Genomic DNA, 72,089 nt, shown 5'->3' with positions numbered 1-72,089 from the left:
TAGTGTCTGCAGTTTTAGATAATGGACCTTCCTTGATGTTTGGAATTTATTTCAGAGAAGAATCCAAACATATGGAACAGCAAGGAAGAGCAAAAGGTGTTGAGGTTTCCCAAGATCAAATTCTTGGTGCAGGAGAATATGCTGATCCACAGGTCCAAGCTCTTTATGACGATGAAGTACTGTGTCTATGTCACCAAGCAGTTTTAAATGCTTGGAATAGGATACAAGATCCAGAAAAAAGGGTTGAATCATATACCAGAATTAGGCAGGGACAGAGAGAACCCTTTATTGACTTTTTGCAAAGATTAATTAAGGCTCTGGACATAGGGGTAACACACCCAGAAGCTAGACGAATACTTCTTGAATCTCTAGCTTTTGAGAATGCAAACATAGAATGCAAAAAGATAATTGGGCCTTTAAAGTCTAGATCAGCACCTATGGATGAATGGATTCAGCATACGATGAATGTTGAGACGTTGAGCTATAATGATGAATCTTGGGTAGGAGAAGTGATTTCCAAAGCAATGAGGAGACATCAAACTGCCAGGTGTTTTAATTATGGTAAATTAGAACATTTGCAAAGGGATTGCAGGCAAAGAATTTCTAGGAATAATATCTCTTCTGGGAATGACAAAAATAGGAGACCTCAGCCTTCAGGTATATGTAGGAGATGTGGTAAAGGCCAGCATTGGTCCAATGAATGCAGGTCAACAACAGACAGACAGGGCAATCTGATATCATCGGAAAACTCCTTGGGGGGCCTCTCGCAGGCCCCCAAGCCAACAGTGGCCCAGTCATTCCCAGTCACAGTGGAGAACGTGCCTCACCAAGAAAATTAAAAGCTGTAATTTCTGCTGTAAAAAGTAATACTGGTCTAAATGATGAATTACGCGTGGAGGATAAGTCAAAAAACCCAGTAGGACAAAGTAAACGTATATTTTGGCAGACTTCTATTAATGATCAAAGACCAAAGCTAAGAGTCTGTATAAATGGCACTTTTATTGAAGGCTTATTAGACACAGGTGCGGATGTAAGTATCATTACCCCAGAATCTTGGCATCTGAATTGGCCTCTTCAAGAGGTAGATGTTCAGTTCCTGGGAATTGGAACCCTATCTCGTGTAAAACAAAGCACAAGATGGGTTGAATGCATAGGGCTCGAAGGGCAAATAGGAAGACTAGAGCCATATATAGCAAATATTGCCATAAATTTATGGGGCCGTGACCTGCTACAGCAATGGAATACCCAGATTAACATTCCTGTAGTTCCAGGAACTCATAATTCTGGGAAGGATATGATGAGGTATTATGGAAAAAGGTCACCAGCCATTCAGGCTGTACAAGAACATACAGCAAATACCAAACCTTTAGAGGTACCAACAGCCCTACCTTTAAAATGGCTAACTGAGAAGCCAATATGGATCAAACAGTGGCCTCTAGCTGAAGATAAACTACAGGCATTGGAACAGCTGGTGCAAGAGCAACTAGATGCTCACCATATTGAAGAATCAACCAGCCCTTGGAATTCTCCTGTGTTTGTTGTAAAAAAGAAATCTGGTAAATGGAGAATGGTGACAGATCTAAGAGCTGTCAACAAAGTAATTCAACCTATGGGCCCACTACAATCTAGAATTCCTTTGCCTTCTCTGTTACCAAGAGGATGGCCACTTATAGTTATTGATTTGAAAGATTGTTTTTTCACTATACCATTACAAGAAAAGGATAGAGAAAAATTTGCCTTCACAGTGCCTACTTATAATTATTCTCAGCCTAATAGGAGATATCAATGGACTGTCCTCCCACAGGGTATGCTCAATAGTGCTACATTGTGCCAATACTTTGTAAGTAAGCCATTGGAAATAATTCATAAACAATTCCCCAAGTCCGTAATTTATTACATGGATGATATCTTGTTATATGATTCAAATAAAGATACTTTAGAAAGGGTGTTTAAGGAAGTAAAGAAAGTCTTGCCTAGGTGGGGATTACAAATTGCCCCTGAAAAGATTCAAAGAGGAAATTCTATTAATTACCTAGGTTACAGAATAGGGTTAGAGAAAATTAAAACGCAAAGGGCACAAATTAGAAGAGACTGGTTAAAGACTCTTAATGACTTCCAAAGATTGTTAGGAGACATTTCCAGTCTACAACCAGATGTTGGGATAACACCTGATCCAATAGTTCATTTAATCAAAACCTTAGATGGTGATAAAGATTTGAATAGTCCAAGAAAACTGACAGATGAAGCAGAAAAGGAACTGGCAATGATTGAGGAAAAATTACAGGAGGCACATGTGGATAGGGTGAACCCAAATCTTAGCTGCATCCTAGTCATATTGCCTTCCAGAATTTCTCCTACAGGGATTCTAATGCAGAGGGAAGATATTATTTTAGAGTGGATATTTATACCTAATAAACCAAGTAAAAAATTAAAAACTTATGTGGAAAAAGTCTCTGAATTAATTATAAATGGTAAGCTGAGACTTCGTCAACTAGCAGGTATAGACCCAGCAGAAATTATAGTGCCTTTTACTACTGAAGAAATAAAAAAGTTATGGGAAGACAATGAACCGTGGCAAAGAGCTTGTGCTAATTTTTTGGGAGAAATTAATAGCAACTATCCCAAAAGTGGTAGACTCAACCTCATAAAAAGAACTTCTTGGATTCTTCCTAGAATTGTACGTGATGCTCCAATAACTGGAGCCCATATGTTCTATACTGATGCAAATAAATCAGGGAAAGCAGGTTACAAGTCAGATGAATTGAGTAAGGTGGAACAAAGCCCTTATAATTCTGTCCAGAAGGCAGAATTATATGCCATTCTTATGGTGCTAAGGGATTTTAAAGAACCTCTTAATATAGTTACAGATTCACAATATGGAGAAAGAGTTATCTTGCATATTGAAACCGCTGAATTTATATCAGATACACAGAGTTGACTTCATTGTTTATCCAGGTACAAGACATAATCAGGAACAGGCTTTGTCCAATGTACATAACACACATCCGGTCCCATACAGGTCTGCCTGGTCCTCTAGCCCGAGGCAATGCTGAGATTGATCAATTATTGATTGGAAGTATGTTGCAGGCCTCAGAATTTCATAAGAAGCATCATGTCAATAGTAAAGGCCTAAAGAAAGAATTTTCCATTACTTGGCAACAAGCTAAGGACATTATAAAGAAATGTCCTACTTGTTCTTTCTATAATCAAACACCATTGCCTGCAGGGAGTAACCCAAAGGGTACTAAGAGAAATGAAATCTGGCAGATGGATGTGTTTCACTTTATGGAATTTGGTAAATTAAAATATGTACACCATACCATAGACACCTATTTAGGTTTTCAATGGGCTACTGCCCTGAGCTCAGAAAAGGCTGATTCAATAATCACACATTTATTGGAAGTTATGGCCATCATGGGTATACCTGCACAAATAAAGACAGATAATGGTCCAGCATATGTATCTAAGAAAATGAAACGCTTTTTTGATTATTATTATAATATACAACACATTACAGGTATACCAAATAATCCTACAGGTCAGGCAGTTATAGAAAGATCAAATCGTACTATAAGGAAAAGGCTGAACAAACAGAAAGGGACCGAAAATATCCCCCAAAATAGATTACATAATGCTTTATTAACCTTGAATTTTCCTAACGCTAATGAGATAGGAACGACAGCAGCAGAAGGACATTGGATAATGGAAAAGTCTGCTGAACTAAATCAACCGATTTATTTCAAAGATGTGCTGACCTCTCAATGGAAGCCAGGAGATGTGCAACGTTGGGAAGGGGTTTTGCTCTTGTTTCCACAAGAGAAGAAAAATTGTGGATACCATCAAAATTAATAAAGTTTCGATTTGAAGAGGAGAAACCTCTTGGAAAGGAGAAATGACAACTCATCCACAATGATGATATTCATACAGGTGGTAAGAAAAACATATGAAGTGGGGGCAGGGTTCTGTTCTTATCTCCAAAGGAAAACACTCATCTTTGAAAAATTCAAGGGACCCTGGATGTTTGGATACTGACAGATGGAAAAATACCTGCCCAATAGGAAATATCAAGAAAACTGAATGAGTTGTGTAAGTAAAATATATTAAACCATATTTCTAAATTTATAAAGCTGGTTTTGAAGTTGGACTCTGGCTCAGTACCTCTCCAATTCCAAGCCTGTTGGTAAGAGAAAAACACAGAGTTTCTGTCTCATGTCAAGAGCCATGATATGGGACAGAAAGAAATATGAGTTTAGAAAACATCTTTGCTTTTCTTCATATCTATCATACTTTTCATTGAATATATCTATCATGCCTTTCAGTGAATATATATATGTGTCTATATATGACTATATGATTAATGTTTAAGTTTTTCACAATGAACAATGAGTTTTTCCTGAAGTGACATTTGAAGTTTCCAGGAAGAAGATGGGGGCCCATAACAACAACTCCACCTGGTTGATATGACGTCATGATACTGATAGCGCTACTACAAGACCTGCTTTGAGTACCAGCTGCACAAGACAGTTCCAACTTGGTTAGCTGAAATGGTGCACATCTTATACAACATTTTGGCCAGACCTGCACAAAATACTCAGAGACTATTTGCAATTTTAAAAGACATTGATCTTGAAATTTAACCATCATTTTACTTTCACAGGATTCCCCAGAAAGAACGTCGACCCCATGACAGCTGGAAGTAATTCTAGAGGACGACGTCCCCTCTCCCAGTAAAGTTTTCCCTTAGGTTTAGGGACATCATTTAGGGGTTGATTATAATTAGTATACGTTTGACAGTTGGGGAGGAATTTTATAAGCTCAGGGATCATTTTGAAAAAAAAAAGAGGGATGATGGGATAATAGATTTGTAATTGTGAGTTACTGTTTTTAGACAAATATATTGGTATAGATTCTTGTATATTGATAAAAAGTTAAATTATATTGACTATTGTATGCATGCATGTTTCTACCTCTGTTTAAAGCATTTTTATGTATTGACATATATTGTATTGATATATATATATATTGTATATATTTACCATATTGCAGTGTACATTTCTACCTCTGATTAAGATACTTATATAATGTTTGTGTATTGATATATATTTACCTACTGCAATGTATATTTGTACATTGTTTATATTTGGAGGTCATTGTCCTCATTTGTTTCACAGTTTTTTATTTTCTTAGTCTTTAAATTAGATAGATATTGAGAATTATATAGATTAATAGTCATCTAAGTTTGTCATTTATAATTAGACTAATCAGGTTCTTTAGATACATAGAGATTATACTCAGTATAGATAGGTAATCTTCAACTTCTTCAAAGAGCTGTAGAAAATGGCCTTTAATCTAACTCAGAGTTTTGTGGTAGTGAGACACAATTGCTCCTGGCAACACCGTTCCATTCCTGAGAGAATGTTGAGCACCAAAGACACTCCACCTGGAGCCTTTCTTTTTGGCAGAACTGGCCTTTGGGCAAAGAAATGCCCATACCTCAACCACTGACAGAGATACAGAGCATGCATCAATGGATAAAACAGGATTGTCATATCCTGCCAAGACAGGGTAAGATAGTTTTGAAAAGTTGCTTGCCTTTGAAAATGGTATGTCTGTTATGTTAGGCCTTAGCCAATGCTGGTTGCTTCAACGCTGCTAATGTGACTTTGGGTGATTGCCCAGGTAGCTAGTTGTCTCTGTAATTTGTTGCATGTTTTGGAAGTTGTTTTGCTGAACTTCCTAATTACCCAGGTAACATTATTTCCCTTCTCAGATCTTCGATGGGGTTGAAGACTATATAAATATAGCTACTTTATCTCATGACTTGGCCAAGTTATTTATTATACAAGACCTAAGCTAGTTAGAATAGGATATTTGTACTTATTGTATATAATTTCATAGTAGGTTTAGAACTCTCTTATTTAAACAAAAGGGGGAGGTGTTGTGGGAGTTCCTCCCACTCCTCCAGCCTATCGCCACTGAGATACCAGCCCATTGGGGCGTGGTCTCTCTCCCTTTAATAAAGCGGCCACTTCCCTCTCCTCTCTCTCTTCACTTCCTGCTCCGAGGGCGACTAGACTCCCTTCCTGGTTGCGCAGAGGGCTGTTGTCTGGGACTGTGATCTGTAAGTTTTTTCCCCTTTAAATAAATACCACCCTATTAATCATAATTCCAAACTGGTGTGGGATTGTTTGTGACTTCTGCTGATGCATATGGATATTTATGATCCTATGGAGTATAATTTTTAATAATTCTTTTTGTATTTATTGAGCGTATGCCTGCTTACACGTAAGTGCATCATGTGTGTGCCTAGTACTCATGAAGGCCAGAGGCAAGTGTCAGGTCCTCGGAACAGGAGTTACAGATGGTTGTGAGCTGCTATATCAGCACTGTGAACCAAATCCAGGTGTGCTGAACCACTGAGGTATCTCTCCAGACCCAGAGTCATCTTTTTTCTCTTCTCTTCTCTTCTCTTCTCTTCTCTTCTCTTCTCTCCTCTTCCCTCTTCTCTTCTTCTCTTCTCTTCTCTTTCTTTTTTTGTTTCCTTTTACACATTTCAGCCATTTAAAGTTTGTGATTCATTAGTTTGAATATAGTCACAGAGCTGTGCAGCCACCACCACGTGCATATTGAGAACATCTTCCTCTATATACATATTCAGAACAGTCGTTTCTTATCCGCCCATACCCCAGCCCAACATCTAATCCTTTTCCATTCCTATGTGTTTTCCACATCTGGATGTTTCATGCATGCAGAGTCACATAACATGCAGTCTTGTCACTGGCTTACTTCACCTAGAATAATGCTCTTAAAACCGATCACCACAATTTTGTCAAATCCTTTCATGTAGGAACGAACACTTTCTTAGAGGTATTTCAGCAGACATCCCCTCAAGAATCTTTGGACTCAATTGGGATGTACGACCAAATTCCCAGTCTAATCAACAACCCAAAAGAGGAACTTCTATGGTTACTGCAAGAGAGAGTAAACCGGTTGGGTCTGGGTGAAAGAATCACCTGTGACACAGTCACAGGTAAGCAAGGCATGGGAAGGTGGTGGCCTGAACAAAATTCCCATAAGGAATAAGGTTGAGATAAATGGATGTCAGAGAAGGAAGTAAAATGGGAACACACTTCGAAGCAACACGGTGGTTACGAGTGGAGCTATGAATCAACACTGTCTAAGGTGTCTATTGCCATTTAGAGACACCATGACTTCGGCAACTCTTATAAAGGAAAACATTTCATTGGGCCTGGTTACAGTTTCAGAGATTCAGTCCATTAGAATCATGGTGGGGAGCACGGCAGTGTGCAAGCAGACATGCAGCTGGACAAGTAGCTGAGAATTCTACATCTGGATTGGCAATCAGCAGGAAGAGCCCTGGCTTTAGACCTCAAAGCCTGCTCCCACAATGACACACTTCCTCCAACAAGACCACACTTATCCCAACAAGTTCACCCCTTCTAATAGTGCCACTCTCTATGGGCCAAATATTGAAACACATGAGTATAGGACACTCCTATCCAAACCACCAGAAACAGGAAAAGATGCTGAGATTTTGGTTTGTTTATTTTAACAGACAAATCTTCATATTTTATTTTCACATATAACCTTCAAACTCTAGGACAGTGAGCGCCAGATCCAACATATCCACCCCTATAATTGATTCTATGACCAGGTTTCGCAAAGCTGACCTACTTCAGAGGGTTCCAGGGAGCAGTAAAGGCAGGAGGGAGTAACTGAGGTGTAGGAGCGTCCCTATGCCCAGGAAGTCATGACACACCAGTTTGGAAAGACAGCTTTGCTTTTAGCTTTATGTAGTTGATGAACGTATGAGATGGCAAGAATGGGTGTGTGTGACAATATTGATTTTCAAAATCTCATTCATGGGGAAAACTGAGACATGGAGCTGTTTAAAATCATGGTTCCTTCTCCCATGGTGTAGCCACATATATCCTCATTCTCTTTCCTCACAGAGGTTGATGTGGGAGGTCACCATTCTTCCATTGTGACAAAATATATCACAAAAGTAAGTCTCAGGCTAAAGAGCTGGCTCAGTGATTTTGCTCAGAGAACATTTGCTGCTCTTGCAGAGGACCTGGGTTTGGTTTCCAGCACTTATACAGTAGCTCACAACCACCCGTAATTCCAGTTCCAGGGAATGCAACATTCTCTTCTGACCTGCAGGCACCAGGCAAGCATGTGGTACACACACAGGCAAAACAGACACACATGAGATGAGGCTGGGAAACACACACCTCCCGAGTGGGAGGACTAGAATCTGAAAACCCAGAAACTCACACAAATGCTAGTTTGGTATGATAGTCCTTTATAATTCCAGTCTCTGAAGACAGAGATAGGGTATTCCTAGACCGAGCTGGCTAGCAAGAGTAACCATGGTTAAGAGCTCTGGTTTTGACTGAGAGATCCTGACATCATAAATATGGTGAAGAAACAATGGAGGATGATTACCAGCATTGGCCTTGGGCCTCTCAGACATGTATACACCCCCACACACATATATGAAGCACCCCCAAAACCATCCATATGCACAAGCACATCACACACATGCATATAGAAAATGGAAAAAGTAAGTTTAAGAAGCAAAGATTTATTTATATTCATGAATTTAAAGGTTTGGGCCTACAGTCACTTGATATCATTACTCAGCCTCTAATGAGGCAGAACTTTACAGTTATGAGGACCATGCTCATCTCATTGTGACTAGGATGGCAAGGGACAGAGTGAGGGTTGGGGGTCCAAGAGGCCTTTCACAGTCACACCCACAGTGCTCTACTTCCTCCAGCTAGCTTCTGTCTCTTAAAGTCTTACCATTTTGACAACGTTTTTGGAAAACATTTCAGAGCCAAGCCACAAAGGCAGGGTGGGGTGTACCAATTGGGATGTAAATGCTCCTTATTGAACGGTTGTGCCACTCTTGTCCCAGTTTCTTCCCATACTACTTTTAGACAGAGGTCGTTTCTCTCTAATATCTTCTGAGCCAAGAGAATGGTATCTCAGGGTTGTTCTGAACTAACTACAAGCTACTGCATTTCAAGATGGTCTGTGACGGTTTCCTACTGAAAGACTACACTTTCCAGCTTCCCTTGCTGACTATAGATCTCCTTTCTGTCCCCATAAGGAACAGCATCCCATTTTCCAAAGATGCCCCCTCGCCATGAATAAGCATAGTCTCACCTAAAGTCATACCGAACCTCTCTTTTACTTTCCATCTCTCTACAGCTGCTTTTAAGTAATCCAACAGTCTGAGATCATTGGGGAAGGATCCTACACACACTGAGACCCATTAAGACTCTTCTGGTTCTGGGACCTACAGGATATATCCAATAACCAATATCATAGTCCTTCAATGTCTTCATTGGAACCCGGCTTGATTTTATAGGTAACAAAAGCCCATGCTTTCAATGTGTAGCTCATGTCCACTATATAGAAAGTGCCTGTGTGCCAGAGTGCCTGATATGAATAAGAGATTCTAGTCCCTATCTTTGACAGTGTAAAATGTTCCTTTCCAAAGATTCCAGGCAAGTGCTGACTGTTTCTGTTCCTCCAGTCAGCTCTGTTCCATCACCAGGCTTTCAAATAACCACACAGAGCCTTATTATTATAATTGCTCGGCTGATAGCTTAATCTTGTTACTAACTAGCTCTTATCTCTTAAATAAACCCATATTTCTGATCTACGCTCTGCCACATGGCGGTATCTTTTTTTCTGCATGGTGTGTTCATATTCTGCTTCCTCTGCATCTCACTGGTGACTCCTGTTGATGGTGGCCTTCTTCCCATCATCCTCTTAGTTTAATGTTCTTGCCTAACATCTTTCTGCCTCACTGTTGGCCAATCAACTCCTCATTAAACCAATGAGAGTAATACATAATCACAGTGTAAAAAGAAAAGGATTATTCCACAGCTTGTTGGGGCATCTTCCAGTAGCTTCCAAGGAACACTTTCCTGCTCTTTGAGAACTTCTTTCAGTGATTTCACAGTGGTCAAAGAACACGGGATTGGAAGAGCACAAGCCAAGCCTGTCTTTCATCTCCATGTCTCTTTGGCTTTTCCTGTGGCATGGACATGTTTTTGAACCCGGGATCTGTACCTAAGATGCTGCCCCAGGTACCTAAAAGCCAATCATGTCAGACACACATGCTCATTTTGTTCCAAGGAAAGCTCTGCCAGATGTGTCCAGCTTTGGATACTGTGACAAGACACTGTCATTTACAAAGTGTATACTTAGGAACCATGTCGTTAAGATACAAAAATATAAGAAAAAAAATCATATTTTAATTAAGCATGTGAATTCATGTTGGGCCACATCCATGGCTATTTTGGTCACATGTAATTCACAGAGGCAAATTGGACATGCTGATAAGGATTTCCACAGCTGTGAAAGAGGCTAGTCCTCAGTCCTAGAGTAACAGAAGGTCTTGGGGCTAAGTCAGTGTCTCATAGACTGCAGAAGATCATGAAAAACTGGTTAGTGTTAAGATTGATGATTTTATAAGCTGCATCTTGATGAAACAGGACTCAAAATACAGTAGAATTGAACAGGTCTCCAAACCCAACCTTCTTACCCACATGCAGGTGAGCATTCAAAAAGATCAGGCATGTTCATGGTTTTATGGTCATAGACTTCAGGTATATATTTAGAACTTTGTCCATTACCTTTGATGCCTTCGTTCTTATAAAAAAAAAAGTCACATTTGATACCTAAAGTGAGTGATGCACACTAGAAACATCACCTATCACCATTGTTTGGAAAGGGTTGGGTCAAACACCACGTAGGGAAGGGAAGCCTGGATAAGGGTATAGGCATGATGGTATTGTCAACGTATTTTCTGTGACTAGACAGAACACCACAGCTATAACTGATACATTTAAAAATAAATCTGTACTCAGGCCATGGATCTGAAAGCTGGGGATTCCAGCTGCTGAGAGTTTTTGGGTAGTAGGATAGGCAAACAATCATGAAAAGAAAAATCAGGCCTAACTCACACCTGGCCAGCAGGAATCTGCTCCTTGCTAATGGCATCAATCCGTTGGTGAGGACAGAGTTCTCATTCTACTTACTTCATTAAAGGTGTCATCTCCTCTCATCCTTCCAACCTAGTAGTGAAATGACAATTAACCTTAACATGAGTTTGCAGAGGACACTAAATCCATAGGAGATGAATAGAGAAGGGGCTGGAGATACTATTTTGTAGTGGGGATGCATGCAGGAACCCACAGATGGCCTTATGCAAACAAAATGCCAAACATGAATAATGAACTACAATACTAATCTACTGAAAGTGCAATATCAGTCTGGCACAGCTTGGCTTTCCTGGGAAGCATATTCCAAGACAATGCGTGCTAATTGCTTGTGGCTGCTTAACAAATTGCCCTTGTTTAATAGTTTAAAAACAGTCTTGGGAAACAGAATCTAAAATGCATCTGTGGAGTTACATTCCTTTTGATTCTTGGAGAGAATTACAGGCAAACTTAGAGTATTAGAACATTCCATGTAGTCAAATTCACACTCACACGGAATAATCATGTGGTAAAGATCACATTCACATAGGAATGTGATTTAACATATTAAATGTAATAATGTGATAATTACATTTAACATAGTAAAAATGACAATCTTACTGAAAGCAATCTCCAAATTTAGTGGAGTTTCCATCAAAATCCCAGCAAAATTCTTCACAGACCTTGAAAGAACAGTACTGAACTTCAATACGAAAAAGAAAAAATTCAGGATAGCCAAAACAAACCTTCTAGAGGCATCACAATCCCTGACTTCAAATTTTCCTACAGAGCTACAGTACTGAATACAGCCTGGTATTGGCATAAAAACAGACAGGAGGACCAAAGGAACTGAATTGAAGACCCAGATCCACACATTTATGAACATCTGATTTTTGACAAAGAAGTAAAAAATATCAAATGGAAAATAGAAAGCATATTTAACAATTGGTGCTGGCATAACTGGATATCAACATGTAGAAGAATACAAATAGATCCATATTTATCACCGTGCACAAAACTCAAATCCCGATGAATCAAAGACTTCAACATAAAACCAACCACACTGAACCTCATAGAAGAGAAAGTAGGAAGTACACTTGAACGCATTGCCACAGAAGACAGCCTTTTAAATATAACCCCAGTAGCACAGACACTGAGAGAAACAATTAATAAATGGAACTTCCTAATACCGAGAGGCTTCTGTAAACCAAAGGACATGGTCAACAAGAAAAACAGCAGCTTATTGAATGGGAAAAAATCTACACCAACTACACATAGAACAGAGGGCTGATCTCCAATATATACAAAGAACTTAAGAAATTGGTCATCAATCAACCCAATTATAAAATGGGGTACTGAGCTGAACAGAGAATTCTCAACAGAAGTTCAAATGGCTAAAAGACACTTAAGATCAATGCTCAACTTCCTTAGCGATCAGGGAAATGCAAATCAAGACAACTTTAAGATACCATCTTACACCTGTCAGAATGGCTAAAATCAAAACACCAATGATAGCCTTTGCTGGAGAGGTTGTGGAGTAAAGGGTACACTCATCCATTGCTGGTGAGAATGCAAACTTGTGCAACCACTCTGGAAAGCAGTGTGGCAGTTTCTCAGGAAATTCGGGATCAACCTACCCCTGGATCCAGCAATACCACTCTTGGGAATATACCCAAGAGTGGCCCCACTCTTGGGAATATACCCAAGAGTGGCCCTATCATACAACAAAAGTATATGCTCAACTATGTTTATAGCAGCATTGTTTGTAATAGCCAGAACCTGGAAACAACCTAGATGCCCTTCAATGGAAGAATGGATGAAGAAAGTATGGAATACATACATATTAGAGTACTACTCAGCAGTAAAAAACAATGACTTCTTGAATTTTGCATACAAATGGATGGAAATAGAAAACACTATCCTGAGTGAGGTAAGTCAGACCCAAAAAGAGGAACATGGGATGTACTCACTCATAATTAGTTTCTAGCCATAAATAAAGGACATTGAGCCTATAATTCGTGATCCTAGAGAAGCTAAATTGGAAGGTGAATCCAAAGAAAAACATATAGTCATCCTCCTGGATATTAACTTTCATCAGGCGATGAAAGGAGACAGAGACAGAGTCCCACATTGGAGCACCGGACTGAAACCCCAAGGTCCAAATCAGGAGCAGAAGGAGAGAGAGCATGAGCAAGGAACTCAGGACCGCGAGGGGTGCACCCACACACTGAGACAATGGGGATGTTCTATCGGGAACTCACCAAGGCCAGCTGGCCTGGTTCTGAAAAAGCATGGGACAAATCCGGACTCACTGAACATAGCGGACAATGAGGACTACTGAGAACTCAAGATCAATGGCACTGGGTTTTGATCCTACTGCACATAATAGCTGTGTGGGAGCCTAGGCTGTTTGGATGTTCACATTACTAGACCTGGAAGGAAGTGGACGTCCTTGGACTCCCCACAGGGCAGGGAACCCTGACTGCTCTTCGGGCTGATGAAAGAGGGGGAGTTGATTCGGGGAGAGGGAGGGAAATGGGAGGCGGTGGCGGGGAGGAGACAGAAATCTTTAATAAATAAATAAATAATTAAAAAAAAGAAATTGGTCATCACAGAAAAAATAATTCTATAAAGAAATGGGATGGGCAGAGGCAGAGAGGCGCGGCATCCAGATGCACAGATGCGGAGAGGCACAGCGTCCAGACATTCAGAGGCATCACAATCAGGAAGAGGCTTTGGGGGACCAGCATGGCGGCAGACGCAAGCGGTGGGGATGGGCGTGCAATAACGAGAGCAGATCGCCCTACTACAATTAAATCAAAGAGGTAGGCCTTTGTTGGCGAGTCACTGGCAAACGGGGAGCCTGGTCCTGTCCTGAAGACCCTTCGGAGGGGTGAGAGGGTTCTTGGCCTGCGGCAGGAACCAGGAAACAGAGCGAGGGCATTTTGTAAGCGGAGCCCTTGGCCAGCAGGGAAACTTGATCCGGTGTTTAAAAGACCCATTAGATAGGATAAATAGGAGGAGATGGGCAGGCGCCAAGGCAAGAATTCACCCAATAATCTGGAAAACAACATGAAAACACCAGAACCCAATGATCTTACAACAGAAGTATTTGAACAACCTAACACAGAAGAAGTGGAAAAAAATGACTTTATGAAAGCAATAGAGTCCCTTAAACAACATGTAAAAAACGCCCTTATAGAAATGGATGAGAAGTATAACAAAAAGTTTGAAGAAATGAGTAAATACGTACATGATACCCTGGGAAACCAAGAAAAAACAATCAAACAGGTAATGGAAACAGTTCAAGAATTGAAAACTGAAATGAAGGCAAGGAAGAAAATACAAACTGAGGACCAGCTGGATATGGAAAGTCTAGCTCAATGAGCAGAGTCTACAGAAACAAGCATAATCAATAGAATACAAGAGATAGAAGAAAGAATCTCAGATGCTGAGGACACCATAGAGAAAATAAACAAAGAGATCAAAGAAAACAGCAAAGCCAACAAATTCTCAACACAAAACATTCAGGAAATATGAGACACAATAAAAAGACCAAACCTAAGAATAATAGGAATAGAAGAAGGAGAAGAGTCACAGCTCAAAGGCCCAGAAAATATTTTTAACAAAATTATGGAAGAAAACTTTCCCAACATAAAGAAAGATATTCATTTAAATATTCAAGAAGCATACAGAACACCAAACAGACTGTGTCAAAGAAAAACATCTCCTCGCCATATAATAATCAAAACACAAAATATACAGGTTAAAGAAAGAATATTAAGAGCTGCAAACAAAAAGGGCAAGTAACTTATAAAGGTAAACTGATCAGACTTATACCTGACTTCTCTATGGAAACCATGAAAGCCAGAAGGTCCTGGATAGATGTACTGCAGAAACTGAGAGACCAAGAATGCAAACCGAAACTACTATACTCAGCCAAGCTATCGTTAACTATCAATGGAGAAAACAAGACATTCCAGGATAAGAACAAATTTAAACAATACGTAGCCACAAATCCAGCCCTACAGAAAGTAATAGAAGGAAAATCGCAACCCAAGGAATCCAACACTGCCAACACTGCCTACAATAACTCAGGCATCTAGCGACCCTTCACCAGCACATCTCAAAGAAGGGAGACACACAATCTCTACTACCAAAAACAATAAGAATAACCAGAGTTAACAACCACTGGTCATTAATATCACTTAATATTAATGGGCTCAATTCACCTATAAAAAGTCACAGGCTAAGAGATTGGATACGAAAACAGGATCCAACATTCTGCTGTTTGCAAGAAACACATCTCAACCACAAAGACAGGCACCTACTCAGAGTAAAGGGCTGGGAAAAGGTGTTTCAAGCAAATGGTCCTAAGAAAAAAGCAGGTGTGGCCATACTAATTTCTAACAAAACTGACTTCAAACTAAAATCAATCAGAAGAGACCGAGATGGTCACTTTATACTCATAACAGGAACAATTCATCAGGATGACATCTCAATCCTGAATATCTACTCCCCAAATATAAAAGCACCCACTTGTGTAAAAGAAATATTACTAAAACTCAAGGCAGACATCAAACCACACACACTAGTAGTAGGAGACTTCAACACACCTCTCTCTCCAAGGGACAGGTCAATCAGACAGAAACCTAATAGAGAATTAAGAGAATTATTGGAGGTAATGAAGCAAATGGACTTAACAGACATCTGTAGAACACTCCATCCAAATAGGAAAGAATATACCTTTTTCTCTGCAGCTCATGGAACCTTCTCGAAAATTGACCACATACTTGGAAACAAAGGAAACCTCCACAGATACAAAAAAATATCAGTGTCCACCTGTGTCCTATATGATCACCATGGATTAAAGTTAGAAGGCAACAACAATGCTACCCACAGAAAGCCGACAAACTCATGGAACCTGAACAGTCAACTACTGAACCACACCTGGGTCAAAGAAGAAATTAAGAAAGAAATTAAAGTCTTCCTTGAATTTAATGAAAATAAAGAGACAACATACTCAAACCTATGGGACACAATGAAAGCAGTGCAAAGAGGAAAGTTCATAGCACTAACTGCCCACTTAAAGAAAACGGAGAATGCATACATTGGGGACTTAACAACACACCTGAGAGCTCTAGAAAAAAAAAGAAGTAGACGCGCCCAGGAGAAGTAGAAGACTAGAAATAATAAAACTGAGGGCAGAAATCAACAAAATAGAAACACAGAAAACAGTCCAAAGGATCAATGAAACAAAAAGCTGGTTCTTGGAGAAAATCAACAAGATCGACAAACCCATATCCAAACTAATTAAACGACAGAGAGAGAACACACAAATAAATAAGATCAGAAATGAAAAGGGGGACATAACCACAGACACAGAGGAAATTCAGAGAATCATTAGATCTTACTACAAAAGCCTGTATGCCACAAAACTGGAAAATACAAAAGAATGGACATTTTTTAAAATAAGTACCATATACCAAAGCTAAACCAAGACCAGGTGAATGATCTAAATAGACCTGTTATTCGCGAAGAATTAGAAATGGTTATCAAAAATCTCCCTTCGAAAAAAAGCCCAGGACCAGATGGTTTCAATGCAGAATTCTACCAGAACTTCCAAGAAGAACTAATACCTATACTCCTTAATGTATTTCACAATATAGAAATAGAAGAGTCGTTGCCAAATTCCTTTTATGAAGCTACAGTTACCCTGATACCAAAACCACACAAAGACCCAACCAAGAAAGAGAATTACAGGCCTATCTCACTCATGAATATCGACGCAAAAATTCTCAATAAAATACTGGCAAACCGAATCCAAGAACACATTAGAAAAATTATCTATTATGATCAAGTAGGCTTCATCCCAGAGAGGCAGGGCTGGTTCAACATATGCAAATCTATCAATGTAATCCACCATATAAATAAACTGAAAGAAAAAACTATATGATCATTTCATTAGATGCTAAAAAACATTCGACAAAATTCAACACCCCTTTATGATAAATGTCTTGGAGAGAATAGGGATACAAGGGTCCTACCTAAATATAATAAAAGCTATTTACAGCAAGCCGACAGCTAACATTAAATTAAATGGAAAAAAACTCAAAGCCATCCCACTAAAATCAGGAACACGACAAGGATGTCCACTCTCTCCATACCTCTTCAATATAGTGCTTGAAGTTCTAGCAATAGCAATAAGACAACATAAGGAGATCAAGGGGATTCGTATTGGAAAGGAAGAAGTTAAGCTTTCGTTATTTGCAGATGATATGATAGTATACATAAGCAACCCCAAAAATTCTACCAAAGAACTCCTACAGCTGATAAACACCTTTAGTAATGTGGCAGGATACAAGATCAACTCCAAAAAATCAGTTGCCTTCCTATATACTAAGGATAAGGAAGCAGAGAGGGAAATCAGAGAAACTTCACCTTTCATGATAGCCACAAATAGCAGGAAATATCTTGGGGTAACTCTGACCAAGGAAGTGAAAAATCTATTTGACAAGAACTATAAGCCTTTGAAGAAAGAAATTGAAGAGGACACCAGAAAATGGAAGGATCTCCCTTGCTCTTGGATTGGGAGGATCAACATAGTAAAAATGACAATTCTACCAAAAGCAATCTATAGATTCAATGCAATCCCCATCAAAATCCCATCAAAATTCTTCACAGATCTGGAGAAGACAATAATCAACTTTATATGGAAAAACAAAAAACCCAGGATAGCAAAAACAATCTTATACAATAAAGGATTGTCTGGAGGCATTACCATCCCTGACTTCAAACTCTATTACAGAGCTACAGTATTGAAAACAGCTTGGTATTGGCATAAAAACAGAGAAGTCGACCAATGGAATTGAATAGAAGACCCAGACTTTAACCCAGAAACCTATGAACACCTGATTTTCGATATAAGAGCTAAAAGTATACAATGGAAAAAAGAAAGCATCTTCAACAAATTGTGCTGGCAAAACTGGATGTCAATCTGTAGAAGAATGAAAATAGGTCCATATCTATCACCATGCACAAAACTCAAGTCCAAATGGACTAAAGACCTCAATATCAGTCCAAACACACTGAACCTGATAGAAGAGAAAGTGGGAAGTACTCTACAGCACATGGGCACAGGAGACCACTTCCTACGTATAACCCCAGCAGCACAGACACTAAGGGCATCATTGAATAAATGGGACCTCCTGAGACTGAGAAGCTTCTGTAAAGCAAAGGACACTGTCACTAAGACAAAAAGGCAACCCACTTACTGGGAGACGATCTTCACCAACCCCACAACTGACAAAGGTCTGATCTCCAAAATATATAAAGAACTCAAGAAACTAGACCGTAAAAGGCTAATCAACCCAATTATAAAATGGGGCACTGAGCTGAACAGAGAATTCTCAACAGAAGAACTTCAAATGGCCAAAAGACACTTAAGGTCATGCTCAACTTCCTTAGCGATCAGGGAAATGCAAATCAAGACAACTTTAAGATACCATCTTACACCTGTCAGAATGGCTAAAATCAAAACACCAATGATAGCCTTTGCTGGAAAGGTTGTGGAGAAAGGGGTACACTCACCCATTGCTGGTGAGAATGCAAACTTGTGCAACCACTCTGGAAAGCAGTGTGGCAGTTTCTCAGGAAATTCGGGATCAACCTACCCCTGGATCCAGCAATACCACTCTTGGGAATATACCCAAGAGTGGCCCTATCATACAACAAAAGTATATGCTCAACTATGTTCATAGCAGCGTTGTTTGTAATAGCCAGAACCTGGAAACAACCTAGATGCCCTTCAATGGAAGAATGGATGAAGAAAGTATGGAATATATACATATTAGAGTACTACTCAGCAGTAAAAAACAAGGACTTCTTGAATTTTGCATACAAATGGATGGAAATAGAAAACACTATCCTGAGTGAGGTAAGCCAGACCCAAAAAGAGGAACATGGGATGTATTCACTCATATCTGGTTTCTAGCCATAAATAAAGGACATTGAGCATATAATTCATGTTCCTAGAGAAGCTAAATAAGAAGGTGAATCCAAAGACAAACACATAGGCATCCTCCTGAATATTAACCTTCATCAGGCGATGAAAGGAGACAGAGACCCACATGGGAGCACCGGACAGAAATCTCAAGGTCCAAATCAGGAGCAGAAGGAAAGAGAGCATGAGCAAGGAACTCAGGACTGCAAGGGGTGCACCCACACACTGAGACAATGGGGATGTTCTATCGGGAACTCACCAAGGCCAGCTGGCCTGGTTCTGAAAAAGTATGGGATAAATCCGGACTCACTGAACATAGCGGACAATGAGGAATACTGAGAACTCAAGAACAATGGCAGTGGGTTTTGATCCTACTGCACGTACTTGCTTTGGGGGAGCCTAGGCAGTTTGGATGCTCACCTTACTAGACCTAGATAGAGGTGGGCGGTCCTTGGACTTCCCACAGGTCAGGGAACTGTGATTGCTCTTCGAGCAGATGAGGGAGGGGGACTTGATGGGGCAGGGCGAGGGAAATGGGAGGCGGTGGTGGGGAGGAGGCAGAAATCCTTAATAAATAAATAAATTAAAAAACTAAAAAAAAAAGAAATGGGATGCAGAGAACTCTCAACAGAGGACTCTAAAATGGCTAAATGACACTTAAAAAAAATGCTCAACATCCTTTGTCATCAGAGAAATGCAAATCAGAATGACTCTGAGATTCCATCTTAAACCTGCAAGAATGCCCAAGATCAAAAACATTGATGACAACTTACGCTTGAGAGTATGTGGGGAAAAGGGAACACTACTCTATTGCTGGTGGGTGTGCAAACTGGTACAGCAATTTCTCAGAAAATTAAAAAAAACAACCTTCCTAAAGACCCAGCAATACCACTTTGGGGTATATAATGAAAAGATGTTCCATTATACCACAAGGATATGTGCTCAACTATGTTTATAGCAGCATTGTTTGTCATACCCAGAACTTGGAAAGAACCTAAATGCCCCTTGACTGAAGAATAGATCAAGAAAATGTGGTACATTTACACAATGGACTACTACACAGTCGAAAAAAAGAATGACATCTTGAAATGTGTGGGCAAATGGATGGATCTTGAAAACAGTATATTTAGTGAGGTAACCCAGACTCAGAAAGACAAATATCATATGTACTTACTCATAACTGACTTTTAGACATAAAACAGCCTACAATTCACAATCCCAGAGAATTTAGACATACATGGACCTAATCCACATGGGAAGTAGAAAAAGGCAAGATCTCCTGAGTAAATTGGGAGCATAGGGTCTATGGGAGAGGATAGATGGGGAGGGGAAAGGAATGGTGGGAGCAGAGAAAAATATATAGCTCAATAGAATCAATAATAAAAATGATACTTTCAACCCTCAATCCCAGCACATGGAAGGCAGAGACAAGAGGATCTCTGTGAATGCAAGGCCAACCTGGTGTACACAGAGAGTCTTAGAACTTCCAGGGATACAAAGTGAAACAGAGACAGCTTGGGAAAAAAAGATAAATAACCCTTCAACAATATTGAATTTAAATTCCCAAACATGATATTAATCTCTGTTTATTTAGATACCACTTAATTTATTTCAACAATGTTTAAGGGTATGTCTTACATCCTTAAGTATATTTTTACTTTTAGATATATATATATATATATATCATTTTTATTATTGTTTTATTGTTTTCAATTTCAATCTCTAGTTGCTTGTTGCTAGAATATTGAAATAAATTTTTATATTTACTTTGGAGCCCTACAATGTTACTAAGCTAAACTAGAATTTATAATAATTTTATTGTTGGGTGGATTTTCTGTGTATACAATCAAGTCATCTGCATAAAAATGTTACTGGTGACAGGACAGAATTCTGACTTTAGGGGTCCCAGAAAACCAGATTTAGTCACATGTAAGCTTAGAGCCAGGTGTATTGCAGCGTGAAATGAACTTAGTCTGGAAGCACTGTGAAGGAAAGGAAGGACCAGACTATTAAACCCTGCTCTGGAGGGACCAGCATCCTAAGCTCTGTTCTAGAGGGATCAGTTTTCTAACGCCTGCCCTGGAAGGACCAGCATCTAGACCCTGTGCTGGAGGAACCATCAACCTAAGACTTGCTCTGGAGTCACTGAGACTTACAGGGTTCTGCAGAGGAAAGGCAATGAGGAAAACAAAGTTATACTTAGTCAGCGCTCTGTGGTCATACTGTTCCTGATTGACCATTATCTCAAGTCTGACTCTATGAAGTCCTGTTGGTGTCTTTTTTCTGCAGTTGCCAGAGGTTCAAATTCCATTTCATTAAGAGAAATCTGTCTACAGTCTCCCTGTTCCAGGAACCTGAGATAACTGGGGAGAAATGACTCAGACAGAGATCATGCAAGATGGGAAAATGGAGTTAGTTTGGATAATGACTAGATCCCCTTTTATTTCTCTTACAGGAGTCCCCGTTACAAAGGCAGTTTTAATAATAATCTGAACACATGCATGTTTTACATCTATATCTCCCCACGGCAATATTAAGTAGAATTGGTAAGTGTGGCTACTGTTTTCTTCTTCTTAATCTAAGAAAAAAAGCACTCAGAATTTTACCATTTGAGTGAGCATAGCAATCCATCGTTCAGAGGTGCTCTTCATGTTCACTAAGTCATCAATATTTTCTAATTTTGAAGCTGTTATGAATTGTTGTTCACACCTCCCATCTGCTGTGTTTCCTTAGGACTGGATTGTAAGTTGAAGCATCATAATCTATTATATATTTCTGTTGAAACACACCTGAGCACAATGCCTATGCTCAGTGTGTGGCACCTCCAGCAGGACACACACACACACACACACACACACACACACACACACAGCATTTATTGATCTCATGATTCCAGGGGCACAAGAATACAGACAACTTATAACTAACAGCAGCACATCTCGTGACAAGGCCCCTCGGCTGCATTACAAATGGCAGAGAAGTGGAAAGGAAGAGCTGCAGGCAGAAAGGGCATTTGTGTCAGCAAGGAAGCAAGAAAGTGGGGAAATATCAGGCTCCCTTTTAAAATAGCGTGAATCCATGGGAATTAATTCACACAAACTTGACTCACTCCTATGAGAGAGCATTAGTGTATTCATGAGGGTAGAAACACAGACTTCATTACTCTGTCTCTTAAAGGTTTCTCCACCAAACCACCACCAAGTTGTGGTATCATGATTCAAGTATTCCTCTTCCTCTTCCTCTTCCTCTTCTTCCTCCTCCTCTTTCTCCTCCTCCTCCTCCTCCTCCTCCTCCTCCGCTGCTTCTTCTTCTTCTTCTTCTTCTTCTTCTTCTTCTTCTTCTTCTTCTTCTTCTTCTCAAGACAAGTTTTCTCTGTGTAAGAGCCCTAGCTGTCCTGAAACTCACTCTGTAGACCAGGTTGGCCTCAAACTTACAGAGATCCCGAGAAGATTCAAATCCTATTTGAGTGAAAGTACTCAGCACAGGGTACTGAGTTCACTGGCATAGGCTGAATGTTTGAGGATAAAGAGTTTTACATTCTCTTAGATATTATTTCTCCCTAATACTATTTCTTCCAAATCTCATTAAAACTTAGGCATTCTACATATCCCCACGATACACAAGGGACTCATAATAAAATGGATAGTGCTTTGTTCAGATTGTTTTGCTTTCATCAAACTGACAAACACTAAGAAAACTCAGAATAGGCATGAGATGAATGGATGAAGACGGCTGCTGGAGTGGGAAGAAGCCCAAGAGGAGGGCAAAACAAGAATGGAGGTTAGAGGGAGCCTGAGATGCATTGACATTGTCATTGATGATGCCGGTGACAAGCACCAAACCACTAAAATTCTGTTCCCTTATATTATTCTTTCTTCCGTAAGGATGGATACAAACAAGTACTTGATATGAAATTATGCTTTGAACTATTTTGGCGAGTATGTCCTAGACCTATTTCAGAAGACTAGGTGTTTGTCCCGTTCACATTCAATCTTTCTAAATCTGGACCTCTCCAGGAGATTCTCCAGCCTATGGCCCTGCAGGTCAGCATTCTTTGAAGTATCCTTTATGGGGGACGATTACAGAGGAAAGTTAATAGACACACACCAGTACTGCAGCCACAAGCACCAGCAGCACCACCACCAACCAACACCAGCACCACCACCACCAACCAACACCAGCACCACCATGACGGCCACCACTACCAGCACCAGCACAATCATGACCACAACCACCACCACTACCAGCATAACCATCACCACCACCACCATCATCACTACCACTACAATCACCACCAGCAGTGCATAATCACCACCACCAGCAGTGCATAATCACCACCACCAGCAGCACAACCAACATCACCAATACTACTACCACCACCATCACCTCCACCACCACCATCACCTCCACCACCACCATCACCATCACCATCACCATCACCACCATCACCATCACCATCACCTCCACCACCACCATAACCTCCACCACCATCACCACCACCGTCACCTCCACCACCACCATCATTATCACCTCCACCACCACCATCACCACCACCACCACCATCACCATCACCTCCACCACCATCACCATCACCACCATCACCTCCACCACCACCATCACCATCACCACCATCACCACCATCACCATCACCACCATCACCATCACCATCACCTCCACCACCACCATAACCTCCACCACCACCATCACCATCACCACCATCACCACCACCACCATCACCACCATCACCATCACCATCACCTCCACCACCACCATAACCTCCACCACCACCATCACCACCACTACCACCATCACCTCCACCACCATCACCATCACCTCCACCACCACCATCACCATAACCTCCACCACCACCATCACCATAACCTCCACCATCACCATCACCATCACCACCATCACCATCACCTCCACCACCACCATCACCATCACCTCCACCACCACCATCACCATCACCTCCACCACCACCATCATTATCACCACCACCATCACCATCACCACCATCATCACCTCCACCACCGCCATAACCTCCACCACCACCATCACCATCACCATCACCTCCACCACCACCATAACCTCCACCACCACCATCACCATCACCACCATCACCACCACCACCATCACCACCATCACCATCACCATCACCTCCACCACCACCATAACCTCCACCACCACCATCACCACCACTACCACCATCACCTCCACCACCATCACCATCACCTCCACCACCACCATCACCATAACCTCCACCACCACCATCACCATAACCTCCACCATCACCATCACCATCACCACCATCACCTCCACCACCACCATCACCATCACCTCCACCACCATCACCATCACCTCCACCACCATCACCATCACCTCCACCACCACCATAACCTCCACCACCACCATTACCATCACCTCCACCACCACCATCATTATCACCACCACCGCTACCATGACCAGCGTGACCAGCATACCCACTACCACCAACAGAACAACCAGCAGCAGCAACAGCAACAACAGCAGAGACAGCAGCAGTGATTCTGTGAGCTAATATGTGCCTTCTATTAGAACTCAGTAGACATCTCACATGCGGATGAGCATGAGCATGATGGGTTTGTAAAAAGATGTCTGTCATAGTACAGAGCATTGTATATAACACTAAAACTGAGTATAAAATAGACTTCTGGATATTGGGATCCGTTGGAATGAAGTAGTATAATAAAAGGACCAATAGAGTTCAAGACAGTAAATATAGGTTTGATTTTCATCTTTTCCCCTTAATGTCCAACCCTGAGGGTATTCGTTTAAAAATTCTGAGTCTCTGTTATTTGATGTGGGATGTCCTTCTATATATGTGTTGCTCTTACTGGTTAATGAATAAAGCTGCTTTGGTTTGTGACAGGGCAGATTATAGCCAGGCTGGAAGAGATATATATAGAGAGAGTAGGTGAGTCAGAGAGATGCCATGTAGTTGCCGAGGGAGACATGCTGTACCCTTACCAGTAAGCCACATCCTCATGGTGATACAGAGATTAATAGAAATGGGTTAATTTCAGATGTAAGAGTTAGTTAATAAGAAGCCTGAGCTAACCGGCCAAGAAGTGTTGTGATTAATATAGTTTCTGTGTCATTATTTAGGTCTGGACAGCCAGGAAATGAAAGCACAGCCTCTGCTTACAGTTATTCATCACTATAAACATTATATTATGATTGAACAAATCAGTAGATGTCAAATCACCTAGTCTGATATCTGTAGCCAAAAAAGTACAAATTCTTTTAATTCCATGCCAGATATTTGCTAAAGTGGATTTTAAATATTCTTTATTAATAGTACAATTAATATAATTATCATTCATTAGCAGTAACTTCCAGGATTTAAAATATATAGGGGCTTGGAAGATGCCTCAGAGTTAAGAGCACTTATTGCTCTTGTAGAGGACCTGGGTTCAGAACCCAGCACCCACATGATAGCTCACAGCCATCTGTCACTCTGAGCTCTGAGGGTGCCAGCATGCAAGCATGCATATACTCAGGCACACACACACACACGTAAAATAAAAATAAATCTCAAAAATAAATATAGAAGGGGAGATAAATTTTTGCAGGAAATAAAGAAGACAAGAGCCACCATTATAGCTAATTAATGTGTGTTTAACAAGAGTAATCAACTTCTGTTCACATTATGAGAACTCTAGGTCCTGCCTGAGAGACAGTAGCCTGGTCCTTTGGGAGAATAGTTTGTAGGTTCAGACTGAACTAAAGCTGACTGACCCATCCTAGACCATCAAGGCAATTTTGGTAAAGCCCAACAATTTCGGAAAGGGAACGGCTACTTTGAAGCAGTAATGCACGAGGCCAAAGGCACTTCACTCAGTTGGGGTTCTCATCTCATTTCCTGGACATTTGGCCTTGGACATTTAATGAAGGCTTATGCTGGGTCAGATTCTCTTTTCGACTTCTCAGCTCTTCGTTGCCAGTGCACAGAGTAAATGTTTGATCTTGGCCTCATTGTCCAAAATTGCTCAATTTCCAAATTTTTACGATTTGTACCCTTAAAAACTCCTGCTACTAATTGCGCGTGTAATGGCTGAGATTAAGTCATGTGACTTAAAATTCTGTGACCTTAATCCTAAAGCTCTTGATTTCTTCATTACCATTTGTTCTCTTCCTTAAGAGGAAGGCTTTCATCCCTGCAACTTTAAACCAAGGCATCTGGAACCCAGTCAGCTCGCTTTGTGAAGGAGCCAGATTGAGAAGCTTACCACGAGGTGGCGCTAAAGACCCAGCAGAAGCCGGTGGCTGGAAGACAAACTGCACTGTATTTTCCTGTGTTGTCCGGCATGCCTGGGATCTTAGAGGAAATTTTGGCTTGAGTCTGATGGAGTCTGGTGCAACAGTCTTTCCACAGTGCTTGGCATCTAGCGTAAAAGTCTTGAGCTTTGCGGTCGCTTTCCAACATCTTTACAAGATCGTGAGTGACCCATTCTGCCTCTCCTCCCTTTTCTTCAGTTCCCAAGTCTGGGGGCCCAGCTGATGCATCTTCACTCACTCGTGTGAGTATCTACAGCCCGGAAGTATGTGTTATCCATGGAGTCAGGAGTTTGATCTCAGAATCCAGGTCTTCAGTTATTTGTGGTTTTTTAACCTGTTATCGGAAGGAGACTCGGGTATCATGGAGTAAGGGTGTGCTCAGGACATGCACTTGGGAAATAGGATTCTGGGAACTGAGCTGTGCTCAGGAAAGGGGCATAGGGAAATGTTGTGATTCTTGTATTCACGACAAGTCCACAATTTATCCTCTGCCAATACACACTATCTGCATTCTCTGCCAATACACACTATCTGAATCCACAATTCATCTTCTGCCAACACACACTACCTGCATCCACAATCAATCCTCTGCCAAGATGCACTAGATGCAGGAAACCTTATGTTCTGTCTATTCATTCATTTACACTAAACCTCCCTTTTATCCTTGTTTTTTCTTCGATGCAGTTCTTGGACATTTAACTTAATTCTAAGGCAAGATAGTCTCTGGTCATTTCTTTTCAAGGAAAAGTTTTTGGGAATGCATTTCTAAGTATTTCTAAACTGGAATATTATTCAGCAGCAAAAGAAAATGAATTAGGGCTGATGAGACAGCTCAGTCAGTCAGGTGCTTGCCATGTGTCTTAGTAAGGTTTCTATTGCTGTGATAAAAAAAAAAAAAAACATGACGAAAGCGACTTGGGGGGAAAGCCTTGTACTCAACATGAGAGCTCATCATTGAAGTAAGTCAGGACGAAACCCAAGCAGGGCAGGAACCTGGAGGCAAGAGCTGGTGCACAGACAGAGCAGAGGGCTGCTTCCTGCTCGCTCCCCATGGTTTTCTTCCTTCCTTTCTTCCTTTCTCCCTCTCTCCCCTCTTCAACATTTTTCAAGATTTATTTATTCTTATTTTATGTGCAGTGGTGTTTTGCCTGCATCTATGTCTGTGTGAGGCTGTCAGATCCCCTGGAACTGGAGTTACAGGCAGTTGTGAACTGCCATGTGGGTGCTGGAAATTGAACCCAGGTCCTCCGAAAGAGTAGCCAAAGGATCAGGGCTGGGTAGAAAGCCTCCAGGCCTACAGGGAGCAGTGAGTTTGAAAGCCCTGAGCTGGAAAGGGATATAGCACACGCTAGGATCTGAAAGATAGAGCTGAGAGAGCAAGGAGAATATTCAGGAACAGGCTCCTTCAGGTGCGTCCTCAGGCTCTGTAAAGAAGATCTTTATTTAAATGCCATGTTCTACAGATCTTTGAAGTGGTTGAAGATTACCTATCTGTGCAGAATACAATCTCTATGTATCTAAAGAATCTAATTAGTCTGACTAAAAGTATAATAAACATGAATGACTATTGACCTATAATACCTAATAACTATATAACTTAAAGATATTAATATCTTCTTCATATCAGAATATTAAAAAAACTCTTTAAATAACAGTGCACAAAAGGAGGACAATGACCTCAAAATGTAAACAATGTATAAATATTTTGATCAGAGGTAGAAGTGTATAATATAATATAATATAATATAATATAATATAATAAATATTACTGAGGGACAATGGTTTATACTCTGTCAATTGTATTTTAATAAAACGCTCATTGGCCAGTAGCCAGGTAGGAAGTATAGGTGGGACAACCAGGCAGGAAGTAGAGATATGATGACAAGAACAGGAGAATTCTGGAAGAGGAGTCTGCAGTTCTGATCCAGCCACAGAGCAAGCGAGATGTAACTGCCTTGCCAAAAAAGGTACCAAGTCACCTGGCAAACATAGACAAGAATAATGTGCTAATGTAAGTTATAATAGTTAATAAGAACCCTGAGCTAATGGGTCAATCAGTTTATAGTTAATGAAGACCTCTGAGTAATTTCTTTGGGACTTAATGACTGTGGGAAACAGGCAGGACAGAAACCTCAGTCAACAAAATATATCCTAAAATTGTATCAACATAAAAAAATGTCTTAAACAGAGATAGAAACATGCATGCATACAATCTGACAAAATAACTTTTATAGATGTACAAATATTGTAAACAGAAATAGGAGCATATTCAATATAACAAATATAATTTGAACTTGTATCAATAGACAACAATCTATACTAATATAAATTGTCCATAAATAATATCTCACAAGTATTCACCGTATTACTCACTATTATTATTTGTGTGAATAAGTTCACACTAAATTACCTATTATCCCATTCAATTTTCCCTCTTTTTTTTTAAAGATCTGAGCCTACATAATTTCCATCCCAACCCGCAACCCTATATGAGTAATAATCAACCCTGAAATGGTGTCCCTAATTTTGAGGACAAAGTTCGTTGGGACTGGGGACATCATCTTCTAGAGTTGCTTCCAGCTGTCATGGGGGCAATGTTTTTTTTTCTATGGGATCCTGTAAAAGTAAAATGATGATTAAGTTTCAAGATTGCTGTTTTGTATAATTGTAAATGTCTCTGAATGGTTGATAGGGTTCTTTTTGATTTGTTTGTTTTGAAGTTCTTATTTGGAGTTCTGGCCAGAACTTTGTAAGAAGGTACACCATTTCCACAGCTGGTACCCAAAAACCAGTCTCATAGTAGTGCTGTCAGCATCATGACATCAAATTAACCAGGTGGAGTTGTAGCTGTGGGACCCCATCTTCCTCCTGGAAGCTTCAGAAATTACTGCAGGAAAATCTACTGTTCTACCTAAAATAATGTTAAGAAAACTTAAACATTATTCATATAGACATATATTCAATGAAAGATACAATATAGACAAAATGGGTATGAAGAAAAGTAAAATATTTCTTCCTTAAAATCTATTTTCTTTCTGTCCCATAACAGATGGCTCCTGACATGAGACAGAAATTCTGAATTTTTCTTTTAACAACATGGTTGGATTTAGGAAAAGATAGTTCATATTCAACTCCAAAGCCAGCTCTTATTTTTAAGCAAAGATGTATATACATGTCCAGATAATCAAAGTTTACCATGCAGATAATACAGCATCATAAGTCAGATTTCTCTTTGCATGTTGATTCTTTCTGAATAGCTATCTTTTAATCTTTAGGCATCTAGTTGTCCAAGGTCTCTCAACTCTTTGAAGATGAATATTTTTCTGCAAAGACAAGAACAAAACCCTGCCCTAACCCTTATAAGGCTTTCTTACCACATGCATGGTTGTCACCTTTGTGAATGAGCTGTCATTTTCTCTTTCTCAAGAGGCTTCTCTTTTTCAAACCTAATCTTTATTAATTTTGATAGTATCCATAGCTTTTCTTCTCCTGTGGAAACAAGAGCAAAACTCCTTCCCCAATGTAGCGCATTTCCTGGTTTCCATTATGAAATCAGTACCTCCTTGAAATAAACTGACTGATTTAATTCAGAAGTTTCTTCTATTATCCAATGTCTCTCCTGCCATTGTTCCTTTCTCATTAGTATTAAGAAAATCCAAGGTTAATAAGGCATTATGCAATCTATTTCTGGAGGTATTTTCCATCTATTTCTGTTTGTTTAACATATCATTTATAGTTTGATTTGATATTTGTATAACTGCCTGACATATAGGCTTGTGTGGTATACCTGTAATATGCTTTATATTATAATAAGCAAAAAACTGTTTCATTTTCTTAGATACATATAATGGACCATTGTCTGTCTTTATTTATGCAGGTATACCTGTGATGGCCATGACTTCTAATAAATGCATGATTACTGAATTGGCCTTTTTTGAGCTCAAGGCCATTGAAAACCTGAAGAGGTGTCAATGGTGTGGTATATATATATTTCAATTTTCCCAATTCTGTGAAGTGGAACAACACATCCATCTGCCAGATCTCATTCCATTGAGTACCCTTTGGGTTACTCCCTGCAAGTAGTGGTGTTTGGTTATAGAAAGAGCAAGTATGACATCTATTTATAATCTCCTTAGCTTGTTGCAATGTAATAGAAAACTCTTTAAACCTTTTCTGTTGACATGATATTCCGTATGAAATACTTAGTCCTTCCAATCAATAATTGATCAATTTCTGCATTACCTCTACTAGAGAATCTGGCCGACCTGTAAGAGATCGTATGTGTGTTGTGTATATGGAACAAAGTCAATTCTTGATTGTATCTTGCACCTGGATAAATAGTGAAGTCAATTCTATATCATTTGGTATAAATTCAGTGGTTTTAATATGCAAGACAACTCTTTCTGCATATTGCAAATCAGTAACTATATTGAGAGTCCTTTAAAATCCCTTAGTAACATGAGAATAGCATATAATTTTGCCTTCTGGATAGAATTAAAAGTGCTTTGTTCCACCTTACTTAATTCTTCTGATTTGTAACCTTCTTTCCTGATTTATTTGCATCAGGATAAAATGTACAGGCTCCAGTTATTGGTGCATCATGTACAATTTGGGAAAGAATCCAAGTAGTTCTCTTTATAACTTTAATTCTATCACTTTTGAAATAACTGCTATTAATTTCTCCCAAGAAATTAGCACAAGTTCTTTGCCATGGTTCATTGTCTTTCCATATTTTTTTTTCAATTTCATCAGCATTAAATGGAACTATAATCTCTGCTGGATCTATACCTGCTAGTTGACGAAGTCTCAGTTTTCCTTTTATGATTAATTCAAAGACTTTTTCCACATAAACTTTTAATTTTTTGCTTGATTTATGTGGTAAAAAGACCCATTCTAAAATAATACCTTCCACCTGCATTAAAATTCCTGTCGGGGAAATTCTGGAATGCAATATGACTAGAATAAAATTAAGATTTGGATTCACTCTATCTACATGTGCCTCCTGTAATTTCTCTTCAATGACCATCAATTCTTTCTATGCTTCAGCTGTTAGTTCTCTGGGACTATTTAAGTCTTTGTCACCACCTAAAGTTTTGTTTAAATGAACTATTATATCAGGTGTTATCCCCACAGCTGGTCATAGTCTGGAAATGTCTCCTAGCAACCTTTGAAAGTCATTAAGAGTCCACAGTTGTGCCTTTTGTGTTCTAATTTTCTGTAAAGCTATTTTATAACCTAGGTAATTGATGGTATCTCCTCTCTGTATTTTTTCAGGAGCAATTTGTAATCCCCATTTTGACAAAACTTTCTTTACTTCTTCAAGTAAAGAAAGTTTACTTCTTCAACCTTCTTTCTAAAATATCTGCACTTGTGTCAGATAACAAAATGTCATCCATGTAATGGTTAATTATAAACTCTGGAAATTGCTTACGTATTATTTCCAATGGCAGATTTACATAGTATTGGCACAGGGTGTGACCATTGAGCATTCACTGTGAGAGGACGGTCCACTGGTTTCTTCTAGTAGACTGATAATTATTATAAGTAGGCACTGTGAAAGCAAATTTTTTTCTATTCTTTTCTTGTAAAGATATAGTGAAGAAATAATCCGTTAAATTAATTACTATAAGAGGCCATCCTTTTGGCAATAGAGAAGGCAGAGGAATTCCAGATTGTAGAGGGCCATAGGTTGAATAAGCTTGTTGACAGCTCTTAAATCTTAGTACTTTCCAAGTGGGGTAGATGGTCTTTCCAAGGAAATTACCAGATATACAGTTGAAACTCTGTGTAAGTCATCCCATGGTCTGGCATGTGCTGATGAAGCTAAATCCTCTCTTTGTACCTTCTGTCCCTGCTCATCAATTTCAATAAATTCCTCAATCTTTTCAAATCTTTTTACTACTGCCTTTTGTAAAATCTGAATCTCCTGTCCAGTGTTCTTTTCTAATGCTTTCAGTGAGGATTCCAAGGTATGAAACTTGTCCAGTAAAGATAATCTCTCATCCTTGGACATAATATTGATTACATATTACCTTCCTGGAGAGATAACTTATCCATTAATCTATCATAACTTTGCAACAGATTCCAATAGTTAAATTCAATAGCACAAATTCTGTCAGATAATTTTGTCAAATTGATACTATCCCTTTCCATAGTATTGAACCATTTTTAAATGATATAATATTGAAAACAAAACTAATTCCTAGAATCAAATAAAGGGATGTAGAAGGAAAATTGCATAATCCTTGCAGAATACCTTGCATAGTATAAACAAAATAATTTTTGAACTCCTGGATGTTATCAGTCATTTTTTGTAGCTCTTCAGATCTTACCTTTTATAAAGCAATTACAATGAATTAGAGTAGGTATAATAATTGTTATCGGTCAACAGGCGTTGCAGTTGCAGCTGTGTGTCTGAAAGACTCCAGCAGCAGCAAACAGAACATGTTGCTTACTTAGGTACTAAAAAATATGTTTTGTTTAACAAATTAAGAACAGTTATTAAGGTGATCAAACGATTCTGAGAGTTGGGGCCCAGGATAAAGAGAAAACCCAAAGTTTTCCATCAGTGCAAGCTGCAGACTGTGTGCACTGCAGGGATCGCAGGCAGCAGTGTGTAGGGTGGCATGTGGGTTACCGTCTGGGGACTGCTGAGCAGCGGCCTGCTGCATCTGAGGGCTGGCTAGAGCCACTGGCAGGAGAGTCAGAGCCCAATGCACCACATAGCTGGTGGACCTATCCCAAAAAGTGTGGACAGGGCCCCATGTTGGGCAGCAGATGATGACGGAAGTTACAAAATAATCCAACACTACTTTAGAATTACATATAATAAAGGGTTATTTATTTAGTGGAGACTCACAGATCACTGTCCTATATCACAGTCCTCTGCATGAATGGGGACCAGGAACAGAGTCTAGCAGCCAGCAGCAAGAGAGCAAGCACAAACTTTACAGCTGCATTTATAGTATAAGAGACCATGCCCAACTGGGCTGGAATCTTAAAGGCTATTGGCCAAAGGAGCTCCTGCAGCACTTCCCCTGTGGATTCTGGATGGGGATAGAAGAGGTATTTAGCCATCACTTAATGTGAGGGTTTAAACATTGATGGGCCTGTTTTCCTTTGGTGTGGGCAGGTGCTCAGTGAGCCAAGGTATGATGAGGCACATGGGCAAATTCTTTTTAGCAAGAAGAAAATATTAGTGATATTGCTTGTCTAAATAACATATCCTGTAGACTTACATCTAATGTCTGTGGAGTTGTTACCAAGTCTCTTAGTCTTTGGTTAAACTTTCTTCTGAGTGCTAAAGACCATGCAGTTGGCCAACATTAACTTTTTTTTTTGTGCTGTCAAGACCAGTTGAGCAACTAGTCCTCAGGGGTCACTTGGGCTTGAGAGGAACCTCAAATTCTTTTAGCCTCTCACTAGTTGTCCATCAATGTGAGGATAAGCTAAAGGCTTTGCTTTATGTGCTGCAACTCCCTTTGAAGCCTTGAGGAAATCTTTCCTACATTGAGCCTCCTTTTCTAGACTGGACAATGTTTCTGATTCATTGAGTGGGGTTTCCATGGCCTCCATGAACAAGACAAATGACCGGTGACCTTAGCCCCCAGTGACTTAGACCTCATTGACCTCATAGTGAAAATGGAGAAAAAGTCTCCCATTTTAGTCCTTCTAACCACATTAGAAAAACCTCCAAGAATGATTATTAAACACCCAGATGATCAGTTTTACATGAATTTGTACTTTTTAACTACTGTATAATATTTTAATAGCCAAACACTACTGAATAAACTTTTGTTTAACAAACATTTTAACCAGTCCTTAAAATAGTTGATATCTGACCTTGCCAACTTTAATACAGTATATCACCTCTAAATCTCACTTTTATGTATCTTAAACTTACTCAGAACTTCATAACTTATGAAACCTTTCCAATCTTCATTTTTCTGGAGCCATCCAGTCATCATCCTCTTCATGTATCTAAGTCCTTAATAACTAAGGTTATTCCCACATTTATATTCCTCTAACATGTCCTTTAGTGTGCTGGCTCCTTTTGCTAATACCACGAGGCACAGGAACATTAACAAATACAGGTATGATCAGTTGTGAAACTTTTCACCCTGGTGGAGGGGGATAAAACAGTGTCTGTCCCATTCCCATAAATCCCAATGACAATGCAAAGTACAATTCACCGAAATCACCTTTACTGAGCTTACTTACTGAATATAATTGAGGGGACACTTACAGGAGTTTGGATACTGTGTGGATTGATTAAAAATGGCCCCCATAGTCCCATAGAGAGTGGCACTGTCAGGAGATTTGGCTTTGTTGGAGGAAGTATGTCATGGTCACTTTCTGCTGCCGGCTGATAGGGATGTAGAACTCTCACCTATTTCTCCAGTACCATGTCTGTCTGTACACCACCATGCTGCCCGCTTTGACAATGATGGACTAAACCCTCTGAAAGTTGAATTGAAATTGTATAAGAAAATTAGTATTTCCTAGGTGTAATCTGCTAAATTAAACCTTTGAGAAAACACAAGTTAGTCTTCATATGAATACATGACATCACTACTATAATCAGACTTTTGGTTTTAATGGGTGTATGTAGGCAATAGGAAAAAAAACAGCAAATAGATCACAAAACATCGAATTGATATGTACAGTATCTAGTCCAACACAACTAGAAATCCCTCTTAAAGCTGTGATGCTGCAGATGACTATAGAGAGATCTACACACAGAGGGTCTCCCCATTCCCTCTGCGTAGGAGCATCCCATTAGCTGTTTTAACCACAGATATGTATACCAATAATGGTATACATAAAGGGTGAATAGTCATTCAGATCCTAGCAGCCTAATCTCTAACAGGCCTGGTTAACATACTACTTTGGGGTATTTTAGTGGCAGCCCTCTGTTAGTTAAATTCTCCATTGTGTGATTCACTATCTCCCAAGCATTGGTAAATCCTTTATACCACCAGTTTTACTCTTGTACAGTAAAGCTTCAAAATGGAGTGCTACCCAGTACCTGAGATGCGATTTACTGCGTCCACAAAATTAACTCCAAATGGATCTTACACCTAACTGTCAAATTGGAAGTGTAGAACTTATAGAAGATACCTGAGTTTGGCCAACTGTCTAGACCTCGGGAGCTTTCCTTACCAGTCTAATGCATAGAGAAGAAACAGAACTCCTTCTCTAAAACTAGAAATACGCTTGGGAGAGCTGGTAAAGGGCTGGGCCAGGGCCTTTGGGAATGGGGTTGCTTCAGATCCAGAGAACCCAAGTCTTTTCATACATGGGTCTGTCTGTGTTATCAGTCCCAACACCATTGTGGAATATATATACATATAATGTTCCTGAGATATCCTTTTTCTTCTTGTGTGATATTTTCTTATTAGCCTCCTTCTGAATTTGCATACTTCCCCATTAGCGGGGGGCGGGGAGGGGACGACAGTGGTGGTGCATGGCTTTAATCCCAGCACTTGGGAGGCAGAGGCAGGCAGATCTCTGTGAGTTCAAGGCCAGCCTGGTCTACAGAGCAAGTTTCAGGACAGGCTCCAAAGCAACACAGAAACACCCTGTCTAGAAAAAGAAAAAAGAAAAAAATAAAAAAGAAAAGAAAGAAACCAAAAAAACCTGAAACCATTGGTTTACATTAGCCAGAGATTTGCTGTTCAATTTGGCAGGAATCTCCAGCCATTGTGGGATAGGTTATGTGTTGCAGTGAAGCCAGGGTTGGGTAGCACTGCGTTGTGTCCTTTCAGCTCAACCAGTCCTGTCATTCAGGCCTCACAAGCCAATCAGGGCCTCCATCGGACCCTCCAGTCAGATGGGAGGGTTCTTCCGGACGCCAGGCTCAGCTCCTCTGCTCAGAAAGTCGGAAGTTGGCCTGTTTGCTGTCTGTGTTTGGGCTTCCCTGTGGGGAGTGTGCGAGCAAGCCTGTCAGCAGCACCGTGGTGAGTGAGGGGCTGTCCCGAGGCAGGGAGGTGTGGCCGACCGTGGTGAGCGAGGGGCTGCTGTCCCCAGACTGGGAGGAATGGCTGGTTGAGCCGCGGGAGTCGGTGTGGTGGGTCAGCCCCTGGCAGGGTAGGAGCCAGCGGCCAGACGCAGTGTTCCTCGTGTTCCTGCCTGGTCCTGCGTGGTTCTGCGTGTCCCGTGCATTCCTGTGTATCCCGTGTGGTCCTCCGTGTCCTGTGTGTAGTCCTGCGTGGTCCTGCGATGTCGTTGCAACTCCGTGGGCCAGGACGGCAGGCTCTGAATAACTTCACTCCGTGGGCAGCGTCTGGGCAGGGCATTGGGAGCTGAACTGTCCTTAGGAATAGCCTTCTTGTTTAGGTCACTCTGAAATGCTGGCGCTTGTAGTGTTTGTATGGTCACTGTGGCAGATTTGGCAAACTCCAAGAACCCTTGTCTCTCTAGAATCTTCCAGAAGTTCTGAACTTGTAACATTTAACATTCAGGTTTAGAATCCTTCTGGAGTTAATTTTAAAGGGTATCATCTCCTGTGTAGAATAGCGCTCCATTGCTAAACTGTGAAGTGGAAGGGTGGATTTGATGCTATAATGGTTTATCAAATCACAAAGTAGAGAGAAACTAAGAGAGGGCTGGCTCCCAGGTACCTCAAAGATAAGTACTATGATAACCAGGCCTTATAGAGATTAGTATAAACTGTAAATGTTTGTTCACCGGGATTAACCAGCCAGTATACTACAATTCCCATAACAAAGGAGAAAATCCCGATTTACTACTGGCCAAGAGTCCCATCCCCCTATCAAAGAACAGGCTCTAACGTGGTGGTGCTCAAGGGACCATTACAACACCGCCAACATTAAGCCTTGGTGTGCCATGAAGATTATATATACACACACACATACGTATATTGGTTTTGTTTGTTTTTTCGAGACAGGGATTCTCTGTGTAACAGCCCTAGCTGTCCTGGAACTAGCTCTTGTAGACCAGGCTGGCCTCAAACTCACAGAGATCCACCTGCCTTTGCCTCCCTACTGCTGGGATTAAAGGCGTGCACCACCACCGTCCAGTTCAACCATGAAGATATATTAATTCTAGAACAGCTGCATCTCCAGTCTTTTTAAAAGCAGGTTTGAGTCAAGATCTTCTGTTGATTGAGGTGGACTTGAACCCTGTCTGTATCCCTACGGGGCATTGCCCTGGCTATATCCTCCTGGCTACCACCCTAAATTCTTGGATTATAGGTCTGCAGCACCACAGTTCTAAAATTACCAGTTTGAATCATGTAGTGGACTGTCCACTGCAGTAACAGGGAAAGGATCTGTGTATGTGCGTGGCTTGTCCCTTCAGACCAGAAGAGGAGGAACAGTGTCCTGTGTATACTGCAGGGGAAACAGACTGGACAGTTGTTAGATCAGAGACTGAAGGTGAGCTGCAGGGCCTCCATCGTAAAGAAGGGCCTGATGGGGCAGGTTGGGTGACTGTGTCATTTCCAAGCCTGTATTAATTCCTTCCATGGAATGAACACAGAATTAGTCGTATACAATTTAGGGAGAGTAACTTGAACCATTGGGGTATTCAGTTTCCAGTTAGGGAACTCTCCTGTGCAGATATATGCAATCCTGGTTGACACAGTTAAAGTCAGCTGAGAGGTTTCAGACGCAGGCCATTGGCTGTAACTCTGGGCCAGTTTACAGCACTCAGCAGCTTACATTTTACATGGGACAAAGTCATACAATATCTTAATAATGGCATTCTCTCTAGCGGGGACGTGCCTACTCTGTTTCGGAGTCAGTGTAGCTGAGTCAGTGTTCTTTCAATTAGGTTTATCATTTTAAAGTCAGTTATTAGTTTCATTTTTAAAATTTTATTTTCTTTCTCTTTCTTTCTTTCTTTCTTTTCTTTCTTTTCTCTCTCTCTCTCTCTCTCTCTCTCTCTCTCTCTCTCTCTCTTTCTTGAGACAGGGTTTCTCTATAGCTTTGGAGCCTGTCCTGGAACTAGCTCTTGTAGACCAGGCTGTCCTCGAACTCACAGAGATCCGCCTGCCTCTGCCTCCCGAGTGCTGGGATTAAAGGCGTGTGCCACCACTGCCCGTCATTAAAATTTCATTTTCTTTAAATTCATTACTGCTCTAATCTCTATTTGTTTATATTTTCCAATGTTTCCTTGTCATTAAGAATTTCATTGCATTTTTTTCTTAAGCACTATTTATTTATTTGTTCATTGGTTTATATCAGTTTAGAACAGTGGTTCTCAACCTGGAGGGGTGTCTAGTCTCTCTTTGGGGGATCAAAGAACCCTATCACAGGAGTAGCCTAAGATTATTAGAAAACACAGATATTTATATTATAGTTCATAACAGTAGCAAAATTATAGTTATGAAGTAATAGTGAAAATAATTTTACAGTTGGGGAGAGTCACCACAGCATGAGGAACTGTATTAAAGGTTTACAGCATTAGGAAGGTTGAGAATGACTGGTTTAGATCAATGTCTCCTATAGCTCAGGCTTGCCTCACACTGTCTAACTGAGAATTCCTATGAACATTGAATCCTTCCTCTCCTCAGCGCTGTTTAGACAGTCCTGCAACTCCTTCCAGGCTGGGCCTTTACTGGTCAGTGAGAAGGAAAAATAGATCAGTGAAAGGGTGTGGTTAAACTTCTCTGACTTATATTGGGAACTTAACAAATGAAGAGGGACCTGTGCAATAGCTGAGTTCACTGGCCAACTGTAAAGCAGGGGTAGTCACAGCACAAAAGGAGAGGGGCAAGAAGGAGGACAAAAGCCTTCCTGCTTTGACCGTAGTAGACATTAGCTATGAGTACTGAGGTAGTCAATTTTAGATGATCAATAAATGTCCTGACAGCCATTTCTCAGGTTCACAGACCAGGCCATCAAGAATCTAACTGAAGAACTAAACTTTCATGAAACCAAATTACTGTAGTCACACTGGGTCAATCGAAATAGGTGAGCTGGATAAGATGGTGCCTAGCGTGGCTGTGTTCTCCAGGTTTAAGATGAACAGTCCGAGAGAAATGGCCTGAGTAGTGCATGCTGTGCTCTAATACAAATCCCTAAGCTCCGGAGCACATGGTTATAAAGCCTGTTTCAACTTCTTAACATGATTTTTGGGATTATAATGACATCATTTCCACTATCTCTTTCCTGCCTCCAAGCCCTCCCAGTGACCCTTCATGTTGTAATCGATGGCCTCCTGTTGTTTTAACAACAGGTACAGTTTGAATGTCATGTGTGTTTGGGTGCAGGACGTCCCAGCTGTGAAGCAAAGGGTTAACCGCACTGGACATTGAGTGTGTACTGGAATGTGCTCAGAGAGGACCCTATCCCCTGGAAGAGGAACAGGAAGTGCTCTAGGAGAATGGAAGATTCTACTAACCTTCAAATTTCCCAGACTAGGTTCCTGACTGACCATAGTGTGGAGGGGCAGAGCTGGGAGAACTTGTGGGGGCTGTCATTTGATCTCTGCTCACCCAGCAGGGGAACTGCTAATGTCCTGAGACCCAGTTCCCCATCCAAGCTAATGAGGGACTCTGGAAGGTTTAGTAATCAGGAGCAGTGGGAGGTAGCTTACAGGTACTTTCCAGGATTCTCCTTTAGTTCTGCTGTAGAGAGCTGTAAGGAAGACTACAAGCCATGCCACCGTGAGTGTGGGGGGCACTGTCCACAGACCAGGAAGAGCAGATCGGCTGAGCTGTCAGAGTCCTAGCTGTTGGAACTAGGATGGACCATGAGTCAGAATATGGTTCTGTTGGTCCCTGTGGTGACCTGGGCAGTGGATATTGGCCTCTAAGCCTTGCTGAGTGTGGCTTCCCTGGGGAGGGGGAGGCTCTGCTACCCTGGCATGGGATGCTTGTAATATCACTGTCCAGTGTGCAAACACAGGCACTGTTTTGTTGTGCAGTGGGAAGACAGATTGGAAAACCAAAGGGCCTGGTTTCTAGAAGTTCTGAATGTTGCTTTCCACTTTCAGGTTTGTCTTATAAATATTCCAGAGTTTATAAATTGATAGGAAGGAGGTGATGGGGTTTATCCTTCAGCAATACATGATTAGAATGCTTCTAACTTCTGCTATCGTCAGCCACTATGGTGTGATTCTGTGAAGTTCAGTTCCAGGGGACCAAAGGAGTTTCTGAGCTCCAAAGGCATCTCAGGTTTACATGGTATTGGGCAGGTAGATAAGGCATATTCCATATTTGTGCCACAACATATACAGTAATTGCTCAGCAATATTTTCACAAGCAACTTATCAGAGCTTATCAGTGGCCCTGGAAAAGGTTAAACCAAAAGGCAAGGCTTTTTGGTGTTATTGCTTTGTGAATAAAGTGACTGTCCTTTGCTGTAGATTTTTCTCTGTAGCTGACTTCCCCTTCTGTTACATGTTTGGGAATTAATTTCCTAGTTCAGAACAATTTCCCACACCCAGACCTTGCTCCTCTCTGCTATATAAAGGCAGAGATCTGCCTTCCTGCAGTTATCTTTATCAGCAGGAATTTGGTCAGAGTTTAGGGTCCAGGCAAAGAGCATCCACCCTGTCTAAGATGTCCACAGATCCTCAAGGACATAGAATTACTACCTGCCCAAGCTGCTGCTCTGGATTTTCCCCACAGCCAGAATGGCTGATAATAGCACAGCCTGGAGCTGACTATTAGAGGCCTGGGTCTCTTCTTGGCTTCGAGCACTAAGTCTAACTCCAGACCTAGGCCTGTAGAAACTGCAGCCTCTGGTGTATGTGCTATCTGATACAGAGCTATGGCTTCTCCCTGACTGTTTACATAGGTTGCTTGGTTACCTGATTCTATGCATGCTGGGAGAGGAAAAAGCAATGCAGCAATGCGCTAGAAATAAACTCTTTAGCTTTTTACTAACCACCTAAAAATTTAGTATAGCACACTAACCTTCTCCTCTAGAATTCCCCAATGATTTAATTCCCTCTTGACTAACGTTCTCCATTATGGAGTTTACCAGACATGTACTAGCCACTCCCACGGATCTGTGTGTGTGTGTGTGTGTGTGTGTGTGTGTGTGTGTGTGTGAAAACCCTCATCTGATTTTCTACAGGGCAAAAGAATTCAGGCCGCGGAACCTGCTGGGGCTGGGGTATTGCTGGTTTTAAGGATATATATGACTGGAAACTTTTGTAATGGGGAGGACAGGAAAGAATGATGTAGAATTAAGAACAAAGTAGAACAGGGAGAACAAGACGGAACAATGAGAAATGGTGGATTAAAGAGAGAAGAATAAAGAATTATGGATAGACGGAACCTGTTAGAGTAGACTTTCTTACCCTCAGATCCTTAGCCCCCCTTTAGCTGTTTGTGGCATCTTTAATTGAACCCTGTTAGTTGTTCACATCCCGTCCTCCTCTGTCAATAATACATGGCGTCAAGCTGCCTTCTTTGAATTCACAGGATTTCCACCTTATGGGGAAGATATATCTTGTATCAAATTGGGGTCCTTTGTACAGAGTTCCTGAATGTGATATAATGAGCTTGGTCTTATGGGCCACAAAGTCTCTAGTGCCCCATTCCATGAACAGTGGTATTTGAGGAATCATGTAAAATTAATAGGGAAGCCCTGGGTTTGTATGCTTTCACGATTCCAGTTTGGAAAGATCCATATGCCGTTTTCCACCAATGTAAGTTTCTGTGTCTGCTTTTTGATGTGATTCCTTGGCACAAAGAAGCTATAGGATCTAGGGCATCCTTTGGTTGCAAATTGTATCATGTCCACTCTTAGGTTGATGTAATCAGTTCAGCAGCCAGTATAAGTCCAGGCTGGAATTTCTGCAGACTGGGAAGTAATGTTCTGTCTCTGTGAAGAAAGAAGGGTGTGATGTCCCTGGCATGTACATCCAGAGGAATTCGGAAGTCTATTGTTTCATTGTCATGTAGTGTATGCATGGAATCACAGCTAAAAATTCTTCCTCATTTAGCAAGCTTATTTTTATTTATTTTTACTTTTTGGTTATAAAGGTGGGTTTCAGTATATCATTGATGATTAGTGGATTCCATTGTTGCTTTGGCTTCATAATTTTCCTTAAAAATGTGTGAGTAACTAATTGTCAAGTGGTAAATCTTCTGAGAGTGGTGTATGAGAAAGACTGGTAGGTCAGTTAGGTTGCTTCCTTCTCTATTCTACCACTTAGATGTGTTGTTTTGGCGGTGCTGTATTAAACTTTGTATAGTGGTGGTCCAGTTGAAGTTGGAGCCCTTGATGAACTACAAGGAAATTTGTACATTGAGCATATGGAATATAGAATGCATTCCTGGTATATGTGAGGTTTAGGATGAAGTCTTCATGGTCCCAGTTTTCTGCTAAGAACCCCTCCAAGGTATAGTAGAGTAAGTCACCAATATCATACTTTACTCTTTGTTGCGGTGGTGGTTGGTATGGTGGATGTTTCATTCATTGTTCCTTTTGCTATAGGTATTTTTGTGGATGAAGGTGATGATGTCTCTAACTTTCACTATCTCAGTGCTGTTGGTGATGGTGAAGCTAACAATGGTGCTGTTGATGGGCCTGAGCGTGACTCACTGGGCAGAGAACTCAACAGGAGGAGTCCCAGGAGCAGCGTCTCGGGTGCCTTAGCCCAGCAGATTTCTACCATGGCATTGTTCCATCTTGTGTTCTCTTTTATTTTCTTTTTAAACTTTCTGTTAGGCATAGCGTGTCCGTTGTTATGGCCCTGCCTTGCCATATTCTGTTTCCCTCTCTTTCTGGGGTGAAGGTATAATGATCTGTTAGCACCAGTGCTTAGTAAAGTAATTCTAAGACTATTACTATCCTTATGAAGGTGCAAATCCAATACACTGGTTTAGCTACATTATGCTTGTAGATCATCTCATTTAATAAGGTGTTGGTTTCTCTTCTTTTTGTGGTCCAGATTGTATTGCCTGTTTTGGGCGCTGTGACTTCTATCTCCTTTAATTCTTGAGTATTTCTGTCCCTATAAACACATTTATGGGGAATTATTCTGCATGGTCAGGAAGTATCTGGTTGTTTTATCTCTAAGTCTGACTTAATAGCATCTTCCAAGCGAAAAACTCTATTCAATCTTTGTCTAGTATTTAACTCGTAGCATGCAATTTCAATAGCCTTTTTCAAGGGGTATCTTAGAGTTGTAATAACTTGGTTTTAAGGAGTCCAGTCCATCTTTCTATATTGCCAGCTGCAGTTGGGATATATGCTAAGTGGAAGACCCCCTGTATGTCCATAGTCTGGGACTTCCTCTGAACTTTAGAACCTGTAAAGCGTGTCCCTTGATCTGACTCAGTAGTTCCTGGGCAGCTGTATGGTGACCATCCAACACCGGAGTGTGTGTTTTGTTGCTAACTGGTCTGGTCTATGAGTTTCCTTAGCTAATCCAAGCCCTGCACTTAGAACTGTAAGTGTGCCGGCATGTGGCCCTGGGAGTCTTCAGGGGTCCAATGGAGTATATTTGTAGTTTTTAGTTAAATTGTTTTAGAGACCATGCTACAGCTGTTACTTGATGTCTGAATCTACCTTAAAGTGCTGGACAAAGTTGGCATTCTCTAGTGGCTTCTATACAGACCTGCCTGGATACCTTAAGGTTCCTTTTATCAACCTGTATGTGCCTATATATTCCAATATTTTATGTAATCTTAGGATTTTTCTTTACTAATTATGCTAACATTCTCAGGTTTCTTAATTTTCCAGTCTGGGTTTCCTTTAATGTTATTCTCAGAGGGTTGTCCTGATGTAATTTGATTGTCCGTTTCTCCTCATTTTTTAGTGTTAGGGGTGAACTTTCAAGTTTACCAACTGTGTGATCTGTCATCCTTGATAGTTTATTCTGAATTTGTTCACTAGCAAGTCTTAATATTCTAGTCTTTCTTAAACATAATGCCAATTTGACTGCTTTTTCATTATTTTTAGATGTCTGTCTTGCCTTTGTGTGCATTTACATGGATTACATAATTTTTATGTTTTTGCTGTTTTGCCATTACCGCCTATGTTTCCCTTGGCTAAATGTCTTTGCCATTTATTTGCTAGTTAGTGTTTTCCATTTTGATGGCTATACCACTTCACACACACCATGGATTGGAGAAGATACAGACTTTTCCTTTTGTCTTGTAACCAGCAGTGGTGCTGTTACTTCAGCATGTTGTGCTGATTTGGTGCTTCCTTTTCAGGAACAGCCATTTGATTCCCCGGACTATTGGCTCCTGCTTCATGAGCCATCAGTAAACAGTTTGTTAGCCAAATGCTGTGCCCATTCTGTTGGTTCCCATAATCCAACAGATCTGTCTTTTAGGTGAGGGTGAGAGGTTTAGGGATGGGGACTATAAGCAACTGAGCTATTTCCTCAGTGCAGGAAGGCACAAAGATGGAATGCGGATAGGTACCATTTCCATGGTGATATCTTTTGTTACATGGATAAGCCTGCAAAGGATGTGGCCTTTGAGCAGAACCAGTCTATCATTGAGCAAGTATCTAAATGCCTGTTCTCAAAGGTTCAGTAACTCCGCCAAATGCCCTCTCACGTTGGTGGAAGGTCCACGAGGTCTTCCTGCTAGGAGAATGAATGCTTTTAGCAAGCAGGAAATGGCCTTAAGCTCCCGAGGAAATGGAGGTATTTATCCAAATATTTGACTTCGGGTAAAGGACTTCCTTGGGGAACAGACACTCCACTACAGTCGAAGAACGATGCAGTGTAAACGCTGAGCTGTTCCCTGATTGTGTTTCCTTGAGTCCTAGTCTTACTATATGGGCCTGTTCCCCACATAAGCTCCTCAAAGGGAAGGTCCTGATATCTTACCCTTTTGCCATTATACCATATTCTGATTTCTCTATACTTACTAACTGAGCCTTTAATGGCCTCAGGCTCACCCCCTGCATTGTGTGCTTTTTACCCTTGGGGTCAGGTGTATCCAGTTAGTAAATCTCTAACTTACCTGGAGGGCACAGTGGGGATTCCTGTGTGCATAGTCATCACATTGTATGGTTCCATGGTGACAGGAAGAGTCTCCAAAGAATTATTTTGTTTAAGGAGACTGCCATTGTATATATTTTCATTCTTTAAAACCAGTACAAAATTTCCGAAAGGAAAAGACAGAAGGGCATTCCCATAACACATAGTGAGAATCACCAAGATTAAAGTAAACAGGTGCTGGAGAATTGTGGTCTGCAGTGGTGAATGCTGGAACTTTGTCAAGCAGCAGTGGTCCTCGCCACTCCTTACCATCCCACTTTAATGTTCGTGCCAGAAAACATCTGTAAATTATGTCATCAGTTGATAGTGAGGCAGTGAGTTCCTTTAGAGCTGAAATTATTCCTCGCCGAATTCTGTTGCTTCGTCTTTCAACAGATGTTGGATATGTGCCAAGAGTCGCATGATACTCTTGCAAGCCAAGCTACAGTGTCATCTTGTGCTTGGAAGTTTCCTTACAATTTTTGCCTGGATGTGGACCTAGTGGTAGTTTAATTGCTTGCATTTTTGTATTTTTCTTAATTTTTTAATTTCCTTTCCTAAATGAGCTTCTAAATACTTGTTGGCTTTTGTTTCCTGTTATGTGTATCCTTGTTGACTAGTTCCATTTGCAAGCAGTTTGTTCGACATTCTTCTCAGTTTTTTTTTTTTATTGAGAAAAGGAGAAAAAAAAAACAAGTTTCCACCTCCTCCCAGCCTCCCATTTCCCTCCCCCTCCTCCCCCCCTACGCCCCCTCCTCCCACCCTTCTCCCCCTCCCCCCACTCCTTTCCCCCTCCCTCTCCAGTCCAAAGAGCAGTCAGGGTTTTCTGCCCTGTGGTAAGACCTAGGACCTCCCACCTCCGTCCATATCTAGGAAGGTGAACATCCAAACTGGCTGGGCTTCCACAAAGCCATCACATTCCGTAGGATCAAACCCCCGTGCCATTGTCCTTTGCGTCTCATCAACCCTCATAGTTCGCCATGTTCAGAGAGTCCAGTTTTATCCCATGCTTTTTCAGCCACAGTCCAGCTGGTCTTGGTGAGCTCTCAATAGATCAGCTCCACTGTCTCAGTGGGTAGGTGCATCCCTCGTGGTCCCGACTTCTTTGCTCATGTTCTCCCTCCTTCTGCTCCTCATTGGGACTTTGGGAGCTCAGTCCAGTGCTCCAGTGTGGGTCTCTGTCTCTATCTCCATCCATCACCAGATGAAGGTTCTATGATGATATGCAAGATATTCGTCAGTATTGCTCAAGGATAGCGTCATTTCAGGTTCCCTATTCTCAACTGCCCAAGGAACTAACTGGGGACCTCAGCTTGGGCACCTGGGAGCCCCTCTAGGGTCAGGTCTCTTGCCAACCCTAAAGTGGTTCCCTTAACTAAGAATTGTGGTTCCGTGCTCCCCTGTCCAACCTTCCTTTATCCCAATCCTCCTGCTTTCCCAAGGCCCGACCACTGTGTGTGTCTCTTCTCCTGGAATGAGACAGATACCATATCCCCACTCTCATAGTCCTTACAATAGAAATGGAATGTCCCATGCTAATCTTTTTTTTTTTAATTCAGGTTTTGGTTCTTACTCTAGAACTGGCGGGAATGAATCTTGATATAGACAGGCTGGCCCAAGCCCACTGAGACTCGCCTGTCTCCCATAAAATCACCCTTTATTCTTGAATTCAGAATATATCTTTGAAGTTCATTATACATGCTTATGTACTGTATAATTTTTTCTTTGTCTTTTTTTGAAGCAAGGCCTTACCCCACAGCCTCAACCTCCTGAGCTATAGGCTTAGAGGAATGATCCACAGTTTCTGGATCCACAGTTTTATTTTCATTGTGTTCAAAAACAAAAGAAGAGAAAGTCTTGAGAGAAGCCTTACAATTTAAAATAAACCTCAAACTTAAGAATGGTACAAATAGGGGCTGGAGAGATGGCTCAGAGATTAAGAGCACTGGTTGCTCTTCCAGAGGTCCTGAGTTCAATTCCCAGCAACTACATGGTGGCTCACAACTGTCCATAGTGAAATCTGGTGCCATCTTCCAGCCTGCAGGAATACATGTGGGCAGAGCACTGTATTCATAATAAATAAATAAATCTTTAAAAAAGGGAACGGTACAAATAGTGTGGGAGAGAAGGCTGCGGAGTCTTCGTAGGGATTCCATGGAACTGTTCCGGAAGTCCAGTCTTGGAGTACCCATTCCTATGCTGCAGGCAGTGGTGTGAGCAAGTGATTTGGAGGATATGGTAGATACCAATTTTAATGTTGGACAGTGTCTCAACTGAATATTTATAGTTCCAGACTTCGTAGGATTTTAGTAAATTACATATTTCATCACTTAAGATTGGACATTGTTTAAGCAGGTAAGAAAACTTCATGTTTTAGAGACTAGGCATTGCTTCTAAGGACTTTGAAGTCTCTAGCTATATGATGTTTCTTATCCCATCAGTTCTAAAAATGTGTTTTCATCTTCTAATATATTCACTGGGTATGTTTAACATGCCTTGTTAGAAAATCTGAAATCCTGTCAAAATGTTGATAAGCATTTTGGATGAAAGATGCTTAACTGGTAAAATCTAAAGAGACACCTAAACGTCAAAAGGTTCTGAAATTTTTTGTTTAATACACTAACATCTTAGTGTATTAATGTTACTGCTCAGTAATGATTATTTAAATGTAAATAACTTTAATTTTCTAGACATTCTAATAACATCTGCGTCTTTTTATAATAGCATTCAGTGTGACCTTATGCTTATTGAGGTTCAGTTAAACAGGCTTTGAAATTAACAATAGAAACTACTGAGATACACTTGGCCCTCGTGCTGACAGTCTAAAGTAGCATAAATCGTATCTCTAGTTTTACAGTTTTACAGAAAAGGAAACAAAATGGAAAACTATTGATAGGTGAGTCAGGAAATTCTCTATGACATAAGTTCTAAACTCAGAAGTGAGAGGAACTGAAAATTTGTTTGGTAGTGTGTAATATGGGATGAATTAGTAAAGTATACATGTTTAGCTCTAGGCCAAGTTGTTATATACTAATGTGTATGTACTAATATTTTCTATTTTTACTAGAAAATTTTTGGCTGCATACATAGGTTTGCTTACGTGTATGTGTATGTACCACTTGCACTTCTGGTACCTATGGATGCCAGATTGCCTGGAACTATAACTAAAGATGGTTGTGAGCTGCTGTGTGGGTGCTGGGAATCAAACTCAGGTCGCCTAGAAAAGTAACCAGTGCAAGTGTGAACCATTGTCACACGTGTTGTTGGTGATATGAATGCAGGGCAAACACTCTACCAACTAGGTGAGCTACAGCCCTAGCCCCTATTATAGTGTCTTCATAGCCATGCGTGATTTTCACGTGTGGTTTATATGCTATACTATAGGCTTCTGGTAATCAGAGATTGTCACTGTATTTTGTCCATCCCTAAAAATGCTGCCGTGTTGTGCTCTATGACCTTCATTCTTGAGAATCACTATTCCAATTTAATCCCGCGGTTTATCTTGTTGGGACTTTATTCCTGAAGGGACTAATGTTAACAGGGAGTCCCTTTGAATCAGAACACAGTGAGAATGCCAGTACTACATGGGTAAACTAGCCCTTTCTTACACATTTTACATGGGTAAACTAGCCCTTTCTTACACATTTTACATGGGTAAACCAGCCCTTTCTTACACATTTTACATGGGTAAACCAGCCCTTTCTTACACATTTTACATGGGTAAACCAGCCCTTTCTTACACATTTTACATGGGTAAACCAGCCCTTTCTTACACATTTTACATGGGTAAACCAGCCCTTTCTTACACATTTTACATGGGTAAACCAGCCCTTTCTTACACATTTTACATGGGTAAACCAGCCCTTTCTTACACATTTTACATGGATAAACTAGCCCTTTCTTACACATTTTACATAGGTAAACCAGCCCTTTCTTACACATTTTACATGGATAAACTAGCCCTTTCTTACACATTTTACATAGGTAAACCAGCCCTTTCTTACACATTTTACATGGATAAACTAGCCCTTTCTTACACATTTTACATGGGTAAACTAGCCCTTTCTTACCCATTAAATTGACTTTTGAAAGTAAACCCATAGAAAACATAAAAGTTCTCATTCAGCAATGGCTCAGTGTTTATAAGTCTTGGAGACTGGTTTGACTGGGTTATGTTGCAAAGCCACTGGTCAGATAAATCAGTGTCTCTTTGAAGTCTCATCTGCTTGTCACATGAAACACAGTAAACCAAGCTGCCTTCTATTTCACAGTGTGTTCACTGAGTTCACTGCTTTCAGTAGTCAGGCGTGGGCTTAGTGATGAAGGAGCTAGGTCATATTTGAAGGTGTAATAAATACTGTAAGAACTGGTGTCAGCATTCTTACTGTCGTGTCTTTGTGGTTTTCCACTACTGTTTTGAATATTAATCTTAAAATAATGTTTACTTCTCAAAAATCAGAACACGGCCACCTTTTCAGTATGTTCCTATGCAGTTTTTTTTTTTTAAAAAAAGGCTGTTTTCTGGGTTTAAGAAGCATTCATTTGCTTTATAGGTGCTAGCGTGGTAGTTTAGCATGTTGTGTTTGCTCTTCTACCTAGGCTCATAAAAAATATACAGAGCAGTAACAAAATGTATATTTGAAAATAGTAATTCAAGAACCTTATACATTAAAAATAAAAATTCCTATTAATATGCTATAAATATTGTAACTGTTCTAAGTATGTAATGACCAAGCATTAAAATACACACTATCCAAGAAGAGATTTCACAAAGATTCCCAGAACTAATAATAAAATACAATTCTGGATTTTAGTCTGCCTTTGAGGATATTTAGGAGACTTGAAACTATGGTAGCATATTTTAGTAGATATTAAAATGGCTACACCAGCATGCTTCATAAGTCCATTTGCTTGGAATATCTTTTCCCAACCCTTTACCTGAGGTAATGTTTATTTGTTTGTTTGTTTATTTATTTGGTTTTTTCGAGACAGGGTTTCTCTGTAGCCTTGGAGCCTGTCCTGGAACTAGCTCTTGTAGACCAGGCTGGTCTCGAACTCACAGAGATCCACCTGCCTCTGCCTCCCGAGTGCTGGGATTAAAGGCGTGCACCACCACCACCTGGTAATGTCTATTCTTGATGTTGAATGTTTTTGTATGCAGCAGAAGGATGGACCCTGTTTTCACATCTACTCTAATAGTTTGTCTTCTTATTGGGTAATTGAGACCATTTATATTGAGGGATAAAAATGACCAATGGAAAAAAATGACCAATTATTGTTGACTCCCGTTATATTGTTGTTGTTCTTGTTGTTTGTGCATTTGTGTGTGAGACAGAGAGCAGATGAGTGAGTTTCCTATCTTTTGGCTTTACTGGTGTGAGATTATTTATTTCCTGTGGTTTCATGGTTATTGTTATTCTTTTGGTCCCTGCCCTAGCCACGCCCACTCCTTTTTAACCTCTGACCTCGCCTGCCTTCGCTCTCTCTCCCTGTTCTCTCTCCCAGTTCTCTCTCCCAGTGTACACACTGCTTTGCCTCCTCTCCTTTCTCCTTTTCTTTCTCCTCTCCTCTCTCTCTCTCTCTCTCTCTCTCTCTCTCTCTCTCTCTCTCTCCCTCTCTCTGCCCCCCTTCTCCCTTCCTCCTCCGCTGCCTGCCACCACATGGCCCGCTACCACATTTGGGACCTACAGCATTTCTGCTGCCTACTGCCGCGGGGATCTTGCAGCATTTTTTAAAAAAGAATAACAGTTATAGATTGGAGTTTTCCTTCTAAGACACACCTTTTGTAGGGCTGAATTTGTAGAAAGATACTGTTTATATTGGATTCATCATAGAATATCTTATTTTCTCCATGGTAATTTTTGGGTATAGTATTCGGGGCTTGCATCTGTGGCCTCTTAGTGTCTGCAGCACTGTGTCCAGACCTCTCTGGTTTTTGGAGTCTCCATTGAGATGTTGGGTATAATTCTAATAGCACTCCTTTATTTGTTACTTGGTGTTTTCCCTTGAAGCTTTTAATACTTTTTCTTTGTTTTGTATGTTTAGTATTTTGATTATCATATGGTGAGGGGACTTTTTTGGTCTAATCTGTTTGATATTCTGTATGCTTCTTGTACTTTGATAGGCCTCTCCTTTAGGTTTATAATATAGAGATATTTTCTTCTATAATTTATTGAAAATATTTTCTGTGCCTTTGACCTGAGTTTCTTTTTCCTCTATTTTTTTTTATTAAATGTCCTCTATTTTTTATTATTCTTATATTTGTTCTTTGTAATAGCCTAGATTTCCTGGATTTTTGTCAGGAATTTCTTTTAGATTTAATATTTTCTTTGACTAATATTTCCATTTCTTCTATCATATCTTCAATGCCTGAGTTTCTTTCTTCCATCTCTTCTATTCTTTTGGTGAAGCTTGTATCTGTAGTTCCTGTTTGTATTCCTCAGCCCTTTTTTCCCCAGAATTCTGTCAGTTTCTATCTTGTTTATTGTTTCTGTTTCCATTTTCAGGTCTTGAACAGTTTTAGTCATTTCTTACAACTGTTTGTTTCCTTTTTCTTGGCTTTATTTAAAGGATTTAATTATTTCCTCCAACTTTTTGTTTATGTTTTCCTGTCTTTCTTTAAGGAATTTATTCATTTCCACCTTAAGGACTTGAATGATTTTCATATAATTTGTGTTAAGTTTTTTTTTTTTGTCTCTCTCTCTCTCTCTCTCTCTCTCTCTCTCTCTCTCTCTTATGCTTGAGCTATGCTGTTAGAATATTCATGGCCTGCTGTGGTAGGATAACTGGGGTCTGGTCAAGACATAGTGCCTTGATTGTTATTGATTATTTTCTTACACTGGCATCTAAGTTTGGGATGGTTATATATAGATCTAGGTGTTGATGAAAGGGTTTGTCTTAGTTGGGTAGGTATTATGTTCTTTGGTTTTTGGTTCCTTTCTGGATTTTTCTAAAGTGTGATGGCTGTGCATTGTCTGATTTATTGGCCTGCTCAGCTGGTGTGTTCACAGTGAATGCCTGCTGGTGTTGGTGACTGGAACACAGTAAAGAGTGTGGAGAGGGAGATGTAGAGAGGATGGTCTGTGGGGGTCCCAGGAGATGTGGGCTGTGGGAAGGGAGGCTTCAGCTGATGATCTCTTCCAGCACTAGGGAAAAGCCTGAGAGGATTGGGACTGGGGGAACAGAGCACATCTCTGCATTTTATGCTCTTCCTGCCACATCTTCCACAGTGATCCCTGAGACTTAGGAGGGGCTTGTATTATACATGCTGCTTTAAGACTGAACATTCCCCAATCACTTATTCTCTGCATCTTGGACACCTAGGTACCACCATGACAATCGCGGTCTACTTCAATTAGAAGCATCTGAGTTGAGGGATGGGAGGTCTGTTGATCTATGGATATAATGGTAAGTTATTTTAAGTCATATTAATTCTGTGTCCACTTAGCAGCATAATAGTAATCCATTCTTCCCTAAAGCCAATGACCAGCCAATCCTTAAGTTCTAAGTCTGCTAATGGTGCCAGATATGTGTTTAATTCTGTGGAGAGGGACATGGATACAGTCAGGAAGTGTTGCTTACTCCCATGATATTTGTGCTGCTCGTATCCCAGTGGGCAGGCCTTGTCAGGTCAGTCATCATTACGGCTTGAACTGTTTGCAGATGGGCATGACTTAGGATTACTTGTCTCCTCCAGTAGCTTGCATAGCACCTTCCAACACTGTGAAAAGCAGTCAGTGGGGATGAAGCTTCTGCTTCTTTACCCCTTTGATTTTGCCATGCTGTATGACTCAAGCATATGGTGTCTTCAGCAATAGATCTCATCGTCAAGTTTTTGATCACCAAGAACAATAGCAATACAACGTTGTAAACAGAAACTACTCTTTTGTTCCCAGCCATCCAGACTCAAATAATCACACAGGAACTATATTAATTATAATACTGCCTAGCCAATAGCTTAGGCATATTCCTAACTAGCTCTTACATCTTAAATTAACCCATATCCATTCATCTGTGTATCACCACAAGGCTGTGGCCTACCGGTAAGAGTTTCGGCATCTTTCTCCTTTGTCAGCTTCTGGCATCTCCCTGACTCTGCCCCCCCACATTCAGATTTCCCACCTGACTTTGCTTTGCTAAGCCATTGCCCAAACAACTTTATTCATCAACCAATAAAAGCAGCACATATAAAGACAGACATCCCCACATCACAATGTACTGTTTGAAGAGTCTTTGGGACCTAATTGGCAAGAATTTCAAAAGAAATAACTTAAACATTGCACAGAGTTTTTATTTGTTACCCTTTGGTGTCTAATAGAGGTAGTGCTGCTCTGTTTTAGAGTAACTCCATTTTAATTAACAATTTGTGAGAATTTGGTAATCAAGTTCACTAAGTTTGGCTATTCATTTGTATTGAGGCCAAGCTGTTAAAATCTGTGTCCATGGAAAAAGAGAGAGGGTGTTGACAGAAGTTTCTGTCCCACCTGGTCCCACAGTCATTCAGTCCTGAAGAAACACACAGGAGCCTACAATAATTATAAACTGGTTGGCCTATTAGCTCAGGCTTTCTTATTAACTAACTCTTACATCATACATTAACCCATAATTCTTGCTGTGTTAGCCGTGTGGCTTGGTACCTTTTTATCAACAAGGCATCTTCATCTTGCTTCCTCTGTCTGCAGACTGAGTCTTTCTTCTTTCCAAAATTCTCCTGTACTAGTTGCCCTGCCTATATTTCCTGCCTGGCTACTGGCCAATCTGCATTTTATTAAACCAGTACAAGTGACAAATCTTTACAGAGTACAAGATCATTGTCCCACAGCAAGAGGGTATCATAGCAGAACACGGTAGGGGTCATCAGACTACAAGGCAAGAGAATACCGGGTGGAAGAGAGAAGGAAGGTGTCCACATGGGTCAGCAGGCAAAAAGAGCCAGAGCCATGTGGTGAAGGGTTGTTTCAGATCCTGAGAACCCAACACTTCCTACCACATGGAGCTGTGGTTATTAGTCCAAAGGCCATTGGACTTAGTCAGTAATGTTCTTGAGATACCCTATGTTTCCCTTTTGCTACATTGTTTGATTAGCCTTCTCTTGAGTCAATCCATTGTATCAACTGACTTCATAGATGTCTCCAATTTGCTTACATTTCCCCCATGGAAGTTGTATAGAAGATGTTAACCCCCAAACTTCCTGGTCTCAGTCCATTACTAGTTCTTTTAAGCATATTTCTAGTTTTATAGATTTGGTTTTCGTTTGTTTTGTTTTTTCTCTATACCTAAGGCACTTAGCAAAAGCTCCTGAGGCCTAGGCCCCAGGCTGTTACTGGTTCTTCAAAGCATGTTTCTTCTCCCTGCATGAGGCCCTAATAGGACAGTCTTGCTTGACTAGTCAAATCCTCAACACAAAGAGTTGTCATGTAGAGTCATATTGCCCATTAGTCAGAACTATGCTATTTTCAAAAAGAAAACTGGGCCTTTAGGGCACATCAGTCTTAACCTACCTTCCTTGCTTTTTTCCTTCCTTCCTTCCTTTTTTTCTTTCTTCCTTTCATTCTTTGTATGTTTGTATGTATGTATATAGAATAACATATGTCTTACTTGGCATAACACATAGCTTCTGCAAAGTCCCCAAATCCACCTTTAGTTTTTATACTTTCTACTTTCCTGTCTTTATCATTCCCTGGCTCTTGTCCTTTTGGACCTTGTCACTGAAGGATGACCTGCCATTTCAGGTCACTGGTGTGCTTAAGAAATAGTTCTGGTAATATCTCTGTAAGTCTCCCATCTGCCTATGTGTCTAGACTTAGAGTCTATTTAAAATTTTCAAAGTGTAACCTGTAGCCTGAGCCTAAGAGACACTTAAGGATAATAACATATGTCTATGGAGTATTAGTTAACTGTTAAAAAAATAACATCATGAAATTTGCAGGCAATGGATGGAAGTAGGAAAAAATCATTTGGAGAGAGGCGACCCTGATCCAGAAAAGGAAACATAAGTACTCACTAATAAGTGGATATTAGCTGTTAAGTCAAGGATAATGACACTACAATCCACAGAGAGAGTAACACTGGGGGCTCTCGGGGAACACAGGAAAAAATGTTTTTTCATCATCATCTGACATAGTGACCTGGGGCAGAAGATGTAAATGACTGAACAAAAACCTCTCATATAGGATGATATATATGAACTCTTGTCTCTCATTCATGACTTTCTTTGTGGTTCTAATGGAATCTTTAGAAGGAGGAGCCTTCTAGAGGACACTCCTCTTGGGGGATGTGATTTGAGTGTCTATAGCTTCATCCCATTTCCTGTTCCTTGTGTCTACTTTTCTTGTGGTTGAAATTGATCAGCCAGCTTCCATCTCATGCTGTCATGAGTTCACCACATTATAAATCTGTCCCTACATAACAGAAGGTACAGTACAAGTTTTTGTTTTTAATACTAAGCCTTTTTGATCACCTGTTTTTATTTCGTTGTTTTGTTTTTGAAGACAAGGTTTCTCAGTATATATAGCACTGATGATCCTGAAAATAGCTCTGAAGACCAGGCTGGCCTCGAATTCAGAGATCTGGCTAACTTCTGCCTTTGAAGTTCTGATGTTAAATGTGTGGGCTAACATACCCACTTTTTTTTATATTATTTGCTGGTGAAGCTGGAATGTATATTTTTTGTACATTCCAAGCATGTGCTGATATGCTGAGCTTCACCAACATCTTGACTTCTACACTTTGGCAGAGGGTGTCATTTTTTCCTCCTTGGATGGCATATATTCATGACATTAATAATGTCTGAGGGTCATCTGTCAATAGATAGCAATTTTGTGACATTCTTCCTACTTGTTGTGTATGTTGAAATGTTTTTATAAATATGAGCATTTTGTCGGTATGCAGGGATATGCACCGACTATGTGTGCCTAGTGCTCCTCGTAGGCAGAATATGGTCTCAGAATCTCTAAACTTGGAGTTATGGATAGTTGTGAACTATGTAAGTACTTCCAATTGAACCTGTCTCCTCTACAAGATCAGCAAGCGCTGTTAACTGCTGAGTTATCTCTCCTGTGCTATCTTTTTATTTGCATTTACAATGCTTACATTTCATCTGTACATCTCTTAATGGGTCAAACATGTATTCCTTTTTAATAAGCTCTTATTAATGTTACAGTTTTAACTGTGACACTTCATGTTTCTAGGAGATGAATATAGAACTGGAATGAATGCATGTCTCTTTGTAGGAACATCAGTGAGAACCTGATTGGTTAGGTTTTTTTTGGGGGGGGGGACTCCAAATATGTACCCTTGGCTACACTGAACTCATTTCATAGACCAGGTTGGTTTCCAACTGAATGAGATTCACCCACCTCTACCTCCTGTGTGCTCGGGTTAAAGATATGAGACAGTACACCCAGCTTGCCCATTTTTTTTCAATTAATTTATTTCTTATGTATATACATGCCAGAAGAGGGCACCAGATCTTATTATAGATGGTTGTGAGCCACCACGTGGTTGCTGGGAATTGAACTCAGGACCTCTAGAAGAGCAACCAGTGCTCTTAACCACTGAGCCATCTCTCCAGCCCTGCCCATCTTTTTTTTATAGTTATTTATTGTTCATGCAATTTCTCTGACATGTATTTAGTGCTGTTGATTTGTTTGTTTGTCTCTCTGTATGTCTGTTAATAGTCATTTCTCTTTTTTTTTTTTTTTTTTTTTTTTGTTTTTCAAGACAGGGTTTCTCTGTGGCTTTGGAGCCTGTCCTGGAACTAGCTTTTGTAGACAAGGCTGGTCTCGAACTCACAGAGATCCGCCTGCCTCTGCCTCCCAAGTGCTGGGATTAAAGGCGTGCGCCACCACCGCCCGGCAAGGTGTTAGGCCGAGCCAGCCAGGTGTCGAACCTAGAATCTTCTGATTCGTAGTCAGAGGTGTTATCCATTGCGCCACTGGCCCGCCTCATTTCTCTTGGAAGGGTAAATCCCATTCAAAAGGCCAAGAAATGTCATGTGCGAATCTTCTTTTCAATTTCTTTCTAAAGTAATTTGGGATTACATTATAACTTCTCTGTCATCGAGTAAGTGTGGGAAGCTCCAAAATTATTCAAATATATTGACAAAGAAATATACATTTACATTGTGATCAATATCACTCTTTCTGTTGTACACATGTATGGGATATTTTAGAATTCAGTGACCTATGATGATGTGCATGTTGACTTTACTTGGGAAGAGTGGGCTTTGCTGGATGCTTCCCAGAAGAGTCTCTACAAAAATGTGATGCTGGAGACCTACAGGAACCTTACTGCTATAGGTAAGACTGTGAATTTTCCTTCAACTTTTAAAATAAGGGGACAGATGTTTCTTGGCTTTTGATGCCTTTCTGTAATTTGGATTGATAAAGGGGAAGAATGTGGTAAATAAATCAGGTATGGTTTTTAGGTTAATATATATACATATATATATAATATTATATTTAAGTTAATATAATATATAATATACTTGATATATTAACTTAAATTTTGCATAATTTCCAATAATATAGCATACATTTTCTGTTACTGTATTTTAGGCTACAAATGGGAAGACCACAATATTAAAGAACTTTGTCAAAGATCTAGAAGAAATGGAAGGTAATTTTTATGTGCAAGCTAAAACAAATGTTCCACAGAATTTTTTTTTCCTCGTCTTTCAAGACAGGGTTTCTCTGTGTAACAGTCCTGGCTGTCCTGGAACTCTCTTTGTAGACCAGATTGGCATCGAACTCCACAAAAGGATTTAATGTGCCCTAAAAGTTATAAGGAAAAGCAACAGTGTAATAAGCATAGTTTTGAGTGTATTGATCATTACTAAATTTTCACAACACTATGTACCTCAATATCAGGCAGATTATCTGTGTTTTTAAGGTATTCCTCTAAGAAGACAGTAAAACAATGCTCCATTTTCATCATCGCCTCGTGAGAGCCAGGCTGTAGAACTGTCACTCCATATAGTTCCATACCATTCAGGCATAGCAAAAGGCATACCTATTGACTGGCTGATAAGTATATGTCCCAAATCTTCAAATCAGCAAGGACTTCATGGTAAAGCTAGTGTTACTGGTATACTTGTGAGCTATACCAAAGTTTAGTAAGGGGGTAGTTTATGAGAATTAAGAAAGCTGTTGTGGAGAAAACTGAATATCTATACCATATGTCTGTGAGGAACAAGCAATCAACTATGTGAATGTAATTTGGGACCCTTTTATTTGTTATTCTTTCTTTAATGTTGTATCATATGTTACTTAGGGAATAGGCCAAGTGTTCAGATGAGATGGAAAGAAGCAGTGTACCTTGCTCTTTCCCAGAACAATTAGAAGATATGCAGTGGTCCCCATGTTGAGTCTTTCTGAATGTGATGTAAGTTTACAGTTAATTTTTTTCAAACCTCATTGGAAATGCATCAGTATGCCACAGAAAAGCCCTTTCAAGTCCAAAGTGTGTAAATCCTTTTGTTTGTCCTAGTTCACTTTGCAAATGTATGATTCACGGTATGGAAAAATGTTATGAATGTCATCCGTGTGGTAAAGCTCTGAGTTCTTCCAGTTCTCTTTAATTATATGAAAAACTCATGAAAAAGGATGTTATAAAAATAAGCCGTGTACTAAAGGCTCTCGCCATCTCAGGTATCTTCAGATAACCAAAAGAGCACATATAAGAGGAACGCTATGACTCTAAAGAACGTGGTAAAACCTTATTATTGGACTTCTCTGTGCCATTAGACCACACTGTAAAATTAAGTTATACAGATAAAAACATTCATCTGAGTAGTGAATTTGTTAAAGCATTTACATGTGCCAACTATCTTTACAGGCATGAAAGCCATCCTACTGGAGAGAAACTCCATGAATGTAATCAGTGTGGTAAAGCCTTCTCACAGCAGAGTCATCTCCAAATACATAGAAGAACTCATACTCGAGAGAAACCCTATGAATGTGATTATTGTGGGAAAGCGTTTATACGTTACACTCATCTTGAAAGTCATAAAAGAATTCATACTGGAGAGAAACCCTATGTATGTAATCAGTGTGGTAAAGCCTTCTCACAACAGAGTCATCTCCAAGTTCATACAACAACACATACTGGAGTGAAGCCCTATGAATGCAACCAGTGTGGGAAAGCCTTTGCATGTTACAGTTATCTCCAAAGTCACAAAAGAATTCATACTGCAGAGAAACTCTATGAATGTAATCAGTGTGGAAAAGCTTTTGCACGTCATAGTAATCTTCAAAGGCATAAAATAACTCATACAGGGGTAAAACCCTATGAATGCAATCACTGTGGGAAAGGCTTTTCTCGACAGAGTTATCTCCAGATACATATACGAACCCATACTGGAGAGAAGCCCTATGAGTGCAATCAATGTGGAAAAGCCTTTGCACGACAGAGTTATCTCCAGATACATACACGAACCCATACTGGAGAGAAGCCCTATGGATGTAAACAATGTGGTAAGTTTTTTGCAGATTACACTTATATTAGAGTACATGAAAAAATTCACACTGGAGTAAAACTGTATGAATGTAATCAGTGTGGGAAAGCCTTCTCACAACCGAGTTATCTCCAAGTTCATAAAAGAATTCACACTGGAGAGAAACCCTATGGATGTAATCAGTGTGGAAAAACTTTTGCACGTCATAGAAATCTTCAAAGGCACAAAAGAATTCATACTGGACAGAACCGGCATGAATGTAATGAGTGTGGAAAAACCTTTTCACAAGAGCGTCATCTCCAAGTTCATAAAAGAACTCACCTGGGAGAGAAGCCCTGGGAATGTAAGCAATGTGGTAAAGCCTTTGCGTGCCACAGTAATCTTCAAAGGCATGAAAGAATTCATATTGGAGAGTAACCCTATGAATGTAATCAATGTCATAAAGTTTGCATTTCACCATAGTCTTTGAAACCATGAAAGAGTTCATCCAAGAGTAAAACCTGTCATGTTTAATCACTCTATCTACTAAAGTCTTCATACATTATAGTAGTATTAAGGACACAAAAGAACTTACACCAAAGGAGAATCTATGAGAATAAAGACTTTAGCCAGCAAATTTACATTTAGTTACACAAGATTATTTATGGTGGAGGTAAAACTGACAGATGTCAACAATCTATTCAAGCATTATAATGTCTCTATTTATTTATTTTTTGCACCTATAAACTCATATGGAAAAAAGCCCTGTGGATTTAACTCGTAAGGCAAACATTTTAGATATCACACTTCTCTTCAATTACATGAAATAATTCATCCCAGAGTAGAATTTATGGATGTGTACTACTCTTCCTGTGATAAAACACCATGTCTAAGGCAACTTAAAAAGAGCTTAATTTTGGCTTATGGTTCCAAAGCTAAACAAGATCATTATGAGAGAAATATGCAACCAGTGTCAGACCTGACAGCTAAAGCGGGAAGCTCAGGGCTCACATCCTGAGCATGAAGCATGGGGCGAGAGTGGAAACCGGGAGTGGTCTGAGAATTTTATTATCTCAGAATCTACCCCCAGTGACATTTTTCCTCTCACGGGCCGCATTTTCTAAGCTTTTCCAAATGGTACCAACAACTGAAAAGTATTGCTTCTCTGATTTTGAAGCCTACATGATTGCTTTCTGTTATATGAACCAATTCATGATGAAGAAAAAACTCTGTAGGGAAGCCTTTAGATGCCTCAGCATCTGGGTTACAGGCAAGAATGCTTATACAAGAATAATATTCATGAAGGAAAATGGTTGTTTAATGATTTGTTTTAATTTTTATCTTGTTATGTCAGTGTGTCTTTGGATATAGGCATTGTCTGATGGTTCCAAAGGATAGACCCTGCAGTCTTCTGGATTTCTAGCTGGGATTACAGGAAGTTGTCCAGAATCTCACCTGGATTCTGAGCATAAACTTTTCTTAACTGCTTGGCCCTGTCTCTAGCCCTGTAAATATTTTAAAGCTTTTATGTATAATCGTACCATTAGGAAATAGGAAAGAACTCATACAAATGAGAAACACTGGGCATGTAAACACTATGGTAAAGTCTTTAGACATCAGAGCTATCTTCAGTTTCAAGAGAAAAAAAATCTTGTTTCATCTCTTTGTTAGCAGAGCCTTGAAGCAAGTTAAATTGTTTACTATGTTCACTGAAGTCTGATGTTGGAGATCACAGTATTGTGGTTTGTAGTTTGAAACTTTTGGAGTAGGTATTGAATTATATATGGCAAATTCACTTACTGAAATTTATCTGGTGGTTCATATAGTCCTTTTTGACTTCATCTTCTGTTGTGATCTGACTTGGAGGTAGGTATTTTTCTGCTGAAACGCACAGAAAGAGATGCCCATCATCTAAGTGGTTCATTGTTTATTTAAATACCTGGCAAAAAGCAAAGGTGTCTGTGAAAGGGCAGTGGCTTGTTGTTCCTGGTTTGGTTTTTCAAACTTTCACAAACTCCCTTTAGATGTTGTTTGTTATCTAGCCTGGCTCAGATGCCAGTAATTCACTGGAACTACATTTGAACTCATGATTCTCATGTGTCAGCCTTCCCAGTCCAAGTCCAAGTGTAGAAGATAGATCTCTAATGTGTCCTGTTTTGACAGTGCATTTTAACAATGTTAATGTTAATGTTAAAATGCTTAGTAGAAGTGAATGTAGGAAACATTAAATACCTCATGTGTGTATCCAAAGGAATATTTTCATCTATCTGATAGATAAAATAAATTAGAATAATCAGCAACCAACTGTATATCTCACAACATAGCTTGATGTGCTATGGATAGGTATAGATTATTTGGACATTTCTGCCTCTTCATGATCCAATTTTTACTCGTTTGGCACTCCATCTTGAAGTATTGCCTCCTAAAGCAATTTTCTAGAGAGGCCAGATAATGTAAGGGCAATGAGATTTATTTTCTAAAACAGTTTTGTTATGTCTGTGGTGTAATGTGATTATAGGTTTGAATGGATGACAGATACGTTGGGACCAGAAGAAAACTTTGTGGGGTTTCTTTTGGCCCTCTTCACATGGATCAAGGTCAGGTTGCCAGCCTTGCACACCAGAGACATTTTTTTTTCCTGATGAGGCATCTCATTAGTGCTCAAATAAGATTAGTAGAAACATTATATCATAAAACACCTATTCAGATTGTAAACATATTGTCATTTAATCAGGATAAAGGAACAGTATAATTTGAATAATGAATCCTATTTGCAAATAAATATATTTATACTGCTATCTTTTTGATTGTGTTATTTTATTCTGAGGACTAACCACTTGTTGATAAAACTTTATTAGAACCACAAATGAATTCCAGAGAATTGCCTCAGTGGGTAAAGTTGCTACTAAGCACAGTGACCTGACTTAAGCCTGATGACGTGGGTTCAGTCTCTACCACTAGTCCTCCTCAGTAATAGTTCATGCTACTTGACAAGTTTTCCTCTTATTTCTACACGTGGACTCCCGCATTATTTTTCTCTTATTCCTATTCTTGGGCTCTGGCATGTGCACAACACAAACACATAGAAAAATAATTTTTAAACCCAGGTAAGGTCAGTGAGGTCACTTGCAACCAAACTTGATTACCTGCATTTGATCCCAAGAACGCACATAGACAAAGTAGTAATGGACAGCTGTAACCTGTCCTGTAAGTGTTACATGCACACCAAGGCACAAGTGTATACACACAGTTAAACAGTTTAAGAAGTTGAAGTTAACAAAATAAACAAAATATTGAGATTATATGAAATGATTTACCAATTGAAACTAATACATTGTAGAACTTTAAGAACATTACTGTTCATCAAAACAATAATGGTTCCTGCTTAAATTTATATTATCTTTTCATTCTGATTCAGAGATAGGTCATTTAAACAATATATCCAAACTTGGTATAGTAGTGACGTGTCTATATGGTGGAATAGATGACTCAGCAGCTAAGAACACTGGATTTTTTTTTTTTTTTGACCAGAGGACCTGGCTTTGATTCCCAGCACCCACAAGACAGCTCAGAATTGTCTGTAGAACCAGTCACGGTGGATCTAACACTATCTTCAGGTTACCATTAGTACCTGAATTGCAACTAGTATACACATTAGCAAATTTATACACCTAAATTAATTTTATTTAGAAAATAACACTCACATGAAGAACACTTTTTTTTACAATATGTTGTCACATATGTATCTCTTTTTACACCATTTGCATGCCGTGGTGCCCAAGCAGGCAAACAGTGCATCCTATCTACTGCACCTGACATATAGATAGCCCGAGACATCTGATGTGCTAGGAACCGAATCTGGGTATCTAACATGATCAATACTACTGAGCCAACTCTCCAGCTCCCACATATGTCATTATAATGCAGAAGATGAAGATGCCCCATTATTCCTGTCATCTGTCACTTGAAGGTAACGAAAGTTCCTGCTACATGGAAGGATGCAATGGATTTCTAGTGCTGTTAGTGGGCTCTCCATATTGCTTCTTATTGTCATGGTTAACACACTTCTCTTGAAGTGAATAAAGATGCGAATGACTTTTTTTTTTTACTTCATCTTTACCTCAGCCCCAATGACCCCAGAGAAATATAAGATTGATAACATCAGAAGTTAACTTAGACTTGGTGCTTCAAGAAATGTCTGAGCCCAGATCGCCACAGAATGAGGGGAGCATGCAAAGGTGCTGAAGAGAATAGGACAGTAGAAGCCCCAATGTTTTGTCCACTTGACCGAAGCCACGAGAGTGAGTTTATTCCAAATGTGATAAATCGGCAGCAATTGGAGCCCACAAGGACAGGTCAGGTGTACTTCAGCTGGTGTTTCTGCCTCCTTCATGGAGGAAAAAGGAATTTGCAGGCATAAAGGTTGACTTGTTTGAAAGGGATTGTATTCTGCTTCCCTGATGCCTGTGAATAGATGGAAATACAAACAAAAACATTGTTTTAGAGCATGGTTGGGCAAAAGTGGACAGCAAACATGTACCAAACAGTCCCTTAAAGAAAAATTCTTGGAAATTTCAGGTGGGAAGCTGTGGCTAGGCAATAATGCCCAGCACAGACTCCATCTCCAGCCTGCAGCTGTAACACCTGCCTTCTGGCAACGGCTTCTTTTTAGCACCCGATGTTCATTTCTTTTGGTTCTGGTATGGCCTGTGCTTTGCCAAGAATGGTTCTGAGCTGATGGAAATTTGACACGAGCCTTCCAAGCCTAACCATTTAAAAGTGTCAGATGATGCCTTGCTAGTTTTGGAAGGCACATGACTAAGAAATTTCTTCACTTGCCTCTTGAAGCCATTAAATAGGTCATTAAATATTAACTATATCAACCATTAAATATATCATTAAATATATCAGTGTGTCAAAATCAAAGCTAACACACACTGTAGTAGTCTGGTGTCATCTCTTTATTATAAATGTGGTAACCATTGACAGATGTTTTTGTCCTACCAGGTCCCACAGCCGTTTAGTCCCAAATAAACACACAGAGGTCTACATTAATCCTAAACTGGTTGGCCTAGTAGCTCAGGCTTCTTATTAACTTTTATAACTTATATTAGCCCACAATTCTTGTCTGTTAGCCATGTGGCTTGTTTCCTTTTTCAGTGAAACATTCTAATCTTGCTTCCTCTGTGTCTGAGTGACAGCTACAGACTGACTCTTCCTTTCAAAATTCTCCTTTTCTCATCACCCTGCCTCTACTTTCTGTTGGCTACTGGACAATCAGCATCTTATTAAAAATAATAAAAGTGACAGGATAAAAGACCATTGTCGCACAGTTGTAATCCTGAGGGCTCAGTTGCACAAAATTTCTACAGGATCCAAACGTATCATAGGTTAAATGTGTACTGTCGCTCCCTAAACACAATCCTATTGAGCAATCCATAGCTTTCTGCTTTCCATATAACTTTAGAAACAACTTTTCTTTCTTTTTTTCTTAGAAACAACTTTTCGTTAACAAATAGTTGAGAGTTTTCTTTGAGTGTGTTGAATTTATACTGCAATTTGAACATGTCTGATATCTTACTATTGAGTCATCATGTACACAGGGATCATCAAATGACTCACCGTTTATTTAGTTCTTTCTTTTTGTGAAAATGTGAAAGACTTAGTTTATTGCATAAAATGTTCTTTGGGGCTGGACAGCTGGCTCAGCATGCACTCTCCTTAGGAATACCTATATTCATATAATGGTACCCATGATGGGAGGCTCATATGTATGTATCTGCAACTCCAGATTCAAAGTATCTGACAAACTTATTTCTTCAGGTGTCACCTGTATATACATGAAAGATACTCTCACACAAGCAAACATAAAAGTGCAATTTAACCTTTTTTCAAAAGTGTTTATGGCTCATAAAGCAATTGGAGCACAAGTTGCTTTCAGTGCATAAAACAAATCATACAAATTTTCTTTTAAAATCTGTTATTTTGCTTTTGGTTTTTAAAGGTTTGTTTTACCTTACCTCACTGTGATGGAGAAATGCATCCAGTCACTAATCATGGGAAACATAAAATATTTTCTAAGTGATCATAAAAGGAATCATTTCCTTTACCATAAGAGAATGAAATAGATTTTATTAGTTAAAAGTATCATCTACAATGTTGGGAAACATCAGAGTTATTGAGTAAGTCTCAAATTTTGGAAGAAGAGCCCCACAAACGCACCATTTCTATGACTGGCAGAGCAGGGTACTAGAGTGCACAAGAGTGAGTCCTGGGCCTATGGTTTGTTCTTGTTGTATTAGATTCTATACTTCTTTGCTTAAAAGACTATGATATATTTGTGGGTTTGTGTCTTTCATCAGTTGTAATTTTTTTATTTATTTAATAAGGATTTCTGTCTCCTCCCCGCCACCTCCTCCCATTTCCCTCCCCTCCCCCAATCATCAGTTGTATTTTATGTTGCATTTAAAAAATTAATTATACATCTAATTATTTTTTCCAGAAAAAAAGTGGACTTCCATGTATTTTTATATTCTGAAAATTGACTACAGTAACTTAGTAGTCCCTCGGAATTTGTAGAATTGGAGGAATTTCTGTAGAGTTGTATTATCCTCTTCTCAACTCCAGTGGCTTCCCTTTCCCCATTTCTTGGCATATCTGGGTATATGCCAAGATTTATATCTTATTTGTATTTGAGCAAATAAAGCTTTCTTGAAGATCAGAGTGCAAAGCTAGCCATACTAGTCATCCATACAGGCCAGGCAGTGATGGCAGACACCTTTAATCCCAGCAACCACACTAGTTAGCCATAGAGGCTGGGCAATGGTGGTGCATGCCTTTAATACCAGCACTAGCGAGGAATAAAAGGCAGGATGAGACAGGAACTTGCTGTCTTCTCAGTCTTAAGATTTCATAGAGGCAAGAGCTTTCTAGTAGTTGCCTTCTCTGATCTTTTATCTTGAACTCCAATACCTGTATCTGGATTCTTATTATTCATGCTACATCTGGCACCCAACTTTTGGGGTACAAATTCATAAAAAACCATTTGCCTGTGACTTTGCAGTCACCAGCATAGACTGGAGCTACATGCATCCCAAGTTATTGGCATACCAGAAATTTTCCTTCCTTCTCTCCTGGTGGGCTTTCCCTGAATCATATTCTCAGGCAGCTGCCAAGCTATGTAGCCACCTTGAAAGCCAATCAGGCTTTTACTGTTATGCAGCAGTAATAAGCCTCATGTCATCATTGGCAGCAGGTAGTAGATCTGGTGAGAAAGTTGGGAATTCCTTAAGGAAGGAATTAGTTAAAAGGCAGAAGTTTTTTCCCATGTTAGAAAAAATGGGAAGCACAATTACAATAAAGATAGGTCTCTGCATGATTATATAATGCATGATTTAAAATGGAACAGCTAAATGAAGGAATAATCAACTGGGATTGATGTACTGTTAATTATTACTTTGATAATCATTGTTATTTGACAATTCTTAGTTCATCTCTTGAAAAGTTGTTTGGTTTAACTGCCAAGATACAGGCCTTAGAAAAACTTAATAAAAGAGATCATAGAGATATTTAGGTCCAGACAGAGGAATTTTAAGTTAGAGAAGAACAGTTTAAAGTTTTCAAACAACCAACCTTAATATATCCAGTAACCTTATAGGGATTGCCAAATGATAGAGGCTCTGTAAGAGCTAATTGGACTCCTATACCAGTGTTAGATTTAAGGAAATTCAAGGAAGCAGTAGTTTCAGATGTGAAGCAAATGTTCAACTTGTGGTCAGTTTGTAATAGAATTATCCCTAAAGACTGGATAGACTTGGTTAAAGCTGTTTTAAAGCCTGGTACACAACTGCAAGGGAGTACTTGGTTCAGAAAAGAGGCTAAGACTATTGAGCAGCGGAGTAAAGCTAGAGGTATAGAAATCTCCCAAGATCAACTTCTTGTAGATTATACTATTAGAGAAAGACAACCTTTATATGATGACCACATCCTGACTTTATTTCACACAGCAGTTTTGAATGCTTGGGACAGAATTGGAAAATAGGAAAAAAATTTTGAGTTATTTACTAAAGTTACATAGGACCCAAAGGAAGCCTTCATGGATTTCTTATAAAGATTGACTTCAGCAATGAATAGAATGATATCAAATTTTTAAACTAGACAAATAATTCAATCTCTGGCTTTTGAAAATGCTAATTCTCATTACAAAATGATAATTAGGCTTTTAAAGGCAAGGTCAGCATTCCTTAAGGAATGGTACTCAGATATAATCAATATTGAAACTCATGACCAAGATGATGCTTGGATAGGAGTAGTGTTTTCCAGAGTTTTGAGGGGAAATTGAAATGTCAAGTGTGGCAAACAAGGTCACCTTAAAAAGGATAGTAAACAGGGTATTCCTAGAAACAATTTTTTTCTAAACTTAATTCAAGCCCCTCCCTTCTGGATTATGCAGAAGATGTGGCAAATGCAGGCATTGGGCTAATGATTGTAGATCAACAAGAGACGTTCAAGGTAACTCTTTCCTGTTGGGAAATTCCTTGAGGGGCCTCCCACAGGCCCCTATGCCAAATCAGGTTCATTCATTTCCTGCCACTGTAGAGGAAATTCCTCCCCAGATCATTTAAAGAAACTAATGCCTATTTTAAGAAACGATACTACTCTGGATAATAGTACAACTATAGAAGAGAGAACAAAAATTTCAGGAAAAACCATGAAGCCAGTATTTTGACAAACTTCTATTAATGAACAAAGGCCAAATTAGAAAAATGAATAAGTGATGTCATTGAATGCCTGTTAGACACAGGTATGGATGTAACAGTAATTTCACCAGAATCTTGTCATCCTAATTGGCTTCTTCAGGAGGCAAATGTTCATGCTTAGGGATGGGAATTTTGTCTCAGATAAAACAGCACAAAATGGGTTGAATGTATAGGCCCAGAAGAACAGAGAGGAAAATTAAAGCTGTATGTGTCTAGGATAGCAATGAATTTGTGGGGGCATGATTTGTTCCTGCAGTGGAATACTCAGATTAACATTCACCCCATCTTAGAAACAAACCATAAATTAATGTATGTTTCTGGGGAAAATATTAGAAGGTATTATAAAGAATAATCACTGACCATTCAGGTTTTTCAAGAATGGCACAATAGTTGCTAATCTTGCAAGGCACCAACAGCCCTGCCTTTAAAATGGATGACAGACAATATATGAGTTGCACAATGCCCTTTAACAAGAGAGAAACTGTAGGCTTTAGGACAACTGGTAAAGAAAGGAACAACTAAATGTTCAGCATATTGAAGGACCAACCAGCCCTTGGAATTCTCCTCTATTCATTATTAAAAAGAAATCTGGAAAATGGAGACTGGTAACATTTAAGTGCTGTTAGAGGTGATTCAGGTAATGAGCAGGTTTATTTGTCTGATACTTCCAGATAACAACCCCATAATCATGGGAGCTTGGAAAAGAAATTCAAGCTAGCAACTGAAGGCAAAAGCCATGGGGAAACTTTGTTTACTGGCTTTCTCTCTTGCTTGGTCACTTGTCTTGTGTTCAGTTAGCTCTCTTATCCATCTCAGACCCACTTGTTGAGGGTATTGCAAAGTCAGTGGAAGAGCCTTCCCACATCAATCATCAATCACCAAAATTTCTCACAGACATAGTAACTAGTGATTCTGATCTGGGTACACTATCAATTGATGTTCCCTCAGATAACTCTAGGCTCCATCATGCTGACAGCTGAATCTGATTAACACAAAGAAACTATAATATATGACAAAGTTTTACAATTCCAAACTTGATGTATTAACCATATTACTAACACTTAAAGGGCAAAAATACAAACAGGAAACTAGCAACAACCAGAAAACACAGATATGCCAAATATGAGAGGTAAGCCTATAAGATCAAAAGAGAACTAAAAATATCTTTCCACAGAAAGTTCCCAAACCAACAAAATCTCAAGGAACTCAACAAAATATAGTAAATTTTCTGAATGCAAAAAATTGGTGAAGGTCTATCATTTTCTAGAGAAATAACAATAAAATTAGATGATAATTAGTAAAATCAACAACATAGATGGCACCACTGGAATGAGTCACAAAGACATACAAATATATATCATGGTCCCTTAAACAACTACAAAATTCCAATCAAAATCAGCCTTGAAGAAGTCACTGACCAGCACTTATACTGTGCACTCCATTGCTGATAACATAAAATGTGTTGGGTGAGGAGGGCCGTTCTGTAGGCGGAGACTGCTCGTTCACTCCCAGCTGCCCTGACCCAAAATAATCAAACAGAAACTATTTTAATTGCAACACTGTTCGGCCAATATCTTATGCATATTTCCAGCTAACTCTAACATCTTAAATTAACCTATTTCTATTATTCTGTGTATCACCATGAGGCTGTGGCTTACTGGGTAAGGTTCTGGCATCTGGCTTCGTTGGCAGCTACGTGACGTCTCTCTGATTCTGCCTTCTTTTCTCTTCTATCTCTGCTTGAAATTCTCACCTTGCTCTATTCTGTCCTGTCATGGTCCCAAGAAGCTCTTTATTCATTGACCAATAAATGCAACACATCTACAGAAGGACTTCCCACACCACTGTTCCAGTAAAATTGGAGAGATTCACTTCAAACGATCTAATGTTTTAACTTTGTAGAAAGCAGCTTCGAGTAGTAAAAGAAACTCATTCTCTTAAGATAAGGAAAAGGATGTCTGTTAGGATCATTTAGAAACCATTTGTTTCCTATGATTGATGATTGCTTGTAGGTCTGCACCAGAGTGAGAAAATTAAAACCAAAATATCTGCACAATCCTGGAGAACAAACATACATATCCTAGCATCCTAATCTCTACCAGGCCTGGCGAGCATACTACTTATCTTTGGGGTATTTCAGAGGCATGCTCCCTTGGCTAACTTCTACTTTGTGTGACTTACTGTCTCCTAATGTTAATCTCACTGATTAAGAATAAGACCACAACCACAGTTTAAAAGCAAATTTGAAGAAAACTTTAAATGGCCCCATGTTATGTTTTTGCAGAGCTTAAAAAGGCAAAACCCATAATTCACCACACTTCCCTTGAAGAGCAAGCAGGGACAAGCATATATCCTGATGTACTTCCTGCCCACATACCTCCTGCCCACATGTGGTCAAGCACTTCCAGTGCATATGGGTCAACAAACTTGTTTAGGGGAGTGAAAACACATGGCTTGTTATTTCCCTAAACAACAGACTCCAGCATTTGTAAATAGAGACTGTGCTTTGGTTTCCCGGCCACCCAGACCCGAGTAATCACACAGAAATTACAACACTGTTTGGCCAATGGTTCAGGCATATTTCTGGTTGGCTCTTACATCTTAAATTAATAGATTTCTATTATTTTTTATTTTGCCATGAGGCTCATGGTTTGTTACCTTACATCTTGCTTCTTGGAGGGCTACATGTTGTCTCTCTCCTTTGGCAGCTACATGGCATCTTCCTGACTCTGCCTTCTTTCTCTCATCTTTCAGTTTAATTTTACCTCCTACATGTATTCTGCCCTGCCATAGGCCAAAGCAGCTTCTTTATTAACCAATGGCAATAAAACATTCATAGTGTACAGAGGGGAACTTCACATCAAGCATTTCAGGAATTACCTCTCTTTGAAACAAGAGGTTTGCAGACCAGAGGCATTTGTGTTTCGTGGATCTCTCAGGCATAGTAATTAAAATTAAAATTAAAATGTAACTTTGGAACTCATACTAAGCATTGGTAAATCCTTTACATCACCCATTCTACTCTTCTACATCACAGCTTAGTGATGGAGTGTTACCCAGCACATGACATGCTTTTGACATCCTCCACAAAATTAACTCCAAGTGTACCTTAAGCCTGAATATCAAATGCGAAGTGCAGAACTTCTAGAAGAAACTAGAGAAACTAGACCTCTCTGAACTTGGCAGCCGGTTTTCCATAGATATATCAAGAGCATGGTGACCTTGATTACAAAGATGCTTCTGCACACAGCACCATACTCCCAATGCTCTACACAGATGCAGCCCACAGAACAAAGTGACTCAGCGACAGGGACCTGGGTCCATGGACTTGAAAAGACCTCATGGGACTTCACAGGACAGGGCATCTGGCTGTGGGTTCTTACCCAGCTTTGGGGAGGACCTGCCACACTGGTGTCTGTGCCTCACAGTCCACTCCTCCCCATCTGGGAACAGCAGCCCCTTGCTCACCAGGTCATAGCTTGCCAGTTCACCCATGCTCACCTCACAGCTCCCTGAAGCAGCATTCACAGCACAGCACACAAAACCATGGTGCCTGCTTCAAGATAAAACCAAACCTACAGCCTGGCTCCCAGAAGAGTCCTGCAACCCTTTTGACTTGCAGGTCAGACTAG

General features: G+C 39.9%; 1 protein-coding gene across 2 annotated transcripts; it reads left to right on the top strand.

Moving 5' to 3' along the window:
* Positions 1-36,219: 36,219 nt before the first annotated feature.
* Positions 36,220-62,488, top strand: LOC121463450 (zinc finger protein 431-like). Of its 2 annotated transcripts, none has more exons than XM_041675682.1 (5): positions 36,220-36,299; positions 52,588-52,671; positions 57,483-57,563; positions 57,822-57,882; positions 59,101-62,488. In XM_041675682.1, exons 2-5 carry the CDS (start codon positions 52,641-52,643, stop codon positions 60,134-60,136), a joined length of 1,209 nt encoding a protein of 402 aa, XP_041531616.1. In that variant the 5' UTR covers positions 36,220-36,299; positions 52,588-52,640; the 3' UTR covers positions 60,137-62,488. The 2 variants fall into 2 exon arrangements, with proteins under 2 accessions (XP_041531616.1, XP_041531615.1); XM_041675681.1 differs by having other exon boundaries at positions 57,437-57,563.
* The last annotated feature ends 9,601 nt before the right edge of the window (positions 62,489-72,089 follow it).

Source organism: Microtus oregoni, unplaced genomic scaffold (assembly GCF_018167655.1).
Source record: "Microtus oregoni isolate MIOR12 unplaced genomic scaffold, Mior012 000026F_ref0000081, whole genome shotgun sequence".
In the NCBI taxonomy this organism is placed as follows: Eukaryota; Metazoa; Chordata; class Mammalia; order Rodentia; family Cricetidae; genus Microtus; species Microtus oregoni.
This window is presented reverse-complemented; position numbering and strand designations above follow the sequence as displayed.

What these genes read in the sequence shown, in the direction of transcription:
- LOC121463450 (XM_041675681.1), top strand. An exon ending in CAGGAACCTTACTGCTATAG is followed by an intron (nt 57,564 to 57,821) that starts GTAAGACTGTGA and finishes ACTGTATTTTAG; the next exon opens with GCTACAAATGGGAAGACCAC. An exon ending in AGATCTAGAAGAAATGGAAG is followed by an intron (nt 57,883 to 59,100) that starts GTAATTTTTATG and finishes CTATCTTTACAG; the next exon opens with GCATGAAAGCCATCCTACTG.